At 43.9% G+C, this 72,089-nt stretch overlaps 1 protein-coding gene across 1 annotated transcript; it reads right to left on the bottom strand.

Annotated features, from left to right (window-relative positions):
- Positions 1-27,149: 27,149 nt before the first annotated feature.
- On the bottom strand, positions 27,150-63,707 carry LOC141103141 (uncharacterized). Its single transcript, XM_073592464.1, has 4 exons — positions 63,661-63,707; positions 61,479-62,213; positions 29,085-29,186; positions 27,150-28,026 (listed from the first exon to the last, which is right to left on the bottom strand). Exons 1-4 carry the CDS (start codon positions 63,705-63,707, stop codon positions 27,150-27,152), a joined length of 1,761 nt encoding a protein of 586 aa, XP_073448565.1.
- Positions 63,708-72,089: the final 8,382 nt, after the last annotated feature.

Genomic DNA, 72,089 nt, shown 5'->3' with positions numbered 1-72,089 from the left:
TTGCCAATATGTCACCTCTTCATTCTTTTTCAGTGCACTTTGAAATTAAATTCAAGTTTCTGTGTCAGGCATTTTATAGACTACATTATTAATTTTCATATACAGTCAGAAATTAGGGCATAATACAAAAAGACTAAAAGGAATTCTCTCACCATTCTTTATAAACAGGCAGTTGTGTCCTGCCTATGTAGATCAATGTGCTGTACATTAATCGAACATAAACTTTGATGTTTGAATGTGTCTAATGTAAGAATCAACTTTCTATTTGTGTGCTACACGACGTTGACCTTTTTCTTTTTGTTCCTCTGATGTCAAGGAGGGATTCTGCCTTATAATCCATCACTGTCAGCCTGTAGATAATACCCATCAGCATATAACATATTAGAAACATTTTTCCTTGTGACTCCTTCTTGCCTAACCTGATGACACGACCAGCTAATGTATAGTACTTTGCATTAACATTAATAAGATTTCTCAGTCTACCTGACAACTGTTGCTGCTGTCATGTAATTTCATTTGATATATAGCATCATGGTTTCAAAAGGGCATTCTTTTCTTTCTCCTTGACATTTCGTGGAGATAATTATAAGAGTTATAGGCAGAAAAGAGGGCACAGAAAGTGAAGCAGAATATCTGGCAATATGTTTCAGAGGGTCAATGCAATATTATTTTCCAGAAATCCAAACTAAGAAACAGTAATGTATTATAAAATATACTTAAAAACTATGTATAACCAAAACCTTTATTTCCTGACAGACTCCATGGCAGCTTATGTATGGGTAATACTGCCTCTACTCCTCCCCTAAAGGACCCCACTATCATAAATCTTTGCTCTGAGCCAGAGGCCACTTTCCTTTTTTGTCCTCCTCCTAAGGACCGGTTTGGTTATTTGACTACCTGAAGTTTCTTCCTCTCCACAATCAGGACCGGCCAACGCCGACTACTGGGAAGACAGGTTGCGATACTTCGATAAGCCTTAGCTACTAGCAAGGTATGGAGAGGGCAAACGGAAGTGGCGCTGGAAGAGCTGAAGCCTGCCCATTGGCAGGCAAGTGGCGCATTGGCCAGAGAGCTTAGCTACTAGCGGGTGACCCTATTTGCCTAAAGTACAGAGTGATCAGCCTACCTGGTCCAGTTTAAGTATGGAAGCAGGTCTGAATTGCAGATCTGTGTTTATACCATGTGCGGTGATGTATACTTTTATATTACATATTCCATGGCAGGAGTTTGTGTGTTTTCTGTTTGTCTGTTTTCTTCCCTGGCTCTAATGTCTTCCAGTCTATGGCTGCTGGAGCGCATTGACATTCCAAGCCGCTGCTTACTCTTCCAGCCTGGTGTCCCTGAGTTACTCCTGCCCAGGGGCTCAGCGCATGGGTGCTGGGGGCGCTGGGGTTGGTGGTGACGTCATTTCAGTGGAGAAATTCAATCAGGGGTTAGTTCTGTTGATGTTGGGATTTCTCTGTGGACATCTTGCAGCAGATTCTCTAAATGCTGTGTGCAATCATCACAGGTATATGCTCTGCGCCAACACCCATGTATGCTGCCTATGTGATTCTGCTATGATTTGATCACCTGTGCAGGTTGTCTGTCTGTGCAGTGTTAAGCCTCGTACCCACAATCAGATTTTCCGCGTGTGCCTGGATTTTGTCTTGCATACAAACGGCAAGGAATTGTCGGTCAACAAACACGAACATAGTGATGTGCTACGTGGTTTTTCAGCTCTTTAGCGCCGCCCTATGGGCTCCTTCTGCTAATTTTGGGTTAGTAGAAGTTTGGTGAGTGTTGATTTGCGCTTTTCATTTTGCGCTTTTCATTTAGCACTTTTCGGTTCGCGCTTTTCATTTCGTGCTTTTCAGTTCATTTCTGAACGGCCATCCGTCAACCAGACATGTTGCGGAATCGGAGGAGATAACATGTTATTTATTATTGGCCATGGAGTTATTGCTTTGACCCAAGTTCATTCCAGGAACAGGAGGAGGAGGAGAACTTGGATCAAAAATTGGTTGCATTAATAATTGTGACCAATTATGTCCTATGCCTTTCCTGCGGGATCTCCAGGAGAATAATACAGATGTTTTTCAGGATTATCTTCTGATGACGGACCCCTGCTTTCACCAACTCTTGGCATTGTTGACCCCCTATATTAAGAAGCAAGACACATGCATGAGGCTTTTATTTTATTTTTTGGTTGAATAATAATGATTTGATTTGTTATATTTTCTATATTTTTGGATACATAGAATTCATGTTTTGGTTAAGTTCTATTGGCAGATAGCATGTCTAATTTTATTTGTTTTCTTTTTTTTTTAATGCACAATAAAAAAATTTGGGAGAATAATACTTGGCTATGTGTTTTACTTCAAATTACATTTGGGAGTAGGCAGTTACATTAAAAAAAATACAATGTAAAATTGACAAGGGACAACAACATAGTTGTATCCTTGATCTTAAAAACTACGGGATAATGGTGTTGTGGTAACTTGCCCAAACAAAAAAAAAAAAAAGCATAATAATATTATTCTTGATATCACTAGAAAAAAAAGCCTTTGAAAATTTGTTTGCAATAACTCCAATAAGTATCACCAACAAAGCAACTTCTTTATTATCCCATTAAAGAAGAAGAGAATGGGTGCTGCATTTTGAGATTTCACAATTTGTCACGTCACGAATGTTAAAGTGGTTGTAAACCCTTACAACACATTTTTGCTACAGGTAAGCCTATAATAAGGCTTACCTGTAGCTACCCTGGATATCTCCTAAACCTGAACGGTTTAGGAGATATCCCCTGTATTTGCATGTGCCGACGTCATCGGCACATGCACACTTCAGTGAGTGTGCTGTTACCAGTGGCTCCTGCGCGCATGTGCAGGAGTGACATCATTGCGGCCAATCTGGCCGATCACAGCGCCGGAAGCCCGCGATACCCGGAAGTAACTCCGGGAGCACTGTTGGCCGCCGGAGCGGTGTACGAGGACAGCTGCAGAGGCTTCGATCTCAGGTAAGTAATTCGTAATGAGCTAGTATGCTATGCATACTAGCTCCTTATGCCTTTGCCTTGCAGGGTTTTTTTTTGTCCTAGGGTTTACAACCACTTTAATTCTCCATTACGAGCGCTAGTTTACAAGACCGACCGCTTCTGGCTCGTCCTTGCTTCCGAGCATGCGTGTTTGTACTTTAGACTTTTGTCCGATGGACTTGTGTACACACGCTCGGAAAATCCGACAACAATTCTCTGATGGAGCGTATAAATGGTTGGATTTTCCACCAACAGCCTGTCATCACACATTTTAACCGCTGGAAAATCCAATCGTGTGTACATGGCTTAACACTGTGGATGTTTCACTGCCCCCCTTGTGGCCAGCCCTTGTGTAGCAGGTATGAGAGGGTGGGTCTAACCCTTTCCTTTCCTTGCTGACCTGGGTTTTTTTTACCATTTCCTTTCTATCCTGTGTTGCTATTTTTGAATCCTTCTAGGTCAGATTGACAATACACGACACAAGATGATAAATACCTCATTAGGTCACAACATTCCTCTTCCAGATGTATTCGGCATAGGTCACCGTCGAGGTCCAGCCTTCATAGTAGAAGCTATGAATCCTCCTTTACGCATCCACCGCTATGTCAGCCACTCCAAGGAGGGAGCCTGCAGGGGATGCGAGACTCCGGTCCCAGAGGGCAAGTCTCTGTGTGAGCTATGCTAAGCCCAGGTGGTTGGAAAAGGGGATTTCCAGCAAATGGAATCTCTGGTGAGGCACGTGGTGCAGGAATCCCTCAAAGAGTGGATACAAGCCACACGCAAAGTTCAACAGCCATTGCGGTGTGTTCTCCCACTAGGATGCCCAGGAAGAAATGGAACTGTCCAACAACCAAGCCATTCATCTATGAAGACCTCAGACAGTGAGGCAGAGGGAGATGAGTCTCTTTACCCTTGTAACATCTTTTGGTTAAGGCAAGGTCACTCAGGTTGAACTGGATGGACTGGTGTCTTTATTCAACCTTACCAACTATCTAGAATTTCAAAAACTATAAATGAATAGAACCGGTAGAGTCTCCTGCAAAGCAAGAGGAAGTTCCGTAAGCACATTGGGCTCCGGTTTCCTCCAGTGCCACTTGTCATGCAACTTTGGACACATAGGGTCACAAGACTAGTCTCAGCCCATTGATTTCAATGGCACCCGTTCTAATTTATGCGACTTAAAGTTGCAGCAACTCTGAAAAGGTTCCTGATCTACTTTGGTGTGACTTTGGGGCTGCACTCAGAATCGTATCAGGGTCACACTCCAAAGTCGCACTCTAAATCATGTAACTTTGGGGTTGCAATAGTGGAGACGTAGCCTTAGAGAGAGAGTGTTCTATTCTCCCCATTCCTAACGGAACTAGGGGACATTATTTTGGATGAATGGAGCAAGGTCGTTAGATATACAGTATCTCACAAAAGTGAGTACACCCCTCACATTTTTGTAATTATATTATTATATCTTTTCATGTGACAACACTAAAGAAATTACACTTTGCTACAATGTAAAGTAGTGAGTGTACAGCTTGTATAACAGTGTAAATTTGCTGTCCCCTCAAAGTAACTCAACACACAGCCATTAATGTCTAAACCGCTGGCAACAAAAGTGAGTAACCCCCAAGTGAAAATGTCTGAATTGGCCCCAATTTTTCCTCCCTGGTGTCATGTGATTCAAGGTCTCAGGTGTGAATGGGGAGCAGGTGTGTTAAATTTGGTGTTATCGCTCTCACTCCCTCATACTGGTCACTGGAAGTTCAACATGGTACCTCATGGCAAAGAACTCTTTGAGAATCTGAAAAAAGGAATTGTTACTCTACATAAAGATGGCCTAGGCTATAAGAAGATTGCCAAGACCCGGAAACTGAGCTGCAGCATGGTGGCCAAGATCATACAGTGATTTAACAGGACAGGTTCCACTCAGAACAGGTCTCGCCATGATCGATCAAGGAAGTAGAGTGCATGTGCTCAGCGTCATATTCAGAGGTTATCTTTGGGAAATAGATATATGAGTGCTGCCAGCATTGTTGCAGAGGTTGAAGGGGTGGGGGGGTCAGCCTGTCAGTGCTCAGACCATACGCCGCACACTGCATCAAATTGGTCTGCATGGCTGTCGTCCCAGAAGGAAGCCTCTTCTAAAGATGATGCACAAGAAAGAAAGCCTGCAAACAGTTTGCTGAAGACAATCAGACTAAGGACATGGATTACTGGGACCACGTCCTGTGGTCTGATGAAAGTTATTTGGTTCAAATGGTGTGAAGCATGTGTGGCGGCATAATATAGCATTCCTTTTTGAAGAAGCTTCATGTTTTGGCAAGCTGGATAGTATTGTAACCCAGGCCACAATTGGCAAGTTGGGGTCCTGCCTCAGGACCGGTACCTGATAGGCCAGAAGACGACAGTCTAGAAAACAAAGTTTGGAGTGTGGGAGGGTCACACGTTTTGTCTATTCTATTCTATTCCTTTCTATTTTATTATCTATTCGATTCTATTCAAATTTTATTCTATTTGAAATTTGAATTTTGGAAGATGATTATATTCTGGAATGAAATGATTCCCCCAGGGTTTTTTTTAGCAGTTAGGTATTCCAATCAAGGAGGTTTATGTTGCTTATATTGTTTTAAAATCTTTATTGGACAAAATCAATACAAAAATAGGAATAGGAATTATAATATGAGTTCTGGCTACAGCGTAGCGTCATGTCACAACTGAGCATAAAAGAGAAGAGAGGTGCCTTTAAGTGGAGCAATATGGTTACATTTAATGAAGGTACAACATTTAGCAACTCACATGGTTGATGATTAAAAGTATGCAGGCATCTGGGGAAAAAGCTGTTCACATAGACCATCCTCCACACCGACATAGATGTCATCCCTTCCACGTTGTGCTCCACGAGCGCTTCAAGGCTCGCATTCAGATCGCTCTACTGCAGGGTAGTCTTCCCGGTCATGATTGCAGACGGACATCGGTTTGATTACTGGTCCTGCATTGTTAGAGAAGACGTACCAGTGGATGAAAAAAAAAAAAAAACCCTGATTCCCCAATCCACATACTCAATGTGGATAGAGGAATCCTTCCAGGTGAGTTATTGTATTCTGACAGTGGGGAGACCTCCCCACCATAAGAATACATTGATCAGTGCTGCCAGCTATAGCCAGCAAATAATGCAGCTCTGCATTTATTAATATATCAATACATTTTATTTTTTAAATTCAAGCAGTGTAAGTACCAGAATCTGATGTGATATGATTTTTTGCAGTCTCTGTATAGCAGATCTGAAATATATAAGACAACAGCAGCACAACCAGGGCACCAAAAGGGGATATGGGCAGTAATCCTGTACTGAGCTTGGGCCCCTATAGGCCAGCAAGGGGGCCCAAACTCAGTAGGGGCTGCCTGTGGCTCTTTTGTAAATACAGGGAAATAAATGGGTCCAAACACCCCTCAGAGCATCTGTGGAGAGAATTCTGGACACAAACCAGGGTGGACCTGGGCATGCATTGTTTATGGCATTATTGTGAATGGATTTATGATATCAACATGACAGCAGAGGTTGGGTGTGAGTCTCTTTTGCTCTTTTCAGTTGGTGGATGTTTATTTGAAATGTTTGTTTTCTGCACTTTATACATTTACTACATGCCTGAAGAAAGAGGTCCTGCATGGCCCTGAAATGTTGCACTAGCACTAATTGTAATCTGCTCAATTCAATATGGTATTAAACCACCCAAAAGCAAACATTTTTTTATATTGCAGCTTACCAATTCTTCAATGCGGTGGATGCATTTGTTTTCTTTCTTAGGCTTACTTTTTTTTTTTCCCGATGAAAGGAAATAATTTTCTTATTAGAACAAATCTCTCCTGCTGATGTAGCAGTTCTGGGGTTGAGACAAACCATTTACCACTGACAGAGGTGCTTACAATGATCAGCCTTTCTTTATTTAAAACTATGATCCCAAAAGAATAAAAACTGTTGCTGTAACGGCTTATAACTGGAGTTTAGCTTCTATTGTTAGTGTATCTAAATCTGCTAGTACAGCTAACACTCTGCTCCCCCAAGACTGACAATGTTGCTGTCCAAAGGTGTCTCTGTTACTCTTTCATACAAAGTGGAGGTACACTAATAAAGGAGATGTGTTACTGGCCAGATCATCAGGTGAAAGCAGAGGGAAAAGGCCTAAAAACAAAACTAATACAGTCGCCACATCTAAGGACTGGTAAGCTGCAATATAATACTTTTTTGGTTTTGGGTTTAATACCACTTTATTAGATATCTGGGTTATATGATATGAATTCATGACATACTGGCAACATACTGCTGTAGCCAATGACAGGTCGACTTGGCCTTGTGTTTTGGATCATTGTCATGTTGGAATGTCCAAGTACATCCCATGCGCAGCTTCCTGGCTGATGAATACAAATGTTCCTCCAGTATTTTTTGATGACATACTGCATTCATCTTACCATCAATTTTGACCAAATTTCATGTGCCTTTGTAGCTCATACATCTCTAAAACATCAGCAATCCAACTCCGTGTTTCACAGTAGGAATGGTGTACCTTTCATCATAGGCCTTGTTGACTCCTCTCCAAATGAAGTGTTTATGGTTGTGGCCAAAAAGCTAAATTTTGGTCTCATCACTCAAAATGACTTTGTGCCAGAGGGTTTGAGGCTTGTCTCTGTGCTGTTTGGCGTATTGTTAGCGGGATGTGCATTTCGCTTCGTTCCAAATCGAAATTCGGACGAATTCTTCATTATTTGGAAATTTGGATGCATTATTTAAATGAATCTGAAATGTCGGTTCTAAAGAAAAAAAGCGGATGAAATTTGAATCGAATGGAATTTGAAAAGAATTTGAAAACAAATTCAAATCGAAGTAGGAATAAATACAAATCGATTTTCTAAAAAAAAAAATACAATAAAATAGCATATAAAATAAAAAAAGCAAAAGAATAAAAATAAAAGAATATTAAAGAATAGAATAGAATTTAATAGAATGTAATAAAATAAAACAGAACATGACCATCTTCCAAAATTCAAATTTCGAATAGTATAAATTCGAATTTGCAACTAGATTGGAAAATAATTCAAAACAATGGAAACTAAAATAATAGAACACAATAGAATAGAAAAACAATAGAACAAAATAGAATAAAATATATATTATATTTTATTCTATTCTGTTCTAATGTTTTCTATTCTATTCTTTTCTATTATTTTCTATTCTATTATAACCTTTTCTATTCGAATTTGAATTAATTCTATACGAAATTTTAATTTTCATATATAAATAAATCGAATTTAAATAGAAGAGATTAGAATAGATTTGTTTTGTATTAGAATACGAAAAAATTATACTGAAAAAAATCTACCAAATTCGAAAAAAATCTACCAAATTCGAACAAATTTGCCTGAATTAGAAAAAGTAAACTATATATAACCATCTTCCGAAATTCGAATTTCGTATAGAATGAAATCAAATTTGAATAGAAAAGATTAGAATAGAAAATAATAGAAAAGAATAGCATAGAAAAACAACAGAACAGAATAGAAAATATATATATATAGATATATATATATCTATATCTATATAGATATATATATATCTATATAGATATATATATATAATAAATTAGAATAGAAAAGATTAGAATAAAATGGAAAAAAGAAAGGAATACAATAGATAAACAATAGAACTGAATATAATATAATATACATATACCTATATATATATATATATATATACATACATATATATATATATATATATATATATATATATATATATATATATAAAACCATCTTCCGAAAATTGAATTTCGTATAGAATGAAGGGGTGGCACAGTGGTGTAGTGGGCAGCATCCTTGCCTAGCAGTAACAAGGGTCGCTTTTTCAAATCCCAACCATGGCACTACCTGCCTGGAGTTTGCATGTCCTCCCTGTGCCTGCATGGGTTTTCTCCGTGTACTCCGGTTTCCTCCCACACTACAAAAACATGCTGGTAGGTTAATTGGCTTCTGTCTAAATTGGTCCTAGTATATATGTGAGTTAGGGACCTTAGATTTTAAGCTACTTTGGCGTAGGGACTGATGAATGTACAATGTATATGTAAATTGGCGGCGCTATATAAGTACCTTGAATAAAAATAAATAAATAAATAAATAAATTGAATTTGAATAGATAAGATTAGAATAGAATATAAAATAATAGAATAGAATAATATATTATATTTTTTTCTGTTCTGTTCTATTTTTTTCCAATGCTATTCTTTTCAATTATTTTCTATTCTATTCTAATCTTTTTTTATTCAAATTTGATTTCATACTATACGAAATTCGAATTTTGGAAGATGGATATAGATTTCTATATATAGCTATCCATATATATATATTCTGTCCTATTGATTATCTATGCTATTCTTTTCTATTGTCTTCTATTTTATTCTAATCTTTTCTATTTGAATTCCTATTAATTCTATATGAAATCCGAATTTCAGAAGATGGATTCCGAAATTTGAATTTCGTATGGAATGAAATTGAATTTGAATAGAAAAGATTAGAATAGAAAAGAATAGCATAGAAAAAACAATAGAACAGAAAAAAATATTTCATAATATATAATATATTATTAGATATTTTTTTCTGTTCTATTGTTTTTTCTATGCTATTCTTTTCTATTTTCTATTCTAATCATTTCTATTCAAATTCATTCTATACGAAATTCGAATTTCGTATAGAATGAATTTGCATAGCTAAGAAAAACAATAGAACAGAAAAAAATAAATATATATATCATATTTTATTCTATTCTGTTCTATTGTTTTTCTATGCTATTCTTTTCTATTCTATTCTAATCTTTTCTATTCGAATTTGAATAGAAAACGAAATTCGAATTTCATGTGGAATGAATTTGAATCTGAATAGAAAAGATTAGAATAGAATAGAAAAAAAATAAGAGAATACAATAGAACTGAATACTATATATATATATATATATATATATATATATATATATATATATATATATATATATATATAAAAACATCTTCCTAGATTCAAATTTCATATAGAATGAATTCAAATTTGAATAGAAAAGATGGCATTGTTACACGGCATTCCATTGCACTGACATTAGATGCCGCTGTCTGAGGAGGACTACACCGATCAGATGGCTGGGCCTTAGAAGATTGGGTGAGAGATACACCAGTTTACACTTCAGGTCCGCTGTGACAGCGGTGCACCGTTGGATCACTGATCTTGTTGCTTGCTGTGCTTGCTGTGGATTTCTTTTTAAAGGCTTTTATGTTTCAGTTTAAAAGTGAGTGTAACCATTGAAGTGTGTTTGAAGTGATTTTAATAAATCTGTCAAAATGGTATCACGCTATGTGGAGCACTTTATTCATTTTTTCACATATGGAGCTGGCTTGATTGCATTCACGGTTCATCACATGCAACCTAGGTGTGGTTCAATTGCTGTTTTGCCGAACACGAGAGTGGGAGGCTATACAATCTGGTGAGTGTGCTCTTCAGAGGGAGTGGTGTCACTATCACGGTGGTGTGGTGGAAGAGTAGAAGATTTTTCACACAGGAAGATTGAAAAACAAATGTTGAACTTATTCATTCATTTCTTGTAATTTATTATTTATAGTGACACTTTTCACTGGGTGTTAAAGAAATTTCTTTTCATGATAAAAATAATATTTTTCATGACACTATTATTATTTTTATGTATAAGTAGAGGGTCATAGGCATTATGCTGCTCTGACCCATTATTTTACACAATTTATATTAGCGCCGCTATCTCTATCTGTACACGTGTGAGAGGTATAGTTTTGGGATTCTGATCAGTTTACGTATTTATTTAAGTGGCAGCTTTTTTCACTGTACACTGTGTATGTACACACATTTTGTATTCATTTACACATCTTTTATATAGCTTTGCACTTTTCTTTGGCGCAGTGGAGTAAGAGAGATTCAGGTGTGGTTTATTTGTATATCTCTTGCTACAAACTATTGTGTTCTATTGTTTTTCTATTCTATTCTTTTCTATTATTTTCTATTCTAATCTTTCTATTCGAATTTCGGAAGCCACCTTTCGTATAGAATTTCGTATAGAAGGAATTCAAATTTGAATAGAAAAGATTAGAATAGAATAGAAAATAATAGAAAAAAATAGCATAGAAAAACAATAGAACAGAATAGAATAAAATATGATATATATTATATTTTCTTTTCTGTTCTATTGTTTTTCTATGCTATTCTTTCCTATTCTTTTCTATTCTAGTCTAATCTTTTCTATTCAAATTTGACTTCATTCTTTACAAAATTAGAATTTCGGAAAATGGTTATATATAGTTTACTTTTTCAAATTCGGTCAAATTTTTTCGATGCGGTAGAATTTTTGAATTTGATCGTTTTTTTTCGAATGCGGTATAATTTTTTCGAATGCGGTTGATTATTTTTCCGAATATGATTGAATTTTTTCAAATTTGGCAAATTTTTTTGAATATGAAAATTTAGTTAAATAACGAATCGAAGGGAATCGAAACACATTTTTTCATCCTGCACATGTCTAAGCGGGATACTTTGTGTCATTTGCATAGTAATGGCTTTCTTCTGGCGACTCGACCATGCAGCCCATCTTTCTTCAAGTGCCTCCTTATTGTGCATCTTGAAACAGCCACACCACATGTTTTCAGAGAGTCCTGAATTTCACCTGAAGTTATTTGTGGGTTTTTTTTGCATCCCAAACAATTTTCCTGGCAGTTGTGGCTGAAACTTTAGTTGGTCTACCTGACCATGGTTTGGTTTCAACAGAACCCCTTATTTTCCACTTCTTGATTAGAGTTTGAACATTGCTGATTGGCATTCTCAATTCCTTGGATATCTTTTTATATCCCTTTTCTGTTTTATACAGTTCAGCTACCTTTTCCCGCAGATCCTTTGACAATTATTTTGCTTTCCCTATGACTCAGAATTCAGAAACGTCAGTACAGCACTGGATGAAAGATGCAAGGGTCTGTCAGGAGTCCAGAAACTCATTGACCTTGTATACACACACACACACACTAATTACAAGCAAACAGATCACAGGTGAGGGTTGTTACCTTTAATAGCCATTCAAACCCCTTTGTGTCAACTTATGTGCATGTCATCAGGCCAAAATTACCAGGGTATGTCAACTTTTGATCAGGGTCATTTGGGTAGTTTCTGTTGCCATTATGATTTAAAAATAGTAAACACAGTTGATTGATAATAAATGGCTTCAGCCAAACACTAACCATGAGTGAAAGAAATGTTTTTGTTCAGTTAATATTCTCTGAAAAATGTCCAAGAAATCATAAATTCTGCCAGGGTATGTAAACTTATGAGCACAATTGTACAAGTTGAAGTCTGTGCGAAACAGGCCTTACAAAGTCACATTCTCTGTTTTATAAATAAAACCCTATGTATTGTTGGGGAAAACACTTAAAACACTTTTGTTTTCTAGTTTTGTAAAGGATTATAACCCTGTCAAGTTTTTATTGTTGTCTGTACCCCCAATTGGTGTATTCACCCTCACAATTAGTACATGTTGACCATTGCCAGTGGGACAGAAACTGATACAAATATCCAAATTTTCACCAGACAAATAGGTGAGGAAAACGCTTTTAATGGGGACAACTGTTCAGGTGACAAATATCTAAGATGAAAATTCCCCTTTGTAGGAACACTATATAGTTAAAGGTATTGGGACACCTGCCTTTACACGAACATAAACTTTAATGGCATCCCAGTCCCGTACACACGATGCAAATTTCGGAAGGGAATTGTCGTTCGATGGCCCATCATCCAAAATTCTTACCGTTAGTATGCTCCTTTAGACATCCGATTTTTCATTTTTCGTCAAGCAAAAGCTGGATGAGCAGACTAGTACATTTTTGACGAACGAAAGCTCAACGTCCGATCTTCGGGTGGTCAGTACAGAAATCGTCACACAAAAGTCGAAAGTACAAATACGCATGATCGGAATCAAGGAATGACCCTAAAGAGTTTGGCCTTGTAAACTACCATTGGTAATCTAGAATTAACATTCGTGACGCGGCAATTGATGAAATCTCGAAATGCAGCGCACATTCTCATCTTCTTTAATGGGATAATAATGAAGCTGCTTTGCTGGTAATACTGATGGAGTTATGCCAAACGTATTTTAAAAGGCATTTGTTTTGTAGTGATTTAAATAATATTAATATTATGGTTGTTGTTTGGGTTTTTGGGGAAGTTACCACAACACCATTATCCCGTAGTTTTTAAGATCAAAGTTACAACTATGTTGGTGTCCCTTGTTAATTTTCCATTGTGTTGTTTTATTGTAACTGCCTACTCCCAAAATGTCATTTGAAGATCAGGAACGATCTGAAAATCGCGAATCAATGCTCATCAAACTTTTACTAACATGAAATTAGCAGAAGGGGCCCAAAGGGTGGCGCTCGAGAAATGAACTTCCTCTTTATACTCTCGTAGTACGTCACTACGTTCGCATTTGTTGAATGACAATTTACAGATAGTATGCTAGACAAAATACTGCACACTCGCCTTTGACAAAAATCAGACGCTCGGTCGTACGACAATCGTATGACAATCGAACCATGTGTACGAGGCTTTAGTCCGTAGGGTTCAATATTGAGTTGGCCCACCCTTTGCAGCTATAACAGCTTCAACTCTTCTGGGAAGGCTGTCCACAAGATTTAGGAGTGTGTCTATGGGAATGTTTGACCATTCTTCCAGAAGCGCATTTGTGAGGTTAGGCACTGATGTTGGACGAGAAGGCCTGGCTCCCAGTCTCAGCTGTAATTCCTTCCAAATGTGTTCTATTGGGTTGAGGTTAGGACTCTGTGCAGGACAGTCAAGTTCCTCCACCCCAAACTCGCTCATCCATGTCTTTATAGACCTTGCTTTGTGCACTTGTGTGCAGTCATGTTGGAACAGAAAGGAGTCTTCCACAAACTGTTCCCACAAAGTTGGGAGCATGAATTTGTCCAAAATGTCTTGGTATGCTGAAGTCTTAAGAGTTCCCTTCACTGGAACTAAGGGGCCAAGTCCAACCCCTGAAAAATAACCTCACACCATAATTGCCCCTCCACCAAATGATTGGCCCAATACTTTTGGCAATATACTGTGGAGGAGCGAGTTTGGAGTGGAGGAACTTGACTGGCCTGCATAGAGTCCTGACTTCAACCCGATAGAGCACCTTTGGGATGAATTAGAGCGGAGACTGCGAGCCAGGCCTTCTTGCCCAACATCAGTGCCTGACCTCACAAATGTGCTTTTGGTAGAATGGTCAAACATTCCCATAGACACACTCCTAAACCTTGTGGGCAGCCTTCCCAGAAAAGTTGAAGCTGTTATAGCTGCAAAGGGTGAGCCAACTCAATATTGAACCCTACAGACTAACAATGGGATCCCATTAAAGTTCATGTGCATGTAAAGGCAGGTGTCCCAATACTTTTGACAATATAGTTTATTTCCTCTCACCGTTGTAGTGCTTTACTCCCTCCTTAAGTCTATAAAGCTGATCTGTAGCCACCCCAATAATGTTATATTTATAGTTTTGATGCCCAATGTTGTTGTGAAATGTTTTTGTTACCTGTAATGTTGTAAGGCTTTGTGTATGAAATTGTTTGCATTTTTTTATCTGCTGACAGCCCATGCAGAACAGCAGGGAGTGGTCAGTGACTACTTTGTGCCGAATCTCCTGTGAGTTTAAAGAGTGTAGCCACTGATATGCCCACATTTCTCACCCACAGCCACATTACATATATAGACCATGTAATAAGAGTTAATAGGCGGGTAGGACAGTGGACCATGGACGGTGTGTTTCCCTGGGCCCCTGTCCTGATGCAGCCAGAAAGCTTGGCAGGAGCCAGTTCTTCAAACTGAAGCCAGAAAAAGGAAGTAAATTAAATTAAAGTAATTAAAGTTAATTGGAGTAAACTAACACAGGGGCGACATTTTCTGAATAAATGTTAGGCCATCTGCATTACATGGCATTTTCTAGATGGCTACAGTTCAGCTTTAAATAGGGACAGTGAATAGTGTAGAGAGGGCATATAAGGAAAAGAATAAATAGGGGTGACATTATTCATTGTACTAAGTTTATACTGCCAAAACTCTAATATATTATTGTGCTAATGGACAAGACTTTTTTTGGGTTCATTTAAGGAAAATCTTCTAGATCTGATAAGGTAAGTTTTAGTATTAAGGTTTAGACATGTATTAATGGTGAAATGTCCTCATCGTGCTAACATAATGACTTGAATAGTCCCAGATAGAAATGTATAGGGAATATGAGATATAGAGAAAAAGCACAAACTAGGCAAATAAGTTAAAGTGATTGTAAAGGCAGAAGTTTTTTTTACCGTAATGCATTCTATGCATAAGATAAAAACTCTTCTGTGTGCAGCAGTACCCTCAGCCCCCCAATACGAAACTGAGGTCCATCTCTGTCCAGCGATGTCCACAAATGTCTCAGCCGTCCGAGATTCTCCTTCCTGATTGGCTGAGACACAGCAGCGGCGCCATTGGCTCCCATTGCTGTCCATCAAAGTCAGATAGCCAATCAGGGGAGAAAGGGGGCAGGGCTGGGTCGTGGCTCCATGTCTGAATGGACACAGAGAGCTGTGACTCGGCTCGGGTGCCCCCATAGCAAGCTGCTTGCTGTGGGGGAAATTAACAAATGTGGGGGTCCAGGAGCAGTGAAGAGGGCCTTGAGAAGAGGAGGATCTGGGCTGCTCTGTGCAAAACCACTACAAATAGGAAGTAAGTATAACATGTTTGTTATTTTTTATAGGAAAAAAATGAGCCTTTACAATCACTTTCATTTACAGTCAATGGGAGCTCTCCATGTAAATAATGTAAAAGTCTTGGTATAGTACATATTTATGATTACAGTAATAAAGAACACACCTGTGTACATAAGAAATAAAAACAGTGTACAAAACTAGCTAAGATCTTGTTAACTGCTAATTAGACACGTGCAATTTGTTTCATATTCGTCATTCAGCATATTTGTTAATTTGGAAACATCCGAAAATTAGACAGAACAAAAATCCGAAAATAGGAATGAAAATCTGAAAATTCAAAAGAACAAAAAACATTTGGATAATTTCTATTATAAATACATTATTACATTTATTAACCATTATTATAATTCATTATTATTATTATTTATTATTATTAATAATAGTATTATTATTAATAATAATAATAATAATAATAATAATAATAATAAACTATAATAATAGTTATAAACTATTCAATTATAGGTATTGGAATTTCCTTTCAAATTTGGCTGTTGGCGAACGTAACACATTATTAACCATTATTATAGTTTTTTTAATATTATTATATTCATTAATAATAATAAATAATAATGATATTAAAAACTATAATAATAGTTATAAACTATTAAAATTATAGGTATTGTAATTTCCTTTCAAATTTGTCTGCCTGTTAGTGAACGTAACGAATACTAATTTATCCGAATTTATGAATTTTCAAAATAACAAATACATATATATAAATAAAATATATTTTGATATCTAGTTTGACAGCTGTGAAGCCTAATCCTGTTTGGTCCTTATCTATAGCTGAAGTTTAATGATTATATTTTACCTTCCTTTAACATGGTAGTGCAATTTTAAATAAATTCCTTTCTGTTTTTATTACATACCTTGTATTAGTTCCAGTGGTGCCATCACTGGGTCTCTGTGCTTTTTTGTGCAATGCTGACAGATCATGGCTGGTGCGAGGGGTTGGCAGAGTGCTGCACATAGCTTACTAATAACATCAGAGCACCATTCTTCAGCACACATCTAAAGTGCTCTCAATAGCTCTCAGACCATACAAAAAGTGAACTGGTTCTTAGTAGGGTTTTTTTCTGTACTGCAAAGTTAAAGTGGTTGTAAAGGTTTTTTTTTTAATATAAACAAAATAACAAACAAACAGGTCTATAGTTACCTGCTCTGTTCAATGCTTTTGCACAGAGCGGCTCTGATCCTCTTCTTCTGGGGTCCACCGCATTTGCTCCAGGCCCCTCCTCTTCATCGGGTGCCCTCAGGTAAAGCCGCTTTCCCTTGGGGGCACCCATACATGCTCGCTCTTGAGTCCTGCTGCTGACTTGAAAACATTAGGACCCTTTTCTACTGCTCTATGTGCAACAGCAAAGTGCAGGCATTAAAAGGAGAGAACGTTTACCAGAGAGCTGTACGCTGATAAAGTGCAGATGCTTTTGATGTTGGGTAATAAGTTAATACCACTCTTAAGCATTCAGTAAACCTTTCTAAGTGGCAATAATATGAATGTTTTCCACATTGGCATGCACAGCCTATTTTATTAGGGTGTGCACGCCAGAGCACAAACACATGCGTGTAAATCAGCAGAGCAGTGGAAGTTGTGAGTAGAGCAGAGATTGGTGCCAATAGGGCAGTGGATGGTGTCAGTAGTTTTCTATTTTTTTTATTTTTTACAATTTTATTTTTGTAATTCTTTTTTACAAAATTCTTTTTTATTATTTTTTTTTTACAATTTTTTTAGGCTCCCCATTGAGGGGGCTTTGGTGAAATATCAAGGATCAAAACAGACCCCTAATGTCTCACAAACAAACATAGTTTACTAGGCTTCAGTTAAGAATGAACACAGGAGCGGTTCAGATCACTTACTGTGTTCATTCAGAAAAGGAAGGGGCAAATGAAATATTTACTGTCCCCTTCCCCCACTCTCCATCCTGAAACATCCCCCACAGCAGCTGGTGGGAGAGGAGGGAAGTTGACAGCACTGCAGGGGAGACGGGGGGGGGCAGGAAGCAGGGAGAATCAGCACCGCATGGGATGGTTAGGGTTTAACTGCTCTGTTTTAGTTTTCTTTGAGAGTGCTTAAAGCAGAACTCCTCTTTTTTAATGTAATAAAAAACAAATAGCCCAGAAGATGGAAAAACAAAATGACAGCTTTAATTGCATTATTCGCCTTCAGCCTAGCACTATCCCCTGCAAAAAGTCCACACTGCCACTTGATTGCCCCCCTTTTGATTGCTGGCCAATGTTATTTTAGCCACTTCCTGTGAACCCAAAGTGTCATGGACACGCCCCCTGATGGTGCATTGTCATGACACTCCTGGGCTCACTAAACAGAGCTGACTTGTTTTTACTAAATGCCATTCAGGGCTGGAGTGAGGACTGCCTGAAGGAGATGGGGAAGAACCCATGATGTTAGACTAGCCAGAGGATCCTCTAATGGAAGATATGCTTTTAGTAAAAAAAAAAAAATGTAGGGGGTCTGGGGATGCCACTTAAAACTGCAGATAGACTTTAAACGAATTCTTTTTAATCTTTACTGTATGCCAGTAAAGTATACTTAGCACCCTTGGGAAAATTAATGCTGAGATAAATCCAAATACAGGATAGATATTAATGATCAGATCAGGAGAATCACTAATTTGATCATTTTTAATTTGCTTGGCTATTTTCATGTAGAGCTGTGTGATTATAAAGAAAAAAAAACTGCGCTGGAAACAAACCTAACAATATAGATGCAACTCAAAGTGAAATACACACAAAATAGCAATAGAAAAAACTTAAGCTGCACTCTTAAAGTTGACATGTTAACCAAATATGTGAACACAAGACAAAAAAAAAAAATGATAAGTGATTAGAAATGTTTAAGAAAGTCCCAATCTGTGAAATATGTGACTTATATAAAGTCCTCCAATGGCTGTTGAAGATTCTAATGGCTCCTTCAATGAAGGACGGATCGGCAGCCAAAGGTTCAGTGAAAATCTTGTGACTTTATAATGTGAACACAGAGAATCCACCACCACGCAAAGTGCACGCTTACCAGCTGCACAAGTTTATACACCTGTGGCTAATACCCAGACAGGGCCTTTTCCTCAAAAGACTTCAGATGTTGGTCTGGTCAATAGGCGTAATGAGCCGTTTTGGTCAGGAACGTGATTGGTGGTACAACTTTTGGACCCACACACGGTTCGGGTAGTGATGAGTGCCATGGCAGCTCAAAAAGAAAGGGCAGGGAAAATTGCCATAGGTAAAACCAGATGGATATTTATACAAAAATAAAAAACAGTATTGCTTGCAAAGCGTAAACATATTCAGTAAAAGGTTTCAATAAAAAATGCGGCTGGCCACAGGAATACAAACGCCTGTGCAAGCGGGACGTATAACGTGGTGACATCAGTATGACGCTCTTACCAACGCATTTTGTCACTAATCTGACGTCGTCCTGGGGCACGGGCGCAGTACTGACGCACCGCTTAATATAGTAAACACACATGTAGCGGTACCCCCGTGAGGGCTGCTGATTGACTCTATTCCCCACTGGCTACCCCGACTCTGCAGATCTTCTCTTACCTCTGACACCTTGGGTTCCATTCTGCAATATGATGTTAATATTGAGAAACTCACAATGTCACTGAACCACTCATGTGAACAGGTGTACAGAGGGATAAGTACTCAATATCTCTGAAACATTTATTAAATACCTTCCTACTGAGGCCTCAACACACAGACCAAATTGCAGTATAACATTCTCCACATTCAAGAAAGCAGTGTAAAGCTTAGCATATACTCAATGGCTCCCCCTAGGCTATAATTCAGTGTTCAAATTATAAGTAGAGCAGTAGTGCTTGATAAAAGAGGAAGATGATGAAAGTTCTTTTAACTTTGGATATCTTCAGCTAGCCTGCTGTTTAAACTGCAGTATTTGTAATCCACAAAGTTAAGGAAAAGAAATGACTGTAGAATAAATTATATGCTGATGACTGCTTAACTGAAGAAATATCACAACTTGTAGATTCCTCCTTACATGTGAGTGCAATACAGTACTGACCTTACAGAGCAGGGGAAAAAGGCAAGGCCCCAAATTCCAGCTGTATAATGCATGTGATGAAGTAGATTCACCTCCGTGGAACTACAAGTCTCATCAGCAATCTGTAGAAAGAACTCACTCAGCAATACTGTACTTTCTACTGAACTGGGCAGGTGCCCTCTTACCACTATGGACTCTAATGTCTGTGAGGCTCCATCCGAAATCCCCTCCTGGTGTCTCCGTCTAGTGAAGATGGCGCCGCGCTGCAACTCCGGATGGATTTAAGCACAGGCCGGTCTACTTGCTAAGATGGCAAGGCTGAGGTGGGTGATCTGGCTCTCCATTGTATAGGCCGCAGTCTCTCACTCCTGGTCACACGCACAGATCTCCTGCTGGCAGGTGTTGAATGGCATCCCGAAGAGCTGAAAACGGGCTGCGCTGGTCCTTTTATTACTGCTCCCAGCAGGCAGTGCTGTTCGCTTTGCATTGTCTGTATTGTAGTTCAGGGCTGATCCAGCTAATAGAGTCACTTCCTCCTCCAAACTATATCTCCCACAATACTTTGCTGCATTCCTTCTCAAGAAGAAAAATCCTAACAGAGCCCAACAGTCCCTAGAGGGAGCCAAACTCATTTGAAATAACATCAACTGTAATAACTATAGTAGCAAACCCTTGGCTACACATACAACCAAGCCTCATTTTGAATCTCAGGTGGCTGATGCTAAAAACACCATTTTGGATGTGGGAAAACTGACACCCAAACTGAAAGCCCAACCAGAGAGTGGGAAGCACTAGGATACACAGTGAGCGCAGCAATCAAAACACTTACCGCTATATCAACATACCCACTACATCTGAAACACCAAACTGAGCTCAAAAGGTGTCTAACATACTTAATATGTAAAAATGTTGCTGGAAGCTGTAATACTCAGAGAATCACCTTAAGTAATAGATGAATGGAGCTAGAAACTGAGATATTCAAACGACCAACCTTATATGCAAATTGCCACACAAATTGGCACAAAAAACATGAAAATGTCATAGCATGCCACCCACGCCACCCACGCAGGACGAAACGCCCCCTTCAAGTTCGCCTCAACGAGCACATCAACAATATCAGGAAGGGGTTCACCAAGCATTCGGTATCTAAACATTATCTAACTGCCCATAATGGGGACCCCCTCCAGGACTATTTTACTAGGGATAGACAAATGTAATCCCCACTGGAGAAATTTACACTTGTCTAGAAGTATTTCTAAACTTGAGATGGTGTGGGTACTCACATTAAAGACTTATGTCCCCTATGGTTTAAATGTAGATGTGGATGTCAGTGCTTTTATAGATAACTCTTGATTGCCATTTTTCCAATTTACAGTATGATCACATACATTGAATTTTGTTTCTTGGATTGATTGTTGCTATGGTTACTTGTGATGTAAACTTGTTTTGAATCTTGGGTGGCTACTCCTTTATCTCCCGTTCACCTCATTGGCTTATATGATCGATTTGGATTAGCACCACCAGGGGTTGAACTGTGATATGAAAAGATAAATAGGGGGAAAATACAGCACTGTGTAAAATAAAACTGTATATAGCAGCTGACACAGCTTTGGACTAAAAGTAATACGTATGGGTGTAAAAAAGTGTAGCGCTAATATACCAAAACAAATATAACAAAATAGAAGAATACCCTCCTATGTAAAAAGGGGGTATGCATGAAGTGCATAAAGAAATACCTTAGTTAGAATTAGTGACTTATACCAAAATAAACCATACTACGTAAACAACATGATATGTGAAAAAATAAAAAGTAGAAAAACTGATGGGATCAATGAATATTAACCAGGTGCACGAATATACTCATACCACAGCAAATGTTACATATGAAGACCAAAGTTGGCACATATATTAAAATAAAAAAGTCCAAAAGTGCTAAACGTGTTCACACGGCGCAGATATTCCAAAGGACTGTAATCTCAAATGAACCACCACCAGTAAACAAGAGGAGGCTTACCAGATGTCGATGACCTGGAGAGGCTTACGCTCCCTAGGTCATATGGGTTTATAAGTCAAATGACTTGATGGATGCACCGGACTAGGCTGGCACAGCAGATCTTGTATCAAAACGCCAACTTAACAAAGTAGTTAGGGGTCATCAGATTTGAGGATAACATTCCAGTAAGTTAAAAGCTCAGTGTTCAAAGCCTTGGACGGTCCCAGCCTTCCAGGAGACTCACTGTATTCGAGCCGACCGTTGAACAATAAGTCTTTAATGTGAGTACCCACACCATCTCAAGTTTAGAAATACTTCTAGACAAGTGTAAATTTCTCCAGTGGGGATTACATTTGTCTATCCCTAGTAAAATAGTCCTGGAGGGGGTCCCCATTATGGGCAGTTAGATAATGTTTAGATACCGAATGCTTGGTGAACCCCTTCCTGATATTGTTGATGTGCTCGTTGAGGCGAACTTGAAGGGGGCGTTTCGTCCTGCGTGGGTGGCGTGGGTGGCATGCTATGACATTTTCATGTTTTTTGTGCCAATTTGTGTGCCAATTTGCATATAAGGTTGGTCGTTTGAATATCTCAGTTTCTAGCTCCATTCATCTATTACTTAAGATGATTGTCTGAGTATTACAGCTTCCAGCAACATTTTTATGTTTTTATGTTATGTTTATTTTTATTTTATTAAGTATGTTAGACACCTTTTGAGCTCAATTTGGTGTTTCAGATGTAGTGGGTATGTTGATATATAGCGGTGAGTGTTTTGATTGTTGCGCTCACTCTGTATCCTAGCGCTTCCCACTCTCTGGTTGGGCTTTCAGTTTGGGTGTCAGTTTTCCCACATGCAAAATGGTGTTTTTAGCATCAGCCACCTGAGATTCAAAATGAGGCTTGGTTGTATGTGTTTACTATATTAAGAGGTGCGTCAGTACGCCGCCTGTGCCCCAGGACGACATCAGATTAGTGAAGAAACGCGTTGGTAGGAGCGACTTGCTGACATCACCGCATTATATGTCTGGCTTGTACGGGCATTTGTATTGCTTCCGGCCAGCCGCACTTTATATTAAAACTTTTTACTGAATTTGTATACGCTTTGCAAGCGATACTGTTTTTTATTCTTGAATAATTATCCATCTGGTTTTACCTATGTTGATTTTCCCTGCCCTTTTTGAGCTGCCATCACCTCATCACTACCCGAACTGTCTATGAGTCCAAAAGCTGTGCCACCAATCACGTTCCTGACCAAAAACGGCTCATTACGCTTATTGACCAGACCAACATCTGAAGTCTTTGGAGAAAAAAGCCCTGGCTGGGTATTAGCCACAAGTGTCTAAACTTGTGCAGCTGGTAAGCGTGCACTTTGTGTGGTGGTGGATTCTCTGTGTTCACAATATAAAGTCACAAGATTTTCACCTTGAACCTTTAGCTGCCAATCCGTCCTTCATTGAAGGAACCATTAGAATCTTCAACAGTTATTGGAGGACTTTACATAAGTCACCTATTTCACAGTTTGGGACTTCCTTAAACATTTCTAATCACTTATCATTTATTAAATTTTTTATTTTTTGTATTGTGCTCACATATTTGGTTAACATGTCACTTTAAGAGCGCAGCTTATGTTTTTTCTAGAACTGTGTGATTGCAGACAATAAAAGTTTAAGTTCTGGATTCCAGGAAACTGTGATTTATGAAATGTATGATTATCTGTGCAAATCTGAACATATAGATTCAGGTGAACTCAGTTTACAACCTGGCAGTAGTCACATTGATAAGATCCCCTTGCTGAGCAAAGGCAACCGAGCCAGGGACAGATAATAGTATGGTAGCAGAGAGACCTCCCAGGTGAGTAAACTATGTGAAACCAAGAAGTCAGTACCACTGTAAGAGTCATATCAAATATAAAATTGACATTCATCAATTGTCATCACTACTAATAGGTCTTTTTTTCAATTTAATTGAGCAGACTGAGGGACCAATATAGAGGAACTGTATCTGTTTTGCATTGCTGTGCAGTAGGCACAATTTGAACATGTAAGTGTCATATATGATGTGTTTTAAATGGAACCTGTCAGCCATTTTACATTTTTAAATGCAAAATTTCTTCCTGTTAGTGTGTATCACAAGGTGCCTGTCAGTACTTAAGTTGTCTAAAAAAGCTTCTTCTGTGCATCTCTGAATTTGGTTTCACTTTATTACTTAAAGAGGAACTGCAATCTGCTCACATAATATGTAATAAAAATATATTTGCCATTCTGAAGCTTCCCTCCAACTACTTTGCATATTATTTTATATATAGTGTGATTCTGTACTTGCCAAATATGCCGCAGAATGCTGATGTCATAAGCCTAGGTTAATGACCAGACAAGAAACAGTAAGGCCCCTTTCACACTGAGGCATTTTTGCAGCGTTTTAGCGCTAAAATTACCGCCTAAAAACCGCATTTAAAACGCCCCCCATGTATCTCAGTGTAACCTTTCACACTGAGGCGTTGCGCTGGCTGTGCGTTGGAAAAAATCCTGTTTACAGCTTTTTTGGAGCATCTTCGGGGCGCATAAAATAGAGCTGTAAAAACGCTGTAAAAACGCCTATTCCAATTGAAATTAATGGCAAACCGCGGTAAAACCGCAGTAATAGCGCTGTAAAAACGCTTGAAAACTATCCAAAAGCTGTGGGGAAGGTCACATGACCGCAGTAAAGTGGCGTATGCTGGGAAACCAGGAAATCCTGTTGAAAAGGGGAGAGGAGACCAGACAGAGACAGAGCAAAATGGAAGAGGAATCTGAGATGCAGCCAGCTGAAACAGTCAGAGCAGAAAGACCCTCTGGCAGTGGAGATCCAGAAGAATTTATAGATACAATCCGGAGGCACCCAGAGCTGTGGGACAAAAAACATAGCTGGTACTCAAACAGATTGAAGAAAAGTGCTGGATGGAATGCTGTTGCAGACCTACACATTAAAAACTGGAATTCACTTTCAAGAAACCTAAAAGCTGAGAAATGTAAGCAGAAATCCAATCTAGTTCCTTTTGCCAATGCCGGTATTCTTTACCCTATTCCATGTATCTGTGGTCCCAAACCCTCGGCCCCTTTCACACTGGGGTGGTGGGGGCGTCGGCGGTAAAACAGCGCTATTTTTAGCGCTGTTTTACCGTGGTTTTTGCGGCGGTATTCGGCCGCTAGCAGTGCGGTTTTACCCCCTGCTGGCGGCCGAAAAAGGGTTAAAACCGCTCGCATAGTGCGGCTATAGCCGCGGTATTGCCATGGTATAGCCGCGATGCCCCATTGATTTCAATGGGCAGGAGTGGTTTAGGAGCAGTGAATATCACCGCTCCAAAGATGCGGCTTGCAGGAGTCTTTTTCATCTCCTGCCAGCGCACTGCTTCAGTGTGAAAGTCCTCGGGCTTTCACACTGAACAAACAGAAGCTGCTTTTTTGGGTCGTTTGCAGGCGGTATTTTTAGCGCAATAATGCCTGCAAACCGCCCCATTGTGAAAGGGCAATCCCACCCCTCCAAGTCCCTAACCCCCAATCCTAACCCTAATCCCACCACTCCTATTCCCAAACCCCCAATCCTAACCATAATCCCACCCCTCCTAGTTCCAAACCCCCAACCGTAACCTTAATCCCACCCCTCCTAGTCCCTAACCCCCAATCCCAACCCTAATCCCACCCCTCCTAATCCCTAACCCCCAATCCTAACCCTAATCCCACCCCTCCTAGTCCCTAACCCCCAATCCTAACCCTAATCCCACCCCTCCTAGTCCCTAACCCCCAATCCTAACCCTAATCCCACCCCTCCTAGTCCCTAACCCCCAATCCTAACCCTAATCCCACCCCTCCTAGTCCCAAACCCCCCAACCATAACCTTAATCCCACCCCTCCTAGTCCCAAACCCCCAACCATAACCTTAATCCCACCCCTCCTAGTCCCTAACCCCCAATCCTAACCCTAATCCCGCCCCTCCTAGTCCCAAACCCCCAACCATAACCCTAATCCCACCCCTCCTAGTCCCAAACCCCCAACCATAACCTTAATCCCACCCCTCCTAGTCCCAACCCCCCAACCATAACCTTAATCCCACCCCTCCTAGTCCCTAACCCAATCCTAACCCTAATCCCACCCCTCCTAGTCCCTAACCCTCAATCCTAACCCTAATCCCACCCCTCCTAGTCCCTAACCCCCAATCCTAACCCTAATCCCACCCCTCCTAATCCCAAACCCCCAACCATAACCTTAATCCCACCCCTCCTAGTCCCTAACCCCCAACCATAACCTTAATCCCACCCCTCCTAGTCCCAAAACCCAACCCTAACCTTAATCCCACCCCTCCTAGTCCCAAACCCCCAACCATAACCCTAATCCCACCCCTCCTAGTCCCAAACCCTCAACCATAACCTTAATCCCACCCCTCCTAGTCCCTAACCCCCAATCCTAACCCTAATCCCACCCCTCCTAGTCCCTAACCCCCAATCCTAACCCTAATCCCACCCCTCCTAGTCCCAAACCCCAACCATAACCCTAATCCCACCCCTCCTAGTCCCAAACCCCAAACCATAACCTTAATCCCACCCCTCCTAGTCCCAAACCCCCAACCATAACCTTAATCCCACCCCTCCTAGTCCCTAACCCCCAATCCTAACCCTAATCCCACCCCTCCTAGTCCCTAACCCCCAATCCTAACCCTAATCCCACCCCTCCTAGTCCCTAACCCCCAATCCTAACCCTAATCCCACCCCTCCTAGTCCCTAACCCCCAATCCTAACCCTAATCCCACCCCTCCTAGCCCCTAACCCCTAATCCTAACCCTAATCCCACCCCTCCTAGTCCCAAACCCCCAACCATAACCTTAATCCCACCCCTCCTAGTCCCTAACCCCCAACTATAACCTTAATCCCACCCCTCCTAGTCCCTAACCCCCAATCCTAACCATAATCCCACCCCTCCTAGTCCCTAACCCCCAATCCTAACCCTAATCCCACCCCTCCTAGACCCTAACCCCCAACCATAACCTTAATCCCACCCCTCCTAGTCCCTAACCCTCAATCCTAACCCTAATCCCACCCCTCCTAGTCCCAATCACCTACCTAATCCCATCATCATACAAGTGACTTTAATCTCGTTATGAAATATGGCACGTAACTTTATTATATAATGTAGTAATTTTATTATTGACTCACGAAACATATTAACAATTTAATTTGTTATAATATGTAACAGAAGCAAATAGATACATGGCTTAATAAACATACATCGAAGTATTTAGTCGGAATACATTGAAGGTTTAGATCATGTTTTCTTGCCAACTCAGTGCACCAGCCGGACTCATAAAACAGTCAGCAAAAGCCTCTCTAATTGTGAATCCCACTATTGGTCCACGTACATGCAGAAAATCGGCAGGTTCAATATTGTGTGACAGAGTATCCTCAAAATTTACTCCATCTCTCTCTCTCACCACATTATGTAGTATACACGCAGCCTTAATAACCTTACATGCATTTTCAACATTAAGGTTTATTGGTTTAAGAAATATTTGCCACTTATTCGCCAGTATACCGAAAGCGCATTCTACAAGTCTACGTGCCCGACACAGCCTGTAATTGAAGATCCTCTTTCGTGTGTCCAGATTTCTCAGCGAATAAGGTTTCATGAGATGTTCGTGAATAGCGAAAGCATCATCGGCTACAAACACAAATGGCATTTCGGGTCCCTCTGTTCCAGGCAGTGGTCGGTTATCTGGTAAATCAAATTCATTACAGGCAAGACGTTTTCCGAATTTACTATGCTGGAAAACAGCGGAGTCTGCATTGCTGCCAAATGATCCAATATCAACATAAATAAATTTATAGTCAGCATCGACAACTGCCATTAAAACAACAGAAAAATACTTTTTATAATTGTAGTACTGGCTTCCACTATGACATGGTTTTATTAGCCTAATATGCTTTCCATCAATAGCTCCTAAACAGTTTGGAAAATTGGTCTTGTTCAAAAATCGCTGTGCAACATCTTCCCATTTAGCCTTGTTTGGAATTGGCATGACTGTACTTCGCAGATCCCAGATTGCATCACACGTTTGCTTCACAATTTCGCTTATGGTTGATATCCCAACGCGAAATTCATATTGCAGCGATGAATATGTGTTTCCGGTTGCAAGATATCTGTAAAATATAAAAATTTAATTTATCTTTCAGTAAAAATGATCAAGCAGCGATGGAAAACATTGAGGGACAACTTTAAAAGAGAATTAACCAGTCAACAACAGATCAGAAGTGGATCCAGCGGGAAACATGGGAGAATGTACTGTCACTACTATGAATTAGAATTCTTAAAACCAGTGATGCAGGACAGACAGTAAGTAGTAACATATTTCATAAAGGCATTGTATAGAAATAATAGTAATAATCACGTAGCACTGTCTAATCATGTAATTTAATCAGAACAGAAAGCAATATTAACAGTGAGAGTGAGGCAGAGGAGCTTACTCCGGAAAACACAACCATAGAACCACACATTACAGAAGAGGAAAATGATGAGGAGGATATCAGAGAAACAACACTGGAGCCACCACAAAAATCAACGTCAAGATCAAAACCTAAAAAACCCCAGCAAACACAGGAATTTATCGATGTGGTCAGAAACCTTATTGACAGAAAAAAACGGAAAACAATGAAATCTCAGCTTTTACGAAAAGTTTAATTCCTCAGATTGCACTGGTGAAACAGGAATACCAATGTGATCTTCGCATTGAGCTCATGAAAGTTATAAAATCTTTTCAACAAAAATCAAATACCCAAACCTCAGAAAACCCAAACCCACAACAATATCTTCATTATGGCAATCCGTGGGAAGATTCATCATATCGTGCCCCATCTTACAATGCTCCATGTGGGCCAAACATGTCCATGACCCCCCAATTTAATAAAAGATTCCATGCAGGTCAATACGACATGCCCCCTAATTATTATCCCCCAATTCAAGCTCCTCCTCCTCCTCCTCCCCCTCCTCCTACTCCTCCTAACACCGCTAGAGAGGATTCGCACCCTCACCCCTCATTTTATCAGGATCTCTAATTATATTCTTGAAAATATTATTAAAGTATTATTTTTTATGCATCTGTTGTGCAATTTATACAAATAAATGTTCGTTTTTTCAGATAAAAAATTGTAGTTTTTTTTATGGTTTAAGAGTAAATGCATTGAATCATAACATTGCTTACCTCAGCGTTATAAGTAAGTGTTCGCATGGTGATATTGCAACTCTGCAATTAGTATCCCGTCTCAACAACACAGGTGTCAGCAAATCAAGAAGATAGTCAAATCTATGGAAAGAATAAAATTTGTTGCTATAAATCACAGCTAGTAGGAGTTTGTGACATTGTTATTTGGAGTTTGGGACATTGGAAGGGTGGGATTAAGGCTAGGGGATTCGGGACTAGGAGGGGAGGGATTAGGGTTAGGATTGGTGGTTAGGGACCAGGAGGGGTAGGATTAGGGTTGAGATTGGGGGTTAGGGACTAGGAGGGGTGGGATTAAGGTTATGGTTGGGGGTTTGGGACTAGGAGGGGTGGGATTAGGCTTAGGATTGGGGTTTAGGAACTAGGAGGGGTGGGATTATGGTTAGGATTGGGGGTTAGGGACTAGAAGGGGTGGGATTAGGGTTAGGATTGGGGGTTAGGGACTAGGAGGGGCGGGATTATGGTTAGGATTGGGGGTTAGGGACTAGGAGGGGTGGGATTAAGGTTAGGATTGGGGGTTTGGGACTAGGAGGGGTGGGATTAAGATTAGGATTGGGGGTTAGGGCCTAGGTGGGGTGGGATTAAGGTTAGGATTGGGGGTTAGGGCCTAGGTGGGGTGGGATTAAGGTTAGGATTGGGGGTTAGGGACTAGGAGGGGTGGGATTAAGATTAGGATTGGGGGTTAGGGCCTAGGTGGGGTGGGATTAAGGTTAGGATTGGGGGTTAGGGACTAGGAGGGGTGGCATTATGGTTATGGTTGGGGGTTTGGGACTAGGAGGGGTGGGATTAAGGTTAGGATTGGGGGTTTGGGACTAGGTGGGGTGAGATTAAGGTTAGGATTGGGGGTTTGGGACTAGGTGGGGTGGGATTAAGGTTATGGTTGGGGGTTTGGGACTAGGAAGGGTGGGATTAAGGTTAGGATTGGGGGTTAGGGACTAGGAGGGGTGGGATTAAGGTTAGGAAAGGGGGTTAGGGACTAGGTGGGGTGGGATTAAGGTTAGGATTGGGGTTAGGGACTAGGAGGGGTGGCATTATGGTTATGGTTGGGGGTTTGGGACTAGGAGGGGTGGGATTATGGTTAGGATTGGGGGTTAGGGACTAGGAGGGGTGGGATTAAGGTTAGGATTGGGGGTTAGGGACTAGGTGGGGTGGGATTAAGGTTAGGATTGGGGGTTAGGGACTAGGAGGGGTGGCATTATGGTTATGGTTGGGGGTTTGGGACTAGGAGGGGTGGGATTAAGGTTAGGATTGGGGGTTTGGGACTAGGTGGGGTGGGATTATGGTTAGGATTGGGGGTTAGGGACTAGGAGGGGTGGGATTGAGGTTAGGATTGGGGGTTAGGGACTAGGTGGGGTGGGATTAAGGTTAGGATTGGGGGTTAGGGACTAGGAGGGGTGGCATTATGGTTATGGTTGGGGGTTTGGGACTCGGAGGGGTGGGATTAAGGTTAGGATTGGGGGTTTGGGACTAGGTGGGGTGGGATTAAGGTTAGGATTGGGGGTTTGGGACTAGGTGGGGTGGGATTAAGGTTATGGTTGGGGGTTTGGGACTAGGTGGGGTTGGATTAAGGTTAGGGTTGGTGGTTTGGGGACTAGGTGGGGTGGGATTAAGGTTAGGGTTGGGGGTTAGGGACTAGGAGGGGTGGGATTATGGTTAGGATTGGGGGTTAGGGACTAGGAGGGGTGGGATTAGGGTTAGGATTGGGGGTTAGGGACTAGGAGGGGTGGGATTATGGTTAGGATTGGGGGTTAGGGACTTGGAGGGGTGGCAATATGGTTATGGTTGGGGGTTTGGGACTAGGAGGCGTGGGATTAAGGTTAGGATTGGGGGTTTGGGACTAGGTGGGGTGGGATTAAGGTTATGGTGTGGGGTTTGGGACTAGGTGGGGTTGGATTAAGGTTAGGGTTGGGGGGTTGGGGACTAGGTGGGGTGGGATTAAGGTTAGGGTTGGGGGTTTGGGACTAGGAGGGGTGGGATTAAAGTTAGGATTGGGGGTTAGGGACTAGGAGGGGTGGGATTAGGGTTAGGATTGGGGGCTAGGGACTAGGAGGGGTGGGATTAGGGTTATGGTTGGGGGTTTGGGACTAGGAGGGGTGGGATTATGGTTAGGATTGGGGGTTTGGGACTAGGTGGGGTGGGATTAAGATTAGGATTGGGGGTTTGGGACTAGGTGGGGTGGGGTTAAGGTTAGGATTGGGGGTTTGGGACTTGGAGGGGTGAACTAGGATATACTTACATTGCAATGCTCATCCGAGTGTGGGGGTTGGATTAAGGTTAGGGTTGGGGGGTTGGGGACTAGGTGGGGTGGGATTAAGGTTAGGGTTGGGGGTTTGGGACTAGGAGGGGTGGGATTAAAGTTAGGATTGGGGGTTAGGGACTAGGAGAGGTGGGATTAGGGTTAGGATTGGGGGCTAGGGACTAGGAGGGGTGGGATTAGGGTTATGGTTGGGGGTTTGGGACTAGGAGGGGTGGGATTATGGTTAGGATTGGGGGTTTGGGAATAGGTGGGGTGGGATTAAGGTTAGGATTGGGGGTTTGGGACTAGGTGGGGTGGGGTTAAGGTTAGGATTGGGGGTTTGGGACTTGGAGGGGTGAACTAGGATATACTTACATTGCAATGCTCATCCGAGTGTAGTTTCGGAATTTATCAGGGTGCTCTCTCAGGTCACGATAGAGCAGCACAAATTGTCCTCTCTCAGAGTGCATTTGGGTGATGGGATGAACCCAAAAGCGACGTGGTCTCTGTTGTTGGAGAATATGTTCCCAAACATATAGCACAAATAACAACAGCAGCTCATGGAACTCCATCTTCTCACTATTTCTTCTCTGACGAAAACACAGGAAGTGCACAGGATGTGATGTAAGGGGGACGGGTTGTTTGCTGACGCGAACGCTACAAAAACGCTACAAAAACGCATGGGCGTTAGCGCTATTTTTAACGCTAACGCGGTAAAAACGCGGTAATAACGCTCATTGTTTTTACCGCGGTTTTGCAACGCCTCAGTGTGAAAGGGGCCTAAGTGGGCTGTATAAGGTATTTACTGGCAGAAAAAAATGTTTTACTATCCAAAGTTAAAACAACAAGGGCAGAAGATTTTATAGATGAAAAGTTGAAAAAAAAGACTGAAGGTCCGCTTTAGGGCCCTATTTTAGGAAGCTAAAAACTTCAATGACAGCAACCCCTGCCTCTTACAGTGCTGTAAGAAAGTTATAATAATAAAATGTGCTTTATGTTAATTAAAAATCCCCATTAAATGGGAAGTCACGTAACCTTTAGATTACTTTCACATTGGGGCGGTGACAGGGCCGGACTGGGAATAAAAACCAGCCCTGGAAAAAAAAGGTCATCCCAGCCCCATTGCATTATAATAATAGCCCAACAGCACAACGTCATTATTTCCTTGTTCATGAAAGGGAAAACCATGCAAATTTGAAGAGTGTATTATATATAGAGAAGACAGATATGAAAGCACATAGGGCTTTATATATATATATATATATATATATATATATATATATATATATATATATATATATATATATATATATATATAAATAAAGGGACTGGTGACCAGAGACCACCTTCTGCAGAAAGAATACACTTATGCCATGTACACACGACCAGTTTTCCCATCGGAATAAACTCTGAAGGTTTTTCTGGCGGAGTTCCGACAGAATTCCGCTGAAACCGTCTTGCGTACATACGATCACACCAAGGTTCAACGTCCAGAACGCGGTGACATACAACACATACGACGGGACTAGAAAAAGGAAGTTCAATAGCCAGTAGCCAATAGCTTCTGTCTCATACTTGCTTCAGAGCATGCGTCGTTTTTGGTCCGTCGGAACAGCATACAGACGATCGTTTTTTTCTATAGGAATTGGTTCCATCGGAAATATTTAGAACACGTTCTATTTCTAGGTCCGTCAGAATTTTCGAAAAAAAAAGTCCGATGAGGCCTACACATGATCGGAATATACGAGGAAAAGCTTCCGTCTGACTTTTTCTGTCGGACATTTCGCTCGTGTGTACGCGGCATTAGGTTCCTTTCACACTGAGGCGCTTTACAGGCGCTATAGCGCTAAAAATAGCGCTTGCATAGCGAATATAAAGAGCCTCTCCTCTCACTTCAGTGTGAAAGCCCGAGTGCTTTCACACTGGAGCTGTGCGCTGGCAGGACGGTAAAAGTCCTGCAAGCCGCATCTTTGCAGCGCTGTATACACCGCTCCTAAAGCGCCCCTGCCCATTGAAATCAATGGGCCGTGCCGCTGAACTGCTTTGCAGGCGATTTGAACCTTTTTTTGGCCGCTAGCAGGGATTAAAAGTGCCCCACTAGCGGCCAAAAAGCGCCGCAAAGAAGACGGTAAAGTGCCACTAAAAATAGTGGCGCTTTGTGGCAGACGCCCCCAACGCCTCTGTGTGAAAGCAGCCTAAGGCAAGGGGGAGGGGGTTACTGATATAAGGAGGAAACCTTTATATCAGTGTCCCTTTACATTATTGTATTCACTCCCCCCTTACATCATACATCAATGACCCTCCCCCCTAGACTGGCCTGGCGGCGTTGTCACTGACCTCCTCTTGGGTTCATCATGCAGGGATCCGTCGATCGACCCCTGTTTGGTGGCTTTGGTTTTCCTAGAGTCGCCTTTCCACAGTCCACACACGTCTGACTTCTCCCATGACCCCCATCTCAGCGACACTCCCACTCTTGACTCCTCTCCAAACTCCCTCAGAGACTGCAGACATGATATGATACAAGAGATGCTCAGAGACTACAGACATGATATGATACAAGAGATGCTCAGAGATTCCAGACCTGATACAAGAAATCAATACAGTCTTACCAGTGCCCATCAAATGCAGTCTACCACTGTGCCCTTAATCGCAGCCTGACTGTGCCCATAATTGCAGAGAGAGAGAGAGAAAGAGAGAGAGAGAGAGAGAGAGATGCATGCTCTGCAGGCAAAAAGAATAATAAATGCATTTTTTTTTACCTGCAAAAAATGTTAATTTATTTTTATAATAAATTAGTTCACTTTTTATTATGATTTATATTATTATAATACATAAGTTATTTTTTTTCTAAAGACATCCATGAGAGAGAGATAGAGGGGGTGCAATAATGGTGAGAATGAGGGGCTGCAATGGCGAGAGAGAGAGGGGCTGCAATAGTGAGAGAGAGAGGGGCTGCAATAGTGAGAGAGAGAGGGGCTGCAATAGCGAGAGAGAGAGGGGCTGCAATGGTGAGAGAGAGAGGGGCTGCAATGGCGAGAGAGAGAGGGGCTGCAATGGTGAGAGAGAGAGAAGGGCTGCAATGGTGAGAGAGAGAGAGGGGCTGCAATAGTGAGAGAGGGGGTGTAATGGTGAGAGAGAGGGTGCAATGGTGAGAGAGGAGCTGCACTGGCGAGAGAGAGAGAGAGGGGCTGCAATGGTGAGAGAGAGGGGTTGCAATGGTGAGAGAGGGGCTGCAATAGTGAGAGAGAGAGGGGGGCTGCAATGGTGAGAGAGAGAGAGAGAGGGGCTGCAGAGAGAGAGGGGGGGGCTGCAATGGCGAGAGAGAGAGGGGCTGCAATGGCGAGAGAGAGTGGGGCTGCAATGGCGAGAGAGAGGGGGGCTGCAATGGTGAGAGAGAGAGGGGCTGCAGAGAGAGAGAGGGGGGCTGCAATGACGAGAGAGCGAGGGGCTGCAATGGCGAGAGAGAGGGGGGCTGCAATGGCGAGAGAGAGGGGGCTGCAATGGCGAGAGAGAGGGGGGCTGCAATGGCGAGAGAGAGGGGCTGCAGAGAGAGAGAGAGAGGGGCTGCAGAGAGAGAGAGAGAGGGGCTGCAATGGTGAGAGAGAGAGAGAGAGGGTCTGCAGAGAGAGAGAGAGAGAAAGGGGCTGCAATGGTGAGAGAGAGAGGGACTGCAGAGAGAGAGGGGCTGCAGTGAGAGAGAGAGAGGGGCTGCAGAGAGAGAGAGAGAGAGAGAGAGAGAGAGAGAGAGAGAGAGAGAGAGGGGCTGCAATGGTGAAAGAAAGAGAGAGGGGCTGCAGAGAGAGAGAGGCTGCAATGGTGAGAGAGAGAGAGGGGCTGCAATGGAGAGAGAGAGAGAGAGAGAGAGAGAGAGAGAGAGAGAGAGAGACTGCAGAGAGAGAGGCTGCAATGGTGAGAGAGAGAGGGGCTGCAGAGAGAGAGAGAGGGGGGCTGTTGAGAGAGAGAGAGGCTGCAGAGAGAGAGAGGGGGGCTGTAGAGAGAGAGAGGGGCTGCAATGGTGAGAGAGAGAGGGGCTGCAGAGAGAGAGAGGGGGGCTGCAATGGTGAGAGAGGGCTGAAATGGGGAGAGAGAGAGAGGAGCTACAATGGCGAGAGAGGGGCTGCAGAGAGAGAGGGGGGCTGCAATGGTGAGAGAGAGAGGGGCTGCAGAGAGAGAGAGAGGGGCTGCAATGGTGAGAGAGAGGCTGCAATGGTGAGAGAGAGGGGCTGCAGAGAGAGAGAGAGGGGCTGCAGAGAGAGAGAGAGGGGCTGTAGAGAGAGAGAGAGGGACTGCAATGGTAAGATAGAGAGGGGCTGCAGAGAGAGAGAGAGAGAGGGGCTGCAGAGAGAGAGAGGGTCTGTAGAGAGAGAAGGGCTGCAATGGTGAGAGAGGGGCTGCAGAGAGAGAGAGAGGGGCTGCAATGGTGAGAGAGAGAGGGGCTGCAATGGTGAGAGAGAGAGGGGCTGCAGAGAGAGAGAGAGAGGGGCTGCAATGGTGAGAGAGAGAGGGGCTGCAGAGAGAGAGAGAGGGGCTGTAGAGAGAGAGAGAGGGGCTGTAGAGAGAGAGAGAGAGGGGCTGCAATGGTGAGAGAGGGGCTGCAGAGAGAGAGAGGGGGGCTGCAATGGTGAGAGAGAGAGGGGCTGCAGAGAGAGAGAGAGAGAGAGGCTCCAATGCAGTGGCGTCACTAGGGTTGGTGTCACCCGGTGCAGTAAAACATGGTGTCACCCCCCCCCCAGCATAACAGGCAGTATTGCACTGAGCAGGCTAGCGCATTATGTGCCTCTTACGCCCCCCCAGCCTGCCGCAGTGCTAATTGATAGTGTCACCCAGAGCATTCATCAAAGAGAAAAGGTGCAGGAACTCAACCACGCTCCACACCTTTCCCCAAGTAGGGGGGTGGGGGGTTGACCGTGCCACGGCAGCTGGGAGTGGGAGGGTCCTTAAGGGTCATTAAATACTATGAGGGTGGTACATACAGAGTCAGAGGTCAGAGTTCAGGTGGGTGCAGGGTGCTGAGTTCAGGTGGGTGCAGAGTTCAGGTGGGTGCAGAGTGTAGAGTTCAGGTGGGTGCAGGGTGCAGAGTGCAGGTGGGTGCAGAGTGCAGAGTTCAGGTGGGTGCAGGGTGCAGAGTGCAGGTGGGTGCAGAGTGCAGAGTTCAGGTGAGTGCAGAGTTCAGGTGGGTGCAGAGTTCAGGTGGGTGCAGAGTTCAGGTGGGTGCAGAGTTCAGGTGGGTGCAGAGTTCAGGTGGGTGCAGGGTTCAGGTGGGTGCAGGGTTCAGGTGGGTGCAGGGTGCAGGTGGGTGCAAAATGCAGAGTTCAGGTAGGTGCAGAGTTCAGGTGGGTGCAGGGTGCAGGCGGGTGCAGAGTTCAGGTGGGTGCAGGGTGTGTGCAGGGTGCAGAGTTCAGGTGGGTGAGGAATTCAGGTGGGTGAGGAATTCAGGTGGGTGCAGAGTTTAGGTGGGTGCAGGGTGCAGAGTTCAGGTGGGTGAGGAATTCAGGTGGGTGCAGAGTGCATGGTGCAGGTGGGTGCATGGTGCAGGTGGGTGCAGAGTTCAGGTGGGTGCAGAGTTCAGGTGGGTGCAGGTGGGTGCAGAGTGCAGGTGGGTGCAGAGTTCAGGTGGGTGAAGGATGCAGAGTGCAGGTGGGTGCAGAGTTTAGGTGGGTGCAGGGTGCAGAGTTCAGGTGGGTGCAGAGTTAGAGGTAGGTACAGGGTGCAGGTAGGTACATGGTACAGGGTGCAGGTAGGTACAGGGTGCAGGTACAGGGTGCAGGTAGGTACATGGTGCAGGTACAGGGTGCAGGTAGGTACAGGGTGCAGGTAGGTACGGGGTGCAGGTAGGTACATGGTGCAGGCACAGGGTGCAGGTAGGTACAGGGTGCAGGTACATGGTGCAGGTAGGTACATGGTGCAGGTAGGTACATGGTGCAGGTACAGGGTGCAGGTAGGTACGGGGTGCAGGTAGGTACGGGGTGCAGGTAGGTACGGGGTGCAGGTAGGTACATGGTGCAGGTACAGGGTGCAGGTAGGTACAGGGTGCAGGTAGGTAGAGAGAGAGAGGGGCTGTAGAGAGAGAGAGAGGGACTGCAATGGTAAGATAGAGAGGGGCTGCAGAGAGAGAGAGAGAGAGGGGCTGCAAAGAGAGAGAGGGTCTGTAGAGAGAGAGAAGGGCTGCAATGGTGAGAGAGGGGCTGCAGAGAGAGAGAGAGGGGCTGCAATGGTGAGAGAGAGAGGGGCTGCAATGGTGAGAGAGAGAGGGGCTGCAGAGAGAGAGAGAGAGGGGCTGCAATGGTGAGAGAGAGAGGGGCTGCAATGGTGAGAGAGGGGCTGCAGAGAGAGAGAGAGAGGGGCTGCAATGGTGAGAGAGAGAGGGGCTGCAGAGAGAGAGAGGGGCTGCAGAGAGAGAGAGAGGGGCTGTAGAGAGAGAGAGAGACGGGCTGCAATGGTGAGAGAGGGGCTGCAGAGAGAGAGAGGGGGGCTGCAATGGTGAGAGAGAGAGGGGCTGCAGAGAGAGAGAGAGAGAGAGGCTCCAATGCAGTGGCGTCACTAGGGTTGGTGTCACCCGGTGCAGTAAAACATGGTGTCACCCCCCCCCCCAGCATAACAGGCAGTATTGCACTGAGCAGGCTAGCGCATTATGTGCCTCTTACGCCCCCCCAGCCTGCCGCAGTGCTAATTGATAGTGTCACCCAGAGCATTCATCAAAGAGAAAAGGTGCAGGAACTCAACCACGCTCCACACCTTTCCCCAAGTAGGGGGGTGGGGGGTTGACCGTGCCACGGCAGCTGGGAGTGGGAGGGTCCTTAAGGGTCATTAAATACTATGAGGGTGGTACATACAGAGTCAGAGGTCAGAGTTCAGGTGGGTGCAGGGTGCTGAGTTCAGGTGGGTGCAGAGTTCAGGTGGGTGCAGAGTGCAGAGTTCAGGTGGGTGCAGGGTGCAGAGTGCAGGTGGGTGCAGGGTGCAGGGTGCAGAGTGCAGGTGGGTGCAGAGTGCAGAATTCAGGTGGGTGCAGGGTGCAGAGTGCAGGTGGGTGCAGAGTGCAGAGTTCAGGTGGGTGCAGAGTGCAGAGTTCAGGTGAGTGCAGAGTTCAGGTGAGTGCAGAGTTCAGGTGGGTGCAGAGTTCAGGTGGGTGCAGAGTTCAGGTGGGTGCAGAGTTCAGGTGGGTGCAGAGTTCAGGTGGGTGCAGGGTTCAGGTGGGTGCAGGGTGCAGGGTGTAGAGTGCAGAGTGCAGGTGGGTGCAAAATGCAGAGTTCAGGTAGGTGCAGAGTTCAGGTGGGTGCAGGGTGCAGGCGGGTGCAGAGTTCAGGTGGGTGCAGGGTGTGTGCAGGGTGCAGAGTTCAGGTGGGTGAGGAATTCAGGTGGGTGCAGAGTTTAGGTGGGTGCAGGGTGCAGAGTTCAGGTGGGTGAGGAATTCAGGTGGGTGCAGAGTGCATGGTGCAGGTGGGTGCATGGTGCAGGTGGGTGCAGAGTTCAGGTGGGTGCAGAGTTCAGGTGGGTGCAGGTGGGTGCAGAGTGCAGGTGGGTGCAGAGTTCAGGTGGGTGAAGGATGCAGAGTGCAGGTGGGTGCAGAGTTTAGGTGGGTGCAGGGTGCAGAGTTCAGGTGGGTGCAGAGTTAGAGGTAGGTACAGGGTGCAGGTAGGTACATGGTACAGGGTGCAGGTAGGTACAGGGTGCAGGTACAGGGTGCAGGTAGGTACATGGTGCAGGTACAGGGTGCAGGTAGGTACGGGGTGCAGGTAGGTACATGGTGCAGGCACAGGGTGCAGGTAGGTACAGGGTGCAGGTACATGGTGCAGGTAGGTACATGGTGCAGGTAGGTACATGGTGCAGGTACAGGGTGCAGGTAGGTACGGGGTGCAGGTAGGTACGGGGTGCAGGTAGGTACATGGTGCAGGTACAGGGTGCAGGTAGGTATAGGGTGCAGGTAGGTACATGGTGCAGGTACAGGGTGCAGGTAGGTACATGGTGCATGTACAGGGTGCAGGTAGGTACAGGGTGCATGTACAGGGTGCAGGTAGGTACATGGTGCAGGTACAGGGTGCAGGTAGGTACAGGGTGCAGGTAGGTACAGGGTGCAGGTAGGTACATGGTGCAGGTACATGGTGCAGGTACAGGGTGCAGGTAGGTACATGGTGCAGGTACAGGGTGCAGGTAGGTACATGGTGCAGGTACAGGGTGCAGGTAGGTACATGGTGCAGGTAGGTACATGGTGCAGGTACAGGGTGCAGGTAGGTACAGGGTGCAGGTAGGTACAGGGTGCAGGTAGGTACAGGGTGCAGGAAGGTACATGGTGCAGGTAGGTACATGGTGCAGGTACAGGGTGCAGGTAGGTACATGGTGCAGGTACATGGTGCAGGTAGGTACATGGTGCAGGTACAGGGTGCAGGTAGGTACAGGGTGCAGGTAGGTACATGGTGCAGGTACAGGGTGCAGGTAGGTACAGGGTGCAGGTAGGTACAGGGTGCAGGTAGGTACATGGTGCAGGTACATGGTGCAGGTACAGGGTGCAGGTAGGTACAGGGTGCAGGTAGGTACATGGTGCAGGTACAGGGTGCAGGTAGGTACAGGGTGCAGGTAGGTACATGGTGCAGGTACATGGTGCAGGTAGGTACATGGTGCAGGTAGGTACAGGGTGCAGGTAGGTACAGGGTGCAGGTAGGTACATGGTGCAGGTACAGGGTGCAGGTAGGTACAGGGTGCAGGTAGGTACAGGGTGCAGGTAGGTACATGTAGGTACATGGTGCAGGTACAGGGTGCAGGTAGGTACATGGTGCAGGTACAGGGTGCAGGTAGGTACAGGGTGCAGGTACAGGGTGCAGGTAGGTACAGGGTGCAGGTACATGGTGCAGGTAGGTACATGGTGCAGGTACAGGGTGCAGGTAGGTACAGGGTGCAGGTAGGTACAGGGTGCAGGTAGGTACATGGTGCAGGTAGGTACAGGGTGCAGGTAGGTACATGGTGCAGGTACATGGTGCAGGTACAGGGTGCAGGTAGGTACATGGTGCAGGTACAGGGTGCAGGTAGGTACAGGGTGCAGGTAGGTACATGGTGCAGGTACAGGGTGCAGGTAGGTACAGGGTGCAGGTAGGTACAGGGTGCAGGTAGGTACATGGTGCAGGTACAGGGTGCAGGTACAGGGTGCAGGTACAGGGTGCAGGTAGGTACATGGTGCAGGTACAGGGTGCAGGTAGGTACAGGGTGCAGGTAGGTACAGGGTGCAGGTAGGTACATGGTGCAGGTACAGGGTGCAGGTACAGGGTGCAGGTACAGGGTGCAGGTAGGTACAGGGTGCAGGTAGGTACAGGGTGCAGGTAGGTACATGGTGCAGGTACAGGGTGCAGGTACAGGGTGCAGGTACAGGGTGCAGGTAGGTACAGGGTGCAGGTAGGTACAGGGTGCAGGTAGGTACATGGTGCAGGTACAGGGTGCAGGTAGGTACATGGTGCAGGTACAGGGTGCAGGTAGGTACATGGTGCAGGTAGGTACATGGTGCAGGTACAGGGTGCAGGTAGGTACTTGGTACAGGTACAGGGTGCAGGTAGGTACATGGTGCAGGTAGGTACATGGTGCAGGTACAGGGTGCAGGTAGGTACAGGGTGCAAGTAGGTACAGGGTGCAGGTAGGTACAGGGTGCAGGTAGGTACATGGTGCAGGTACAGGGTGCAGGTAGGTACAGGGTGCAGGTACATGGTGCAGGTAGGTACATGGTGCAGGTACAGGGTGCAGGTAGGTACATGGTGCAGGTAGGTACATGGTGCAGGTAGGTACATGGTGCAGGTACAGGGTGCAGGTAGGTACATGGTGCAGGTACATGGTGCAGGTAGGTACAGGGTGCAGGTACAGGGTGCAGGTAGGTACAGGGTGCAGGTAGGTACAGGGTGCAAGTAGGTACAGGGTGCAAGTACATGGTGCAGGTAGGTACATGGTGCAGGTACAGGGTGCAGGTAGGTACATGGTGCAGGTACAGGGTGCAGGTAGGTACAGGGTGCAGGTAGGTACATGGTGCAGGTACAGGGTGCAGGTAGGTACAGGGTGCAGGTAGGTACAGGGTGCAGAGTTCCACCACTAAATCACCATCCTGGACAGAACTGTCTTCCCCCTCCCAGCACAGACACCCATCCCCCTTCCTGTACAATTAGCACATATTAAACTTTCCCTTCCTGTGAACACAGACCTCAGATACAGCGCGGCTCAATCCAGAGAGATGTCTCTCCTCACAGGCTCCTCTCATGACCTCAAAGACACGTCAGAGCTGGGGAGGAGCCACCTAGCAAAAGCTTCCCCTCCCCGGCTCTAGTGTGACAGGCAGCGGCGAGCGATGCTTGCTGCGGGAGTGTGGATAGGTGCCGAGAATCCGGCCGGACAGGAGCGCTGTGTCACTTCTAAATACAGAAGCCTGGCTTCCGTGTTCAGAAGTGACAATACTGAGCGGAAAGCACAGGGCAGCAACTTAGATGGCGGAACTCTCTTCCACAACGTTCCAGCTGAAAAAAGTCCTGGTGTCACCCCTCTTGCGCACCCCCATAGTGACGCCACTGCTGCAATGGTGAGAGAGAGAGGGGCTGCAGAGAGAGAGAGAGAGGGGCTGCAGAGAGAGAGAGGGAAGCTGCAATGGTGAAAGAGAGGGGGGCTGCAGAGAGAGAGAGAGAGAGGGGCTGCAGAGAGAGAGAGGGAAGCTGCAATGGTGAAAGAGAGGGGGGCTGCAGAGAGAGAGAGGGACTGCAGAGAGAGAGAGAGGGACTGCAGAGAGAGAGAGAGGGGCTGCAGAGAGAGAGAGAGAGGCTGCAATGGTGAGAGAGAGAGGGACTGCAGAGAGAGAGAGAGAGGGACTGCAGAGAGAGAGAGAGGGGCTGCAGAGAGAGAGAGAGAGGCTGCAGAGAGAGAGAGAGAGGCTGCAGAGAGAGAGAGAGAGGCTGCAATGGTGAGAGAGAGGGGGGCTGCAGAGAGAGAGAGAGAGGGGCTGCAGAGAGAGAGAGAGAGGCTGCAGAGAGAGAGAGAGAGGCTGCAGAGAGAGAGAGAGAGGCTGCAATGGTGAGAGAGAGGGGGGCTGCAGAGAGAGAGAGAGAGGGGCTGCAGAGAGAGAGAGAGAGAGAGGGGCTGCAGAGAGAGAGAGAGGGGCTGCAGAGAGAGAGAGAGGGGGTGCAATGGTGAGAGAAAAAAGAGAGAGAGAGGGCTTGGTGTGAGAGAGAGAGAGGGGGGTGCACCGTGCAATGGTGAGAGAGAGAGAGAATATACAGATTGCAGGAAGCACCTTAATTCTTCTTCTCCACAGCCGTTCACTTCTCCTATGCCCTCACTCGTGAGTCTGCATGCAGACAGAGACTAGTGGGCGGTGCTGGCGCCGCACGGGCCAGATGGAGGAGAAATAAAGCAGCACCATGGCATCCTGACGTTCTCCTGCTCCTCCCCTTAGGCACATCACTCCGCAGGCGCAGCCTGCAGTTCAATGGGCGGTGCTGGGTCAGAAGAGAAGGCATTGCATTGGAAAGTGCGGTGGCTCCGGCGCGGACCGCCGCTGCTCTTTATTTTACTGACAGCCAGGCAAGCAGCTCCGAGCCAAAAGTGGCCCAAGGGCACTGAGTGCAGACGGCCTACCGGGAGATTTCCCGGTATCCCGATAGGCCAGTCCGGCCCTGGGCGGTAAGAGCGTCGGCAGTAAAGTGCTACTAGTTTTAGCGGTGCTTTACCATCATTTTAGCGGCGATTTTCGCCAGCTGGCAGGGCCCTTTTAACCCCCACTAGCGGCTGAAGAAGGGGTTGATAGTGTCCGGGGAGCGCCACTGCTGAATCGCTTTGCAGGCGCTTCGGCAGCGCTGTCCATTCATTTCAAAGGGCAGGGGCGGTGGAGGAGCGGTGTATACACCGCTCCTAAACCACCCCAAAGATGCTGCTTGCAGGACTTTTTCTAACGTCCTGGAAGCGCACCACTCCAGTGTGAAAGCACTCGGGCGTTCACACTGGAGTGACAGGATAGGCGCTATTTTTAGTGCTAAAATGCCTGTAAAGCGCCTGTGAATGTGGCCTTAGTGTATCTTCCTCCTTGTTCCCACTATCAGCGGGCATGAGGAGAGGTGGGGTATTTATATGCCACATAGCACTGCTTGGGAACCACTTTTCCTTTCAAACTTTGTGTCTTTTTGGTTAAAGAGGTTTGATATTGAGTTTATACAGATGTGTAAAGACCAGAGGCCATGTAGCTATAGCAGGTAAATTTTGGTACAGGCAGTCACATTGATTAACATCTTTTACCGGCAATGTAGCATGAATTACATCAACAAGAGATATTTTCCATTACAAATTTCACTTTCCAAAACAAATAAATCAGCCACAACAAACTTTTCTAACACCAAAGTAACCAAATTGTTACACTCACAGGGGCGGTTTTCCACACGGCATAATCTGGATGTAAGCAGGGCCCTGATTCGCCGCCAGCATCAGTCATGCTGGCCATGGGCCCCTCCCATTGTCCTCCTGCAACAGGATTGAAATAGAATATCAAACACCTGAACTATGGAGAAAATCCACTATCTTGGTTACTCACATGTCTCCGGAGGCTCAACTCCAGAAATAAAGGAATGTTTACAAAATCAGCCTTTTTAAAGTTTTATTGTAACCGTAACAGAGTGCACAGTTCTTTCCAATAAATGAGTACGCCTTGTCCCTTTCCCACCAGGCAAAAGTATAATTGTACAATCTGAATCCACATGTAACATGGGGATTCCGAGCAGCCCTTCAATACTCCTCAGTTGTAGGTCCCCTTAGATGAACTGTATTAACGGGGGGCTTTTACAAGACCTCCCGTGCAGGGCATACTCCACTCAAACTATAATGTACATAGTAATGTCTTGTTGGCTATTCCTTCCCATCAACCTCATCTCTCACTCTTCTGAACCCAGGTTTATAACAAAATAAACTAGCCCAACCCATTACACACATGCCCAGGGGTGGGGTTTCCCTCAAATACACAGGAGATGAGCAGAGACTTTTAACATGTGTGAAACATGTTAGAATTCTCTGCCCATCTCCTGCGTATTTGACTTTATGGATCAATAAAGAAGCCACTTTGGACTATGTCGGTGGGCCTTTATCCATCTTTTCTGTAACAGTGATTGCCAATGACAAGCTGTATGAGTATCAGACTGTGGTGGGCAAGCAAGGCCTGACCTGGAGCAATGTCATGGTTTATTCCTATTTAGTCACTTGGTCTGTCTCTAACACTAATGTACAGAGTGCTATTTATAGTGAAACGCTATTGCACAAGGGAAAGTGACTTGTCTCTTTCCATGCTACCAGAATAACAGAGGAATGGACATGGTGAAATGCGAAACAGCAAAGAAAGGGTGCTATCTACCTGAGTGTTGCCTCTGGCTACACTCATATAGATAGAAGTGAATAAGGGATGTATCTGTCAAAAAGAAATAGGACCCTGCTTTAGCAAACTGCATCAGTAATGATAACCATCAACGCAAGCCATGTCTATACTTATCTACTCTGTGCAATGAAATCGCACAGAGCGGCCATGAACCACCTCTTTCTGGGTACCCCGACGGCACTCCTGGCCCCTCCCCTCTGTCCGGTGCCCCCATGGGAAGCCGTTTTCCATGGAGTCTATCTGCTGCGTCCATTGACACAGACAGCGAGACTCAGGCCTGCCCCCCACTCCCTTGTCACTGGCTTTAATTCACAGCAATGCCTCCCAGTGCCCCAGCAAAGCCAGCGAGACCCAGAAGTGAGGGGAGAAAAGAGCACTGGATCAAATGAGGGCTCGGGTAAGTAAAAGGGGGAGTGAGGGGGGATGCTGACACCTAAACATTTTTTTCCTTAAAGGGGTTGTAAAGGTACATGTTTTTTCACCTTAATGCATTCTATGCATTAAGGTGAAAAAACATCCGTCGATTAGCGGCCCCCCAGCCCCCCCATTTACTTACCTGGGCCCTCGAAAGTCCTGCGTCGTGAATGCGCTCGCTTCTTGACCGGGTTTCTCTCTTTCATTGGATGATTGATAGCAGCGCAGCCATTGGCTCCCGCTGCTGTCAATCAAATCAATGACGCGGCGCGCTGGGGGGCGGGGCCGAGTGATATAGCTATATATCTATAGCCGCCGCCGATATAGCTATAGCCGCCAACTGTATCACTGTATCATGGGAGCATGCCCGCAAGCTAACCCCCTTGGGAGAGCGCTTCCCAGAGAGGGTTTAGCGGTTGTGGGGAGGAGCTGAGACAGCCACCGAGGGACCCCAGAGGACGAGGATCGGGGCCACTCTCTGCAAAACACACAGTGGAGGTAAGTATGACATGTTTGTTATTTTTTTTTTTTTAAAAGGAACCTTTACAACCACTTTAATGCAAGGAATGCATTAAGATAAAAAATGTTTAGACTTTACAACTACGTTAACTCACCCAAAATGTAACTGTAACATAATAATAATATTATTATCCCTGACCCTAACACTTGCCTAATATAACTCTTAACCTCTTGCCAACACATTATGCATATGTGTGGCAGCGTGAAGGGTGAGCCTTAACTACCTCTCAGAAAAAAAACGTGCAGAACTGTGCATGGTATTAGGTCCCTGCATGCATCTACAGGAGCATGTGCGCATACACATGAGCATTAGCGTGCTGCACGTGCTCATGTGCGTGAGTGGGCATGTTTGCTGGACTTTGGTGCCCAGAGGCCTATTTAAAGCCATACAGGACTCTGGATTATTGCTGAGTGGTTGTCAGCTCCTTCTGCCTGTGACCTGATCCCATGTATTTCTGTACCTAGAACCGGATTGTTGATTCTGCTTGTTCCTGAACCTTGTTGCTGACTCTGGCTTGTGACCCCAACCTTGCCTTTTGCCTGCTGTTCTGGTACCTTCTCTGTCTGCTTGATACTGACCTTGGCCTGGCTGTGACTCTGTTCTTGGTTCTGCACTTCTGTTGTTGCTGACTCCTGTCTCTTTGACCCCGTACCCAAGATCGTGCATCTGCTAGCCACCAGCTTGCTTGCTGTTGTATCTTCAGTTTCACATCTGCTATCAGATCTCCTGGCCCGGATCTTCTACAACCACCTGTGTCATTCTGTGCTCTGTTATACCCTGTCACCATCCTCAGGGAAAACAGGACAAGAGGTGTAAGGGAAACCCTCTCGTCAACCCAGCCTCAACCAGGTACGTGACACTACAACATGCTGCACATATGTATCCATTGTGACCAAGGTTTCTGTGCAGAGATAGCGAACAGTGAACACTTCGAGCACAGTGACCAAGCTGTCAAAGACAGCTCCTAGTCTCTGCTTATGATCGAGAGCTGTTGGAATGGGCTCCTGATCATATGACTACTATGACAGCTAATCACAATGATCAGGAAGTTCATCACAAATCCTAGCATTAAGATCCAGTTAAAGGGAAGGGGTGGCAATAAATTAAGCCCTAGGGCTCACTCATTATTTGTCCTGTGTATTCACCTTGACATATACCATTCAGCAGCAATGCTGAATTCCTATACAGTAACTCTGCACCAAAAGACATTGGTACCTAACCGTGAATGCTGATAGCTACTGATCAGCATAGGAGATATGATAAACATTACAGAATTTATGGAAAACGTTGTACCTTGTAATTATCCTCTCATTTTTAGCCTTAGGAAAGTTTAGATAAACTTAAGGTTTCATGTATAAAGATAAATGTTGCACAGTCTTGCATTATTTAGCGTTATCAGTAGTATTTGAATTATAACTTCAAAACAGCTGTCTTTGGATGTTTTGCTATGAAATCTTTTCCAAGCTCTTAACTTAAAAGTGTATGTTGTTTAAATATTTAGTTAATGCTGTTTTGGAAGTCTACTGAAGTGTCTGGGATACAGAGAGAACACTGAGAGTTAATAGACATGAGGGATCTGGAGAGAATGTGATATGACAACAAGACTTTAATGCTAAGTGATTGCCCCAGTTAATTCTGTAGGAAACACTTGATAAATAATTTACCCAGGACAGATGCATGTACCTTACTAGCCAATGATTCCGAGGAGGAGAATCGAATTAGTACTCACGCGAAATGCATGATAGCCTTAATGTTATTCTTTAAATTTTAATACTGACAGTCTGCAGGGTAAAATAGGTTACCGGTTTCTTCATCTCAACATATGACTAGGAAATAGTTGGCCCAGAGTGATCCAAGTTGTTTTAAGAGTTTAGCTATCCTGGATACATCAATGGCATTTCTAAACTGTGACATCACAATAATGTAGATCAGCTGTATATTGTTTTCAGATATTTGTAAGGCCCTATGAAAGGTTACTTATTGTTGACTGACTCACTACCTCTGCTGGAATTCTGTTCCAAGCATCACCTACTGTTTTGGTAAAAATAACACGTTCTAAGGTTAGTTTGAACTTTCTTTCTAGTTTGAGATCAAGTCATGTGTTCTTGATCTTAGCATTTTCATTAAATATAAAAATATTTCTTTTATTTGACATAGATGCATGCTTTTTTTTTCATAAATTTTTTAATTAAAAAAAAATGTATATTTATTTCGAGGGACTGTCCCTGATTTGGAACAAAGTACCCCTGCCCCTCTTTCCTCCTCCTCAAATGGCACCATTTATCTTTTTTAAATAGTGTTTCCCAGTGCTAAACCTTTCATCTGATTTCTAAATTGCTGCATTTGTAGATTTCAAAAGCCATTATAAAGGTGGTAGTGGTTTAAATATTTTTTCTTTGTATAATTCTCCTTTAAGGGGCATGGTAGGGTGTGTGTCCTATGCCTACATACTTTTACTAATAGGTGTCCCTCATTACCATCTCAAAAAGTTGGGAGGTATGTGTATGGTCCTGGCTATTTATACCCTTAGAATCTGGGATGGCATTAATTTCTTGCCGCGGTTTTAGTTGTAAGTTGGCTACACTACAATACACGTGTACATTATGTGGATGTCAATTCAAACAGGTGCAAGGCTATATAATAATCTATCAATTTCATGAGCAGATGAACAAATAAAAATAAATAACTACCTGATGTCTGTTCATGAGCTACTAAATAGTCTCATCACATAATAGCCACTGTCATATACGAAAATCAAATAGTAACCAAACAGTATAAACTAGAAATACCTATCCTCCATTTACTATTCAAAAACCTATGTAAAGGATCTCCCAGAGAATAAGTATGTAGTAAAAGCAGTCGCTTTTCCACGGGCATAGTGAAATGAAGGGAATGTAGCCTTATTATATATTTCCCTGCCACATAAGCCATGCAGTGCTGCTGTGCAATGACGCCATTGCGCATGCCCATGATGTCACCGTGTGACGTCAAAACACGAAACTCCTCAGAAATCTCCAAAAGCTGCATTAGGGAAGGAACCAAGTACCGTGTCTACCTCTTCCACCCTGTGCCTTCATAGCATTATGTTTATTACCTCAAACAGGACTACAGCAAACCTATCACATATCTAGAGTTAAAACCTAACTTCAAATGCTTTTTTTTTTGTCTTGAAAGGAAAAATAGCGATAATGTAATTTCTAAAAGCGTGGAACATGATATTATTGCTGTATTCTCCCGGCATAGCTGTAAAGTGATTGAGTACTTCTCTGCAAAATACTGGTTTCTCAGTCTATCAGCTTTTACATTGTAATCATAAAAATTATCACTTTGATTGTTTCTTTTGATGACAAATGATATGTTTCCCCATGTGTGTAATAGCCTGACATCAATCAACAATACTGAAATAAATCTTTAATATTACTAAATATTTTTGCTCACATCTTCTTATACCTATTGCATTTGTTCAGCACACCAGAGAAATCTGAATACTATCTCCTTTATTTCTGTTCTTTGTACTTTAATTTATACGTGCTGAATGTCAGCCAAGATTTTTTTTAAATTTATACCATATAGCAACCTCTTGCTCTTCTGCTTTTCATGGGTTCTAGCATAGTTATGTAGACACAGACTAACAATTATGGGTGATCTCAGCCTTGCTCAGGTCTTATGACTTGAATTAAATCTCCTCTACAGGGTTGGACTGGAAAGCCGGCAGTTCTGATTTTGACATATAAAGTGTAGAACAAGCTTATCTGATGATTTATGGTTTTATGAGAAATTCAGTGAAAAATGCAGTGATTTTAGGGACCTTGATATAGTTGTCATTTTTAAATTCTGACCTGGCCTAAAACATTTCTACAAGTAGACAACAGTACTACAATGCAGGAGCATTGTGGTGCCTGCAAGTACCTGTGTTATTTTTCAAAATGATCCCTTGGATCCTAGTACAAGAGTATGCATGGGACATTAGCTTCTTTTGAAGCTCGTATTCAGTGCCACCCCATTGATCTAACTATCAAATGCCAGAACATCAGTGGACAGTAGTTGTTATGGCATTTGGCAATTAAGTCTCAAGGACATGGCTTAGCTTCAGAGGTGAAAGGTTTAAACTGAAGTTTAATCTGCTAATATTTTTCTTTCCTTGGTTTCTGACCCCATTAATATGCTAATGGAGTGTTTAACCTCTTGACGCTGGCCGCAAGCATATGTGCGGCCGGTCAGGGATGGGCCTTAACGCCGAGTGGACACATATATGCGGCCCTGTTAAAACAACTTGTTGTGCTGAGAGCCCGCTTCCTGCATAGTAGGATCGGTAAGCTCCAGAGGCATACTTGCCATCGGGAGCGTTCCGATCATGTGATCACTGTGGCAGCCAATCACAGTGGCCACATGACCCAAATGCCAGCCTCCACATCCTGGCTTTTGGAACTCCCTCAAGGCGGAAGGCAGTCGGTGTAAAGTGGTTAAAGCCTTTTTTATCACATACCTTATTTTAGACCCAGTGACGCCATCAGTGGGTCTCTGAGCTTCTCTATGCAATGCAGGCAGATGATGGCTAGTGTGAGGGGCTGGCAGTGTGCTGTACATAGCTTCCTGAAAACATCACAGAACCCTACCTCAGCAGTCTTAAGAGCCCCTTGCCCTGATGCAAGCAGTTGTCAGGATATTGGGAGCAGTTAGACAAATATCAAATTGTGTTGATGGATGTCAATCTGGTGGAGTAGATGTTCTTAAGCAAACTGAATTTAAATGCAGACCACCCTAGGTAACACCCACATGTAATGCTGAGCCTCCATGATTGAAAGAACTAAAATCCAATAAATGAAAGGGGCGCAGTGTGGGCAATGTTATAATTCACGACTATATGTGCTGATTTGCATTGCACTTATATTAAGCTGTACTACTGTATCTCGCACTCTTTCTAGTGTGCAGGGATTAACATGTGTCCGCTGACTTCTCAGTGTTAATGTGCCTGCACCTTTTGAAAGCACATAAATACATGGGAACAGCATCCTTGTGGTCAGTCCAGGGTGTGAAAAGTAAGGACCTGCTGTGATGTAATGAAAATTACTCCTTCTTTCAGCACCCTTTGGCAGGAACCCATAGAGGGTTCCAGTATGTGGACTCTCTTTCAAGGACCCTATTGCACTAAAAATATGGACTGAACCACAGGGCAGGGCACCAGGGGCACACAGCCAGAATTTCATTTATTATTGCATAGCCAGAGAAGTTTTGTATTATTTCTGTAGAAGATGGACTATGTTACTGGAATGTTTGTGATGTGGAGGAATATGTGAAGTAAAATTGTTATTTAGCAACAAGACAATTACCTGGTCTGTACTGTATACAAGTGGTGTATCCATGGTGTATCCTACAGAACTGGGAATGATGTTATATTTATAATCTGTGTGGTTATGTGAGTGTTCAGGGGACCTTTCTGTGGATTCTTTATGGTTCAGAGATGTGTAACAAATATACAGAGAAATAGCAGAAAGTCTGCGGAAAAGAGTGCCACATAGCGAAGATGTGACATTAAACTGGTGGAGAAAAGTGTATATTCTACAATATTTTCTCAAAATGCAGACCTGGACGCTGGTCGTAGTGCAGGTGGACTTGCTCCTTCTGTCAGTGTCTAAAATGGACGGTGATGTCACTGGCTTCTGGTTTCAATTATGTACCTTAGATGTGCGCTATGAGTTACCACCTGCACTGAATCATTACAGCTCACATTTATGGTGTAAGGAGAAGAGAACTACTTAAAAATCTTCTAATGTCCTCAGGTACCCCTAGGGGCAATATGCGAGGTGTGCTCCCCACCACCCTACAGGATCGTGGACAGCAAGAAGGAACATACTAGAAAAGGCTGCATTTCTGGAGTAAGCAATTTTAGTACAGAAGATGAGTGTGTACAACTGTGTAAGATTCAAGGTAAGACTGCTGTCCAGCTTTAACTCCATGGGCAGAAGTTAAGGCTCCATTCACCAGCTGGGCCTGTGACTCTTGAGGCTTCCCAGGGGCACAGGAAATGATTTGAATCCTAACACAGATCAAGCATCAGATAAAAGCATCTAAATGTACCTGTGTACTTCAAGTGATTGTAAAGTCTTTTTTTTTTTTTTAGTTAAAAATAACAAACATGGTATACTTTCCTACCCTGTGCAGGGGTCTTGCACAGAGCAGCCCGGATCCTCCTCTTCTCGGGTCCCTCGTCGGTGCTCCTGACCCCTCCCTCCTGTTGAGTGCCCCCACAGCAAGAAGCTTGCTATGGGGCATCCGAGCTGAGTCACAGCTCTCTGTGTCCATTCAGACACAGAGCCGCAGCGCAGCCTGCCCTGCCCCTTTTCTCTGCTCATTGGCTGACTGACTTTGATTGACAGCAGCAGGAGCCAATGGTGCCGCGCTGTTGTCTCAGTCAATAAGGAGGGGAGCCCTGGGCACCCGAGACAATCCTACAACATCACTGGATAGAGATGGGGGGTTTAGGTAAGTATTAGGGGGACTGAGAGGGGCTGCTGCACACAGAAGGTTTTTTTATCTTAATGCATAGAATGCATTAAGATAAAAAACTTTCTGCCTTTACAACCACTTTCAGTACTGATGTACCTTAGACATGTCAGATTTACTTTAAAGACCAAATTAATTTTTGGTTGAAATTATCTGAATACATTCCAGGTACACCAAAACTAAAGGAGTGCAAAATATTACAGTGTCTATGAGTGGAGGAGGTGGAAAGGGCATAGATGGGCACTCTTGATAAGAGCCTGTGGCAGCCTGCAGAACCAGAGGATCACGGGATTACAGTGGCAGGGGTGTGTGGGGGTGTGTGCTTGGAAAATCCAAAATTTTGGGTCATCACCAGAACAGAAATAGAGAGGAAATCTTCCCATACGGGCACAAGTTCTGGTGCATCGATGAAACCAAACGGGTTCCCTCGCTTTGGAGGGATTTCCTCTCACTATTTTTGCTGTTGAAGTGAAGGGAATATTCCCCAGTATGACACAGATGGTAAAAAAAACAACATATGTGTTTATTTCCTCTTCTTATAACAAACCTTTTACCAACCTCTACACTTTAACTAGTAATCCTTGAACAAAAAATGTAAGCATAATGTGACCATTAATTTACTTTCTAACAATAAATTAATTTACCAATTTAAACTGTGTACTTATCTTATGGGCACCAAAATATAACAGTCATGTGCCAAGATCTTACAGCAAAATCATTTGGCTGCTCTTTGGCCATTAATTATAGCTTAGCAAGGAATACATTATAGCTTGGAACTGTAGATACTCATCCTGCAAGCAGGTCTTTATGCTGACTACTAAAGCCCTATACACACGATATGAAAATCGGAAGTAAATTCTGCTGATTTTCGGATCATTAGTATGGTGCTTTTGACAGCCGATTCAGATTTTTCGTACGACACAAGCTGGATGTGCAGACTATAAAAATTTTTGTCGTACGTGAACACAACGTCCGATTTTCGGATAATTAGTGCGGTTTTTGTCCGGAAAAAATCGTAAGAGCAAGACTACACATGCTAAGAATACATACAAAACTATTCAACACATGACATCACTTCCAAAGTTGAATTCTGTCATACGAGAGTTTTCATATGGGGAGCAACCTCATCACTTTCGACATGAGACTAGCATGTAACCAAAAACGGACGAACAGTCGTCTGAAAATCTGATAGTGTGTACGAGGTTTAACAGTAGTCTCATTAAATACGTATCTTCATAGTTACTGGTGCAGGTCCTACATTGAGAGGTTGTTCTAGGAATTCTACCCAGAGCGTTTGTCTGAGTAAACCAGTCCACTGGCTTCTGAAAGGTTCCAGCAACTTAGTATAACACTGGAAAGCCTTTGTTTTTAAAACTGCAATGTTCTCAGGGCATATTAGTGGTCTCTTTGTAATCCCTATATACTCATTAAAGTAATAGTCTGTCTGTAGTAATGTTAACCTGTGATAGGCTTGGTTAATAACTGACCACTCTTTTTTTGAGGAGGAAAGAGCTTATTGAGAACATTAAATCTGCCACAAATCCCCCCCAAAATAATCAAGTTATTATGTAGCTTCTACAGCCTGCTGTGATGAGAGAGATGTGTTATGGTTAGATGGCACTTTATTTTATTAAGTTAGATCGAGGGAGAGACTAATTAAATCCCTGCTTCTTGGTGTCATTTAAGAAAGTATTTAGACAGTGACATCTAAGGTCTATGCAATACATCAGCTGAAGACATAAATAACAAGTCAATTTTGTACGACTACACAGTCGGAGAGTTGATTATCCTAAGAAAACAGAGAGCTGGCAACTTTATCTAGCTACTTTAACTTTCTAATTGATTAACCGCTGACTGCTGCTTCATTGACCTTCACGGTGATTTGTTGTATTGCCTGCTATCTAATTCCTTTGGAGCAATGTGACCTATCTTTATGTGAACATGTAAAATATCATGGTTTGAATATTAGATTGGCCTGTTTATTCTACAAAACCATATTATCTTTTATTAGTGTTCTTTTTTCATTTGCTATTTTTATTTCATATTTTTTGTTTATTTTACACGTTTTTATATGCTGAAACCAAGTTGAATTCGAAACAATGTTGCTGTGTTTTTTATTTGGATGTACAGGTTATTAAAGCTGAGACCATTTCAAAATACAGTAAAACCTTAGATTGCGAGCATAATTCGTTCTGGGAAAAATGCTTGTAATCCAAAGCGCTTGTATATCAAAGTGAATTTCCCCATAAGAAATAATGGAAACTCAGTTGATTCATTCCACAACCATTTATTCATAAGTCCTTCAGTTTATAGTCCATATAAAAAAGATTATAACAATGTGAAAGGTTGTGTAACCATAAAATGTCCATCCACAAATGGCAGCCAAATGGATTCAAAATATAACAAATCAATAATTGCGCTAATACAAAAAAACATAAAAACGTGCAAGGAATAGCTGCCAGCATGTAACAATGTGGTAGACAATGCGGAAACAGAGATTATATGAAACACATGCAGCGCTAAAAAATGTGCTTCTACATCTTAAACGTGTATATGTGATAAGTGCTGAATTACAAAACTTATGGCAAATAAGTAAAAAATATGGTGAGATTAAACAAATAGACACATAAAAGAAAAAAGTCCATAAATGTGTAGTGAATCCTATATAGGTCCACGGGAACTGGGGGTTCGTGGGGTATGCGGTGTCAGACCCACGCATGGAATAGGAACTGAAGCAAGCTCTGTGTGCAGGGGAGACACTTTGCATCCAAATCTTCCAAAAATCCAAATCAACACAGCAAACAATAGAAATAGATACCCTTACCAGAGGGGATGGACACAGTCACCGTACGGTGGAGTGTCATACGGGCTTGTGGGATCCAACGATCCCAGGGATGTCTGGTTGAAGAGATCTTATCGGGGAGTCTCATCCGGGACGACAGTCGCTATTTGGTGGTATGTAGATCCACAGCCAATCACTGTGTCTCTCTCAGATGGAACGTCAGTTAGAGACTGAGGCTCAGCGAGGTCCCCATGGTGGAAGGAGGGAAGAACAAAAAATCTCCACATAGGGCATGAATCCGTAAAAAAAGCTTTTATTGAAAAGCTAAAAAGTGCTCAGTGGCACAATACAATAGATAAAATGTGATCACAAAAAGGAGGAAACAAAATAAAATCACGTGGTATCAGAGCATCTCTAGGATATAGCAACCCGACATGTTTCGGACCATCGTCCTTCTACTGGTGCGTAGAAGGACGATGGTCCGAAACATGTAGTATACCTTTTTACAGTTACCTATCTTAGAATGTGATCTCCTCACCAGTATGCTAGTTAGAGGTCCATGGAGCCCAAACTTTTTTATATTTCCACTTACAGCCTCTGCTTAAATATGTAATCCTATACATGGGTAATGCAGCTTTGATCAGTGCCTTCCAGGAGGAGATGGAGGGGGGTCTGGTAGAATCCATTTGAGAATGATTTCTTTTTTTGCATAAAAAAATAGGTATGCAATTAATAGTTTTAAATTATGTGGTCTTTGTTCGTCATCGTGAACTCCCAGTAATGCCAACAGGTGACATTGGGAGTGCCAGTCGCAGTCTGGATTTAACTTCCCCAAAGACCTTCCTCCAGTAAGTGGAAATGACAGGACAGTCCCAGAACATGTGGAAGAAGGTTCCTATATGTGCTTTACATCTGGGACACACGGGGTCTTTGTCTGGGTACATCCTGTGAAGTCTTTGGGACGTATAATATATCCTATGCAAAAATTTTACCTGTATTAACTTATCTCTAGAGGAGATAACTAATTTGGGGCCATATTCCAGGCAGTCCTCCCATCCCTCCCTATCTAGTGAGGGTATGTCACTGTGCCATGTCTCCCATAAATGTTCTATCTTGGGGGACTCATTGCCAAATAACGCACCATACAGAGTAGAAAGAGGCTTGGTTAGATCTCCTGGAGCCAATAGTTCCTCTATAGGATCAGCTTTGAGTGTGATCGGCCGGGGGAATTGGGCTTTAGTGGCATGTTTAAGCTGTAGGTATCTGAATGCCATCCAGGTTAATATGGTTACATTTAATGACATTAAATTTAGCAACTCACATGGATGATGATTAAAACAGGCACATCTAAGTATGCATGCATCTGGGGTAAAGCTGTCCACATAGATTATCCTACGCACCACCTGCTCTCACCACTGTCAGTCTGCAATCGTGATTGGGAAGACTACCCTGCAGTAGAGCGATGTGAAAGCGAGGCTTGAAGTGCTCATCGAGTGCAGCGTGGAAGGGATGACATCGGTGGCAATGCTGAGGATGGTCTATGTGGACAGCTTTGCCCCAGATGCCTGCATACTTAGATGTGCCTATTTTAATAATCAACCATGTGAGTTGTTAAATGTTGTACCTTCATTAAATGTAACCATATTGCTACACTTAGAGGCGCCTCTCTTCTCTTTTATACTCAGTTGTGACATGACGCTACTTGTATATAAAGACACCACTTGTATATCAAGTCAAAATGTATTTAAAAATTTTGCTTGTCTTGTAAAATGCTCTCAAACTAAGGTTTTCCTGTATAGGAAAAAATTGCATTGACGAGCCTTTACCTCTCCCATATGTGACGCAGTCCATTAAAATACTTATTTTATGTAAAATGAGTAACCACCAATGTAGCATACAGCATACTGTAAAACAATATTTGCCAAAAACTGGATGCTATCATCATGTGTAATGTGAGAATGCCACATCACAGGCCCTATAGAGTGATGACATACAAAGTTTCTTGGCCTCAGGTACAAGCTTGTTGGTCATTTAAGCTGGCCATACACTATTAGATTTATGAATGAACAAGTGTACGGATATTTGTACAAAAATTCTCATCAGTACATTTGATGGTCACCTTTCATTGCTCACATAATTTGTAATCTGTGTTGCCATTTTACTTACACATTTCTCCAGAATACTTCATTGCATCTTACATTATAAGTAATCTTTATTACTTATCTAAATTACAAACATGTCTAAAGTGTATTATGTGCATAGTATACTGTTTGTTCTAAATGGTTATATCGATCCACTAGTAAAGAGTTCAATAAAAAATAGTTTTGCATTATCTGTTTTTCTTGTTCAATAGAGTTTAATTAAGCCAGGAGTATTGATGTCTGTTATTATATCTAATGTTTTTGGGTTTCTACCAACATGTTCCAACCTTAAAAAAGTAGTCTTCTTTGTTTACCATTGAAAGGGTTAAAGTATAGGAATTCCAAAACATAAAAGGCCTGAAGACAGGATGTAAAGAATGTTAGTTGTTCTATTTACTCAAATCCTCAAAAAATATATGGTCAAAGTGTATGGAAAGAGGTCAGCACCAAACAAAAAACATAATGTACCGACATCCCTAAGAAAATGGTGAAGAAAGAATTTGTTGAAAATGGGACTTTAAAGGTACTTCATATATAAAGGAAAACAATAACTTTAATAAAAGTATAAAGTTTATTCAAAAGAGTACATTTGAGACACAATAAAAATATACAAATCCAGTTACATTCATGGTCCTGGGTATGCACACCTATCTAAACCCTGACCTAATGAGAGAACTGGAGTTATATGTACATAGTTCCTGCGTCCTTAAGTTTCGACATGTTTCTCCAAGACGCCTTCATCAGGAAAAGAACAAAGGCATTCAGGTACTAAATATTAAAACCAATGAATTGTACAGAACCTTAGGTGTATAAAAAGAGAACAATCAAAAATGAATTAACATATCACAATGCACAGAGAAAATTTTATTTACACAATGTAACATTGTAGATGCATGATTCATGTCAAAAAAAAAAAAGGGAGGGGGGGAAGAGGACCCCCACACTCCCAAGCCCCACCCCCACCACCCACACACAGCCCGGAACCCTATCCCCGTACCTTAATGGGTCCCGGAGTGAGCACAGCTGGGGGAGGAGGACCAAAAACCCCTGCTGCCTGGACCCCAAACTGATCCCTATGGTGTCAGACTTCCCGTAGGGGGGGATGTAGTTTTCAATTAGGTCAAGCAGGTAGGAAGTGCAGCAGTGTCTGCAAAGAATTATATATCAAAGTAAAGATAAAAAAAAAAAAAACAGCTTAAGGGTGGGGGAAGCATTGGTCCACAGCCAACTGTATATGCACCGTATTCGCCACACTTTCATATCTCTCTAAAAATAATAATGTACACTCCCGGAGCTCACGCGGACAGGGCAACCATTGGTGGCATTGATGAGTTCACTCCGTGTGGTTAACTTAGCGTCATCTACACAATCTAGTAAGACATATCGTCTATCAGACATTATCCTATACAAGAGTCACCAAACCCCATCTCATAGTATCCGGAAGTATATACAGGCAAAAACGCCTCCTCACCTCAAATTGACTGATTTTTGAACTAATCCCGTCCTTCACAAGCACATAAGCTGAAAAGAGCATAGGGTTGGTAGAGAGACACACAGCCAAAATGTCCAAAGGCAAAAATGGCTGAAAGCGATCTCTGCAACATGAGAAGTATAATTAAATTAGTATAAAGTCCCTCAGACTTCAATATAGGAACACAAGCAATCCCAGTACCAAAATGGGGTAGTTACCTTACGGAACCCCGCCGTGTAGTGTCATGAGCTCCCGGGCTGTGTCATGATGCATCTGCATAGTCTATGGTTTAAATATCCCCCCTGTGGTGCCAAAGCTGGCGTGTGACATCACGCCGCAATGATGCCCCGCGGACGCAAAAAGGGAGGTGCTAGCAGCACAGACTAACACCAGGAAACCGGAAATGATAAACACATCCGGTTTTCATCTGACAGGGCATATATACAAACCCTGCAGACAATGCGGGACAGATAAACTGTCCTGCAGATGTAAGATACGGCCTGGACGCCGTGAGAGACAGAGCACCGCAGGGCGGGCATGCGTCGGGACAGCATCACCCATAAGGGTACAATGCTACTCCCAATGCACACCCTTGGGCGTCCGTATGGGAGTCAAATGACAGGGACAGAACAGGACCTGGCATATGGACTTCTTATTATTATTTGTTGTATTCACTTCATCCGGTCGTCAGACTTGCGGTGTTTGTGACTACATTGTATCACTATTTTTTTGTTTCTCTATGCGCTACATTTTTTCTATAGAGTTTATATTGCTGTTTGTCACACTGTATGTAGCTGCTTCTTTTCACCAGTTAGTGTGGTGTTTTTTTGCTATTTTCACTTTGGTAATTTGACCTTTGTTTACAGAACAGGACCCAGATGAGGCAGCGGTGTGTCAAAAAAAAACAACAAAAAACAAACAAAAAAAACCCCACTCTCAAAATGACAGCCAAATCAAATAAACCATGCATGTACATCACACTTATTAATACTCATTTAATATGGACAAATAATCAACATGTATATACAATTATATCACATATGATATTTAGTTTAAATTTCATTTGCTGTCCAGCAGGCAGCCGGCAACACCATCTCATGGGCAGCAGCTAAGCCTGAGGCAAGGCGCACACACACGGGACCACCAGAAGACCCGAAGGAATGGGATAAAAGAAAATCATAAATGACGGATTCACAATCTGTGGTCAGCAGGGCACAAGGTGCAGAGATGGTTACTTCCAGACACGGACCCGAGGGGGTACCATTCATAAGAAAGGTTTAAAACTGATCCCCTCGGTCAGGCCTGGAAAACGAGCGGCCTGTAACGTGTAGATCCATCTGGTCTCCAACTGGAGAAGCTTGTTATCAGTGTCCTCCCCACGTTCATGTTGGGATAGATGTTTGAGGCTGAAAAAGCCAATAGACTTAAGGCTGTAATTGTGATATAATACCACATGGCGGCCATTTTGTGTTTAGAGATCAGGGATACATGATCCCTGATTCTACAAAACAGTGGGCGCTTCGTTTTCCCCTAGTAAATCGATCCACAACAGCATTTTATTAAATATACAGAGCCAACTGACTGACAATTGGTTCTGTATTTTGGAGTCCATGTGTTCCTGTTATGGAACTCAATGCTTCTTTCTGCAATAATGAATCAACAAAAATTGCATTTGCCACATGGATAAGTTCCTGGGGACTTGCTTTTAACCATGTTTGTACTACTGTGATGACTCGTGACCAGAGTGTCTCTAAGTGAATGAGATCTCCTGTAGGTAATCTCTGAATGAGGTTTAATAAATTTACAAACTTTTTGATCAGCGGTCAGTAAATACCAATATTTATTATAGATGTTACATATCTAAGCATGTTGTCGACTGTATTTAGTAATAATACGCGTAGATGTAGAGGATTTTTCTTGCCTAGGTTTATACAGAAGTCTATGTCCATTAAGATTTTTTACTCGATTAAACGCCTTCCTTAGGCATGTGCTGCTATAGCCTCTAATTAAAAGGCGATCGTGTAGAGAGTTAGCTTCCCTTTGAAAATCTGCATCTTGTGTGCAGTTACATTTAAGTCTTAAGAATTGACTATGCAGTATACTCTTGATCAATTTTTAGGGATGTGAGCTGCTAGCGTGTCGCAATCTATTTCCCGCAGATGGTTTCCTAAACAGGGTAGAACAAATCATCCCTGTGTCATCTATAAAGATTTTTACATCCAAAAAGGTTATTCAAATGTATATGTGAATTTTAAATTATATGTATTTACTTGTAGGTTTTTTTAGGAATTTTTGCAAATTCTCTTTTGATCCTGCCCACACCATGAATACATCATCAATATAACGATGCCAAGAGATAATCTGACCAATATCTATTGACCCTGACTCATCAGAAAAAAGATCCCGTTCCCACCCCCCCAGGTTCAGGTTTGCATAGGAGGGGGCACACTTGGCCCCCATAGCAACACCCTGCACCTGGAGGCAGTGGGAACCTTTGAATACAAAAACATTGTGTGTTAAGATAAATTCCAACGGCTCAATAACAAACTCTTTATATTTCCATGAGTCAAGGTCACGTTCACATAAAAAGTCCTGCACAACTCCAACCCCTCTAACATGTGGAATTGAGTTATACAGGGCCTCTATGTCAATTGCAACCAACCAAGATCCCTCAGGTAAATGTACCCCATCCAAAGTTTTTAATAATTTGATGGCATCTTTAACGTAAGAAAATAGCCCCTTCAACCAATTGGCTGATCTTTTCATTTAATGATCCACAGCCTGAAATAATGGTGCGACCAGGGGGGTTTACTAAACTTTTGTGCACCCTGGGCAGTGCATAGAAAGTTGGAGTGGTACAGTTGGGGGTGTCAAGAAATTTAAAGGTATTTGTGTCTATAGTACCCCTATGGTATGCCTTGGTCAAGATATCACTATACTGTTTGATGTAGTAGTCAACATGCGCTCTTGGGATTAGTCTATACCAACTGGTATTATGGTTTATGTCAAAGCACATACTCTCATATTGCTCTACATCCATTATGACAAGGTTGCCACCATTGTCTGATGGTTTAATTACAATATTTTTGTTAGAACTTAAATGGCACAGTGCTTTTTTCAGATCTTTAGACATATTGGATGGAGGTCCCGTTTGCCAGTTGGTGGATTCAATTTCCTTGGTGACCTGAATCACAAAGGCCCATATATTAGAGTTGGCCTGCAGTACAGGGAAAGATCTTGACTTCGGCTTATACGTTTTGGGTGCACCAATGATGACATCAGAAGAGAGGCCAAAAGAAAGAAAAGGGAGGATCAATTTCCGATCTTTAAGTTGAGTGGTACTTGTGGACAAGGGGTTGAACATCCAACCCTCCTCTTCTGGATTGCTTTCGTCCCACAAGTCCATCAAATCCTGCAAGGCTCTAAGGTCTTCAAAAGTTACACCTTCCATATTTGAGATACTAGAGCCCAAATCCTGGGTGGTGTTGGATTCTTTGTCATACAGATCTTTAAACATAAGACGTCTGCCAAATAAATGCAAATCTTTAATTAGCTCAAATTTGTCCGCATTCTCATCCGGGCAAAATGTCAAGCCGAGTTGTAACAGATCAGATTCCTCTTTTGACAATGGGTAGGATGACAAATTCAGGATGTCAAATTTCTCCCAGTTCTCACTGCAAGTGGAACCGGGGCATTTTATTTTAAAGACTGACTAGTTGTTTTCATAGGGGTAGGTGCAGTGAGTGAAGAATGCCTTGAATCTACAATATTGGTATTAAAAATAGGTGCAATCTGTGAGTCGGCAGAAGAACCTGAAGCAAGTGAGCGTTGTTCCACAGCCTGCTGGGACAGAGGTCCCGCAAGCGTTGAAGTGGTGCTAATGTGTTTTTTTTTTTTGACACACTGCTGCCTCATCTGGGTCCTGTTCTGTCCCTGTCATTTGACTCCCGTACGGATGCCCAAGGGTGTGCATTGGGTGTAGCATTGTACCCTTATGGGTGATGCTGTCCAGACGCATGCCCGCCCTGCAGTGCTCTGTCTCTCACAGCATCCAGGCCATATCTTACATCTGCAGGACAGTTTCTCTGTCCCGCACTGTCTGCAGGGTTTGTATTTCCGCCCTGTCAGATGAAAACCGGATGTGTTTATCATTTCCGGTTTCCTGGTGTTAGTCTGTGCTACCAGCACCTCCCTTTTTGCCTTTTTCCGCGGGGCGTCATTGCGGCGTGACATCACGCGCTGGCTTTGGCGCCACGGGGGATATTTAAACCATAGACTATGCAGATGCATCTCGACACAGCCCGGGAGCTCATGACACTACACGGCGGGGTTCCGTAAGGTAACTGGGTACTGGGATTGCTTGTGTTCCTATAGTCTGAGGGACTTTATACTAATTTAGTTATACTTCTCATGTTGCAGAGATCACTTTCAGCCATTTTTGCCTTTGGACATTTAGGCAGTGTGTCTCTCTACCACCCCTATCCTCTTTTCAGTTTATGTGCTTGTGAATGACAGGATTAGTTCAAGAATCAGTCATTTTGAGGTCAGGAGGCGTTTTTCCCTATATATACTTCTGGATACTATGAGATGGGGTTTGGTGACTCTTGTATAGGATAATGTCGGATAGACTTTTATATGTCTTACTAGATTGTGTAGATGATGCTAAGTTAACCACACGGAGTGGACTCATCAATGCCGCCAATGGTTGCCCTGTTTGCATGAGCTCCGGGCGTGTACATTATTATTTTTAGAGAGATATGAAAGTGTGGTGAGTATGGTGCATATACAGTTGGCTGTGTAAGTCTGACACCTTAGAGATCAGTTTGGGATCCAGGCAGCGGGGGTTTTTGGTCCTCCTCCCCCAGCTATGCTCACTCCGGGACCCATTAAGGTATGGGTATAGGGTTCTGGGCTGTGTGTGGGTGGTGGGGGTGGGGCTTGGGAGTGTGGGGGTCCTCTTCCCCCTCCCTTTTTTTTTTCTTACATGAATCATGCATCTACAATGTTACATTGTGTAAATAAAATTTTCTCTGTGCATTGTGATATGTTAATTCATTTTTGATTGTTCTCTTTTTATACACCTAAGGTTCTGTACAATTCATTGGTTTTAATATTTAGTACCTGAATGCCTTTTTCCTTTTCCTGATGAAGCCGTCTTGGTGAAACATGTCGAAACTTTAGGACACAGGAACTATGTATATATAAATCCAGTTCTCTCATTAGGTCAGGGTTGAGATAGGTGTGCATACCCAGGACCATGAATGTAACTGTAGTTGTATATTTTTATTGTGTTTCAAATGTACTCTTTTGAATAAATGATTTATACTTTTATTAAATTTATTGTTTTCCTTTACATATGAAGTACCTTTAAAGTCCCATTTTGAACAAATTCTTTCTTCCTCAAAAAATATATGTAGATATGTTTTGAGAGGCTTAAGATGCCCTACACTTGGGCTTATACGTTTGGCAACCTCCCAGAGCAAAGGTGGAAATAACTGACTTTGTGACTAGACTATGCAGCCTTGAGAGCAGACCAGTGGCGGCTGGTGCTGTATATTTTGGGGGGCGACAAACAAGACACTTGTCGCCACTCCCCCTCCCCGGTCCGTCCATCTGTTGCTCGTCTGTCCCCCCACTAGCCCCATCTAGCAGCTTCGGCTCCTTCTTGTGTCTTTTCCTCCTCTATGGCGGCGGCTTCGCCCTCGGCGGCTTCCCCCCTCCTTCCCTCGGCGGCCAATATGATTGCTTCTTGCTAATTGGGTCGAGGCACTTCCTGATTGGCTGGGAGGAGAAGCAGGAAGACAATAGCGAATATTAATTTGCTATTGTCACACAACTGGGTGGGCTCAGGGCACAGTGCTCTGCGCCCTGAGCCCACCCTTTTTTGAAGCCCATTATAGCCTCTGTCTCTAAATCACATGTTTCTAAAAAAAAAAAAAACCACATTGGAATCCATGCGCCAGGCACCCTGCATGTAGATTAGGGGCCGGACGCATGGATTGGGGGGGCATGCCCCTGCGCCCCTAATGGACGCGCCACCACTGGAGCAGACCTACATGTCCAGACTATTTTTTTACCAGGTTGTTAAGGATTAGTGTTGATAGGTTTTTCTTACCAAATTAAGAAACAAAGACATTTCTTGTTAGGATTAATATTTCTTTCAAAGAAATGTTTGCATGACACTGTCATTGCTCTGTACTGAGAACATGACAATACTAAAAAAAAAAACGTATATCTGTGGCAAGTTGGGGCGGAGATCTTCCTGCAAGAGCTATAACTTATCAGCTCTAGCCATTATATTGTTGGCATTTTATGCAGTCTGTTGTGGCCCTTCTGCTCTTTCTTTTTAAATGTGTAGGAGTCAGGTAAGGCCAAAGTGTTATTTATAGTTGTATCATCCTACTAGTGATGGAGGTGGATACTAGAAATGAGGTAGTATTTTTTCCACCTGATCTATCCTATCCAAGTATTGTTTAGTTTTGTTACAGCTGGTCAGTTCTATGTCACTTTGGCTTGTGAAAGTAATATAGATAGCCTTGTTATTTATTTTAAAAATTCAACCCATAACAACCCATAAATACAATTTTATTTACATTCGACCTCTGTCATCTTCTCTTTTCTTTTCTTTTCCTTCTTGCGCATTTTGGTTACTCGATAAATAAGAAAAAATATGTCTCCGGTTAAATCTGTACATGACATGAACATAAAACCAATAAAAATGATGTGTAAAAAGTAATTATTTAATATCAGAGAGTCTACACGGTGGGCCTAATTTATCAGAGTGTCAAGCAAAGTGAAGTGCAGCAATGTTAAGTGCACCTGTGCTCACTTCAAACATCCAGTTCTGTGAAGGAAATGCTTTATTTTTTAAATTCACTTCACAGTACTGGCTTTACACTTAAATAAATTGCATGAGTAAAGAATGGCTCTCATCTTTAAATTCATTGTTAGCTAGATATACTTATTAAAGAGAATTTATGCAATCTTTTAGTGAAGTTCGTGTGTACTTCAAGTCACTGTTTCAGTATTATTTGATAAATGATTCTTTTTTTGTGAATGTTTATAGGTAGAAATAATTTACATTAGCAGAGTGGTAAAGTTAAAATGAACCTGCACCCATACTGTGCGTACTACAATATTTACATATTTTGAACAAGAAGTTAAGCCTTGTACACATGACCACATTTTCGGACGACTGAACGTTGGTTTGTTGCATGCTAGTCCCATGTCGAAAGTGAAGAGGTTACTCACCATGTGAAAATTCTCGTACGACAGAATACAACTTCAGAAGTGATGTAATGTGTTGACTAGATTTGTATGTATTCTTTAGTTTCTGAGCATACGTAGTCTTCAACTTGCGATTCTTTTTGTATGAAAACTGTACTTATTAAACGTTATCAGTAGGGATGAGCTTCGTGTTCGAGTCGAACCCATGTTCGACTCGAACATCGGCTGTTCGATCGTTCGCCGAATTGCGAACGTTATGGGCCGTTCGCGCTAAATTCGTGTGGCGCGTCACGGCCCATAATTCACTGCGGCATCGCAGTGCATTGCTGGCTGATGATTGGCCAAGCATGCACTATGACCCGCATGCTTGGCCAATCACAGCGCTGTCAGTAGAGAGAGCTGTAATTGGCCAAAGCCAGGGTGGCTTTGGCCAATTATGGCTCAGGGGATTTAGTACACACCCCACACTATATAAGGCCGCCTGCACGGCGGCCCTGTGTAGTGTGTGTTCCGGTGTGCTGAGAGATAGAGAGAGAGAGAGACAGTGTCATTTGATTTGAGTTAGATAGATTAGGCAGAACAGTCAGTCAGTTAGCTGCACTTACAGTGTATTGTGTATATATATGCATCCCAGGTGTTGCATATATATATATACACTGTATTCAGTTTAGCTAGATCCGTTCCTGTTATCTTCTATCTAGACTATTTACATTTAATGCAGTGCGTCCTGCTCACAGTGTTCAGCTAGATCCGTTCCTGCTATTTACATTTAGTGCAGTGCGTCCTGCTCACAGTGTTCAGCTAGATCCGTTCCTGTTATCTTCTAGACTATTTACATTTAGTTCAGTGCGTCCTGCTCACAGTGTTCAGCTAGATCCGTTCCTGCAATTTACATTTAGTGCAGTGCGTCCTGCTCACAGTGTTCAGCTAGATCCGTTCCTGCTATTTACATTTAGTGCAGTGCGTCCTGCTCACAGTGTTCAGCTAGATCCGTTCCTGCTATTTACATTTAGTGCAGTGCGTCCTGCTCACAGTGTTCAGCTAGATCCGTTCCTGCTATTTACATTTAGTGCAGTGCGTCCTGCTCACAGTGTTCAGCTAGATCCGTTCCTGTTATCTTCTAGACTATTTACATTTAGTGCAGTGCGTCCTGCTCACAGTGTTCAGCTAGATCCGTTCCTGCAATTTACATTTAGTGCAGTGCGTCCTGCTCACAGTGTTCAGCTAGATCCGTTCCTGCTATTTACATTTAGTGCAGTGCGTCCTGCTCACAGTGTTCAGCTAGATCCGTTCCTGCTATTTACATTTAGTGCAGTGCGTCCTGCTCACAGTGTTCAGCTAGATCCGTTCCTGCTATTTACATTTAGTGCAGTGCGTCCTGCTCACAGTGTTCAGCTAGATCCGTTCCTGCTATTTACATTTAGTGCAGTGCGTCCTGCGCACAGTGTTCAGCTAGAGCCGTTCCTGCTATTTACATTTAGTGCAGTGCGTCCTGCTCACAGTGTTCAGCTAGATCCGTTCCTGTTATCTTCTAGACTATTTACATTTAGTGCAGTGCGTCCTGCTCACAGTGTTCAGCTAGATCCGTTCCTGTTATCTTCTAGACTATTTACATTTAGTGCAGTGCGTCCTGCTCACAGTGTTCAGCTAGATCCGTTCCTGCTATTTACATTTAGTGCAGTGCGTCCTGCTCACAGTGTTCAGCTAGATCCGTTCCTGTTAAATTCCTACTGACCGGCAGGCTTGTCTGGTTACAGTATATAAAGCTACCTGAAGAAAATTACAGGTGTTCTATTTGATCCTATTAGTACCACGGTCAGGCAGCTAGACTATTTACATTTAGTACAGTGCGTCCTGCTCACAGTGTTCAGCTAGATCCGTTCCTGTTATCTTCCTACTGACAGGCAGGCTTGTCTGGTTACAGTATATAAAGCTACCTGAAGAAAATTACAGGTGTTCTATTTGATCCTATTAGTACCACGGTCAGGCAGCTAGACTATTTACATTTAGTACAGTGCGTCCTGCTCACAGTGTACAGCTAGATCCGTTCCTGTTATCTTCCTACTGACAGGCAGGCTTGTCTGGTTACAGTATATAAAGCTACCTGAAGAAAATTACAGGTGTTCTATTTGATCCTATTAGTACCACGGTCAGGCAGCTAGACTATTTACATTTAGTACAGTGCGTCCTGCTCACAGTGTACAGCTAGATCCGTTCCTGTTATCTTCCTACTGACAGGCAGGCTTGTCTGGTTACAGTATATAAAGCTACCTGAAGAAAATTACAGGTGTTCTATTTGATCCTATTAGTACCACGGTCAGGCAGCTAGACTATTTACATTTAGTACAGTGCGTCCTGCTCACAGTGTTCAGCTAGATCCGTTCCTGTTATCTTCCTACTGACAGGCAGGCTTGTCTGGTTACAGTATATAAAGCTACTTGAAGAAAATTACAGGTGTTCTATCCCAGCTTAGTGCAGCTACAGGCCATTAGTATGTCTGGAAGGCCAAGAAGGAGAGGCAGACAGTCACAAGCCAATAAGAGAGGGCAAGCAGGCTCTGTGTCTAGTGCTGGTCGTGGAGACGGTGCATCCTCATCAGCACGTGGCCATGGGACACGCTTGGCCTTTTTTTCGGCAGCTGGCCATGTTGAGCCGCAACATGCGGAAGACTTGGTCGAGTGGATGACCAAGCCGTCCTCATCCTCCTCATCCTCTCTCACCCATGCCCAGGGTGCTTTGTCTGGCAAAGCAGCGGCCTCTTCCCTCAGCTCAATGTCATCAGTGACTCCTTCCCTAGCTCCACCATGTCCTCATGAGGATTCCCTCGAACTGTTTGACCACAGTGTTGGGTACATGCTCCAGGAGGATGCCCAGCGTTTGGAAGGCTCTGATGACGATACTGAGCTCGATGAAGGCAGTAACATGAGCGCGGACAGAGGGGGTGCCCAAGAAGGACAGCAATCTGGCAGTCATGCTCCCCCTGCTGCAGCATACTGCCAGGTTTGCTCCACTGATGAGGAGGGAGGGGATGATGAGGTCACTGACTCAACGTGGGTGCCTGATAGGAGAGAGGAGGAGGAGGAGGAGGAGGAGGAGGAGGAGGAGGCGGCAGCACATCACCAACGAGGCAGGATGCCCTCCAGGGGCCAGCCTAAGGGCAGCACATTGACTGCATCACACCCCAAAGCTCCACATGTGCAGGGCGCTGCAGTCTCTGCGCGTTATTCAAAAAGTTCTTTGGTGTGGGCCTTTTTTGAGACGAGTGCATCAGATCGCACCGCTGCTATTTGCAACATATGTCTCAAGCGTATCTCGCGTGGCCAAAATATCTCCCGCTTGGGTACCACATGCTTGACCAGACATATGTTGACCTGCCATGCAGTTTGTTGGCAAGCGTATCTAAAAGACCCACACCAAAGAACAAAGAGGATCTCTCCTTGCTCCTCATCAGCTGAGATTTCCAACCCCACTAGACCTTCAGTCCTCTCTGAGACCTGCAGTGAGAGGAATGAAGGTGTAGAATTAGGTGTGTCACAGCCAAGTACTTGTGGGCAATCTGCTTTTGGTACACCGACGTCAGATTGTACCAGGCAAATTTCCCTGCCCCAGCTGCTGCACCGCCGAAAGAAGTTTGCTCCCAGCCATCCACATGCCCAGCGGTTGAATGCTAGCTTGGCAAAATTGCTAGCACTTCAACTGCTGCCTTTTCAGTTGGTAGACTCTGCCCCCTTCCGTGAGTTTGTGGAATGTGCGGTTCCTCAGTGGCAGGTACCCAAACGCCACTTTTTCTCACGGAAGGCGATTCCGGCTCTCTACCGGCATGTGGAAGGCAATGTCCATGCCTCGCTGGACAGGGCGGTCAGCGGTAAGGTGCATATTACCGCTGACTCATGGTCCAGCAGGCATGGACAGGGACGTTACCTAAGTTTCACGGCGCATTGGGTGACTCTGCTGGCAGCTGGGAAGGATGCAGGACAAGGTGCAGTAGTGTTGGAGGTTGTTCCGCCACCACGCCTCCAAAATGCTGATTGTGACACACCTCTCTCCTCCACCCCCTCCTCTTCTTCTTCCTCCATGGCCTCTTCCTCGGAACCAGTGGTGCTCCGTAGGCGTTCAAGGGGCTACGCAAGTACGCAGGCCAAAAGATGCCATGCGGTGCTTGAGCTGGTGTGCTTGGGGGACAGGAGCCACACTGGGGCAGAGGTTCTGTCAGCTCTGCAGGGGCAGGTTCAGAGGTGGTTGACGCCACGCCAACTTAAGGCAGGAATGGTGGTTTGCGACAATGGCACCAACCTCCTCTCTGCCCTCCGACAGGGACAAATGACCCATGTGCCCTGTTTGGCTCACGTCCTTAACTTGGTGGTGCAGCGGTTCTTGGGCAGGTACCCGGGCTTACAGGATGTCCTGAGGCAGGCCAGGAAAGTCTGTGTGCATTTCCGCCGGTCATATAATGCCAGTGCTCGGCTGACGGACCTCCAAAAGGAGTTTAACCTGCCCAAGAACCGCCTAATCTGTGACATGCCCACCAGGTGGAACTCAACGTTGGCCATGCTGCAGCGGCTGCACACGCAGCAGAGGGCCATCAATGAGTACCTGTGCGACTATGGCACCAGGACAGGGTCAGGGGAGCTTGGTTTTTTTTCCCCACGCCAGTGGGCCATGATCAGGGATGCATGCACTGTCCTGTCACCATTCGAGGAGGCCACGAGGATGGTGAGCAGTGACAGTGCATGCATCAGTGACACTGTCCCCCTTGTCCACCTGTTGGAGCACACGCTGCGTGGAATAATGGACAGGGCACTTGAGGCAGAACAGAGGCAGGAAGAGGAGGACTTCCTTAGCTCTCAAGGCCCCCTTTATCCAGACAGTGTTCCTGCGTGCCCGCCGATCACACAGGAAGAGGACGAGGAGGAAGAGGAGGAGGAGGAAGATTGTGTCAGTATGGAGGTGGAGCCTGGCACTCAGCATCAGCAGCAGTCTTTAAGGGATCAGTCCCAAGAAACACATGGACTTGTACGTGGCTGGGAGGAGGTGGCTGCGGACCATGTCGTTCTTAGTGACCCAGAGGACTCCGGACCGAATGCCTCAGCAAACCTACGCTGCATGGCCTCCCTGATCCTGCAAAGCCTGCGTAAGGATCCTCGTATTCGTGGTATCAAGGAGAAGGACCAATACTGGCTGGCAACCCTCCTTGATCCACGTTACAAGGGTAAGGTTGCGGACCTTATCTTGCCATCGCAGAGGGAGCAGAGGATGAAACATCTTCGGGAGGCCTTGCAGAAAGGTCTGTGCAACGCGTTCCCAGAGACTGGGAGGTTACAAACTCCTGTTTCTGGACAACGTGTTGCTGAGGCTTCGGTCAGTCAAAGAAGGAGCGGTGGAGAAGGTGGCCGTCTGACCGATGCGTTCAGACAATTTTTTGGTCCGCAGCCCCAAGGTATGATCGGTTCCAGCAACCATCGCCAGCGTCTGTTTTACATGGTGCAGGAATACCTAGGGGCAAGATCAGACTTGGACACCTTTCCCACTGAAAATCCTCTGGGTTACTGGGTCTTGAGGATGGATCACTGGCCAGAGCTTGCACAGTATGCAATTGAGCTACTGGCCTGTCCTGCATCCAGCGTTCTTTCGGAACGCACATTCAGTGCTGCTGGAGGCGTGGTAACCGATCACAGGGTGCATCTGTCCACCGACTCGGTCGATCGGCTGACCTTCATAAAAATGAATGAGTCTTGGATCACCACCAGCTACCAAGCACCTGATGCTGATGTAACCGAATAATTTTTTTTGAAATCTCAGATCCCTTCAAAGACTGCCTATGCTGATGCTGAGTGACTATCCCTGAGTAATTATCCTCTTCCTCCTCAATCATCACGCTGATAGCTTGTAAGAACATTTTTGGTTCTGGGCGCCACCACCAGTGCCTAAGGCACAATTTTTCAGCCCCTGTTTAACAGGGGCGTGTAATTACAATTTTTGATGTAATACTTTGCAGCAGGGCTCGTTCCTGCATTCCAACTAGAGTGTCTGTGAGGGGTTGCAGTGTTGTGGCACCAGCACCAGTGCCTAGGGCCCAATTTTTCTGCCCCTGTCTAACAGGGGCGTGTAATTACAATTTTTGATGCAATACTTTGCAGCAGGGCTCGTTCCTGCGTTCCAACTAGAGTGTCTGTGAGGGGTTGCAGTGTTGTGGCACCAGCACCAGTGCCTAAGGCCCAATTTTTCTGCCCCTGTCTAACAGGGGCGTGTAATTACAATTTTTGATGCAATACTTTGCAGCAGGGCTCGTTCCTGCGTTCCAACTAGAGTGTCTGTGAGGGGTT

This window comes from Aquarana catesbeiana, linkage group LG01 (assembly GCF_042186555.1).
Source record: "Aquarana catesbeiana isolate 2022-GZ linkage group LG01, ASM4218655v1, whole genome shotgun sequence".
Taxonomy (NCBI): Eukaryota; Metazoa; Chordata; class Amphibia; order Anura; family Ranidae; genus Aquarana; species Aquarana catesbeiana.
Note: the sequence above shows the minus strand (reverse complement) of the source record. Positions and strands in the feature narration are given on the sequence as shown.

Coding starts and splice junctions, on each gene's coding strand:
- LOC141103141 (XM_073592464.1), bottom strand. CDS start 63,707: ATGTTTCACCAAGACGGCTTCATCAGGAAAAGGAAAAAGGCATTCAG. Junction 62,214..63,660: donor AAAAGGAAAAAGGCATTCAG/GTACTAAATATT, acceptor TTCCACTTGCAG/TGAGAACTGGGAGAAATTTG. Junction 29,187..61,478: donor GTTGACTACTACATCAAACA/GTATAGTGATAT, acceptor TTCTTTCCATAG/ATTTGACTATCTTCTTGATT.